The sequence below is a fragment of the Carcharodon carcharias genome (assembly GCF_017639515.1).
Source record: "Carcharodon carcharias isolate sCarCar2 chromosome 38 unlocalized genomic scaffold, sCarCar2.pri SUPER_38_unloc_5, whole genome shotgun sequence".
In the NCBI taxonomy this organism is placed as follows: Eukaryota; Metazoa; Chordata; class Chondrichthyes; order Lamniformes; family Lamnidae; genus Carcharodon; species Carcharodon carcharias.
The window spans coordinates 981,390-1,053,331 of record NW_024470809.1 but is presented as its reverse complement, the minus strand read 5'-3'; the positions used below and the strand labels follow the sequence as shown (position 1 = coordinate 1,053,331).

At 52.8% G+C, this 71,942-nt stretch overlaps 1 protein-coding gene across 1 annotated transcript; it reads left to right on the top strand.

The window, feature by feature from the left end:
* The first annotated feature begins 18,522 nt into the window (after positions 1-18,522).
* LOC121274839 (membrane-associated phosphatidylinositol transfer protein 1-like) lies at positions 18,523-51,385 on the top strand. The gene is made up of 11 exons (XM_041182205.1): positions 18,523-18,760; positions 23,262-23,432; positions 33,383-33,553; positions 35,664-35,812; positions 37,591-37,704; positions 39,676-39,792; positions 41,010-41,158; positions 42,890-43,039; positions 47,552-47,735; positions 49,825-49,953; positions 51,143-51,385. Exons 1-11 carry the CDS (start codon positions 18,523-18,525, stop codon positions 51,383-51,385), a joined length of 1,815 nt encoding a protein of 604 aa, XP_041038139.1.
* Positions 51,386-71,942: the final 20,557 nt, after the last annotated feature.

The following is a 71,942-nucleotide window of genomic DNA, read 5'->3' as shown; positions in this document are numbered from 1 at the left end:
TGTCCAGTGATCCCTGGGTTAGAGAGAGAGAGGGGAAATCAGCCAGGGTTCCTGCTCCTGATCACTGTCCAGTGATCCCTGGGTTAGAGAGAGAGAGGTGATCTTATCCAGGGTTCCCTGCTCCTGATCACTGTCCAGTGATCCCTGGTTAGAGAGAGAGAGAGGAAATCAGCCAGGGTTCCTGCTCCTGATCACTGTCCCAGTGATCCCTGGGTTAGAGAGAGAGAGAGAGGAAATCAGCCAGGGTTCCTGCTCCTCTTCACTGCCCAGTGATCCCTGGGTTAGAGAGATAGAGGGGAAATCAGCCAGGGTTCCTGCTCCTGATCACTGTCCAGTGATCCCTGGGTTAGAGAGAGAGAGAGAGAGAGAGGGGAAATCAGCCAGGGTTCCTGCTCCTCTTCACTGCCCAGTGATCCCTCGGTTAGAGAGATAGAGGGGAAATCAGCCAGGGTTCCTGCTCCTAATCACTGCCCAGTGATCCCTGGGTTAGAGAGAGAGAGAGGGGATATCAGCCTGGGTTCCTGCTCCTGATCACTGTCCAGTGATCCCTGGGTTAGAGAGAGAGAGAGGGGAAATCGGCCAGGGTCCCTGCTCCTGATCACTGTCCAGTGATCCCTGGGTTAGAGAGGGAGAGAGAGTGGAAATCAGACAGGGTTCCTATCCTGATCCCTGTCCAGTGATCCCTGGGTTAGACAGAGAGAGAGAGGGGAAATCAGCCAGGGTTCCTGCTCCTGATCACTGTCCAGTGATTCCTGGGTTAGAGAGAGAGGGGAAATCAGCCAGGGTTCCTGCTCCTGATCACTGTCCAGTGATTCCTGGGTTAGAGAGAGAGGGGAAATCAGCCAGGGTTCCTGCTCCTGATCACTGACCAGTGATCCCTGGGTTAGAGAGAGAGAGGGGAAATCAGCCAGGGTTCCTGCTCCTGATCACTGTCCAGTGATTCCTGGGTTAGAGAGAGAGGGGAAATCAGCCAGTGTTCCTGCACCTGATCACTGTCCAGTGATTCCTGGGTTAGAGAGAGAGAGAGAGGAAATCAGTGAGGGTTCCTGCTCCTGATCACTGTCCAGTGACCCCTGGGTTAGAGAGAGAGAGAGGGAAATCAGCTAAGGTTCCTGCTACTGATCACTGTCCAGTGATCGCTGGGTTAGAGGGAGAGAGAGGAAATAAGCCAGTGTTCCTGCTCCTGACCACTGTCCAGTGATCCCTGGGTTAGAGAGAGAGAGGGGAAATCAGCCAGGGTTCCTGCTCCTGATCACTGTCCAGTGATTCCTGGGTTAGAGAGAGAGAGGGGAAATCTGCCAGCGTTCCTGCTCCTGATCACTGTCCAGTGATCCCTGGGTTAGAGAGAGAGAGGGGGGATATCATCCAGGGTTCCTGCTCCTGATCACTGTCCAGTGACCCCTGGGTTAGAGAGAGAGGGGAAATCAGCCAGGGTTCCTGCTCCCGATCACTGTCCAGGGATCCCTGGGTTAGAGAGATAGAGAGGGGAAATCAGCCAGAGTTCCTGCTCTTGATCACTGTCCAGTGATCCCTGGGTTAGAGAGAGAGAGGTGATCTTATCCAGGGTTCCCGCTCCTGATCACTGTCCAGTGATCCCTGGGTTAGAGAGAGAGGGGAAATCAGCCAGGGTTCCGGCTCCTGACCACTGTCCAGTGATCCCTGGGTTAGAGAGAGAGAGAGGGGGGAAATCAGCCAGGGTTCTGGCTCCTGATCACTGTCCAGTGATCCCTGGGTTAGAGAGAGAGAGGGGGGTTATCAGCCAGGGTTCCTGCTCCTGATCACTGCCCAGTGATCCCTGGGTTAGAGAGAGAGAGAGAGAGGAAATCAGCCCGGGTTCCTGCTCCTGATCACTGCCCAGTGATCCCTGGGTTAGAGAGAGAGTGGAAATCAGCCAGGGTTCCTGCTCCTGATCACTGTCCAGTGATCCCTGGGTTAGAGAGAGAGAGAGAGAGGAAATCAGCCAGGGTTCCTGCTCCTGATCACTGTCCAGTGATCCCTGGGTTAGAGAGAGAGAGAGAGAGAGAGGGGAAATCAGCCAGGGTTCCTGCTCCTGATCACTGTCCAGTGATCCCTGGGTTAGAGAGAGAGAGAAGGGAAATCAGCCAGGGTTCCTGCTCCTGATCACTGTCCAGTGATCCCTGGGTTAGAGAGAGAGAGAGTGGAAATCAGCCAGGGTTCCTGCTCTTCATCACTGTCCAGTGATCCCGGGGTTAGAGAGAGAGAGGGGAAATCAGCCAGGGTTCCTGCTCCTGATCACTGTCCCGTGATCCCTGGGTTAGAGAGAGAGAGAGGGGAAATCAGCCATGGTTCCGGCTCCTGATCACTGTCCAGTGATCCCTGGGTTAGAGAGAGAGAGGGGGGAAATCAGCCAGGGTTCCTGCTCCTGATCACTGTCCAGTGATCCCTGGGTTAGAGAGAGAGAGGGGAAATCAGCCAGGGTTCCTGCTCCTGATCACTGTCCGGTGATCCCTGGGTTAGAGAGACAGAGAGAGAGGAGAAATCAGCCAGGGTTCCTGCTCCTGATCACTGTCCAGTGATCCCTGGGTTAGAGAGAGAGAGAGGAAATCAGCCAGGGTTCCTGCTCCTGATCACTGTCCAGTGATCCCTGGGTTAGAGAGAGAGAGAGGAAATCAGCCAGGGTTCCTGCTCCTGATCACTGTCCAATGATTCCTGGGTTAGATAGAGAGGGGAAATCAGCCAGGGTTCCTGCTCCTGATCACTGTCCAGTGATCCCTGGGTTAGAGAGAGAGGGGAAATCAGCCAGGGTTCCTGCTCCTGATCACTTTCCAGTGATCCCTGGGTTAGAGAGAGAGAGGGGAAATCAGCCTGGGTTCCTGCTCCTGATCACTGTCCAGTGATCCCTGGGTTAGAGAGAGAGAGGTGATCTTATCCAGGGTTCCCGCTCCTGATCACTGTCCAGTGATCCCTGGTTTAGAGAGAGAGAGAGGAAATCAGCCAGGGTTCCTGCTCCTGATCACTGCCCAGTGATCCCTGGGTTAGAGAGAGAGAGGTGAAATCAGCCAGGGTTCCTGCTCCTGATCACTGTCCAGTGATCCCTGGGTTAGAGAGAGAGGGGAAATCAGCCAGGGTTCCTGCTCCTGATCACTGTCCAGTGATCCCTGGGTTAGAGAGAGAGAGAGAGAGAGGGGAAATCAGCCAGGGTTCCTGCTCCTGATCACTGTCCAGTGATCCCTGGGTTAGAGAGAGAGAGAGGTGAAATCAGCCAGGGTTCCTGCTCCTGATCACTGTCCAGTGATCCCTGGGTTAGAGAGAGAGAGAGGGGAAATCAGCCAGGGTTCCTGCTCTTCATCACTGTCCAGTGATCCCGGGGTTAGAGAGAGAGAGGGGAAATCAGCCAGGGTTCCTGCTCCTGATCACTGTCCAGTGATCCCTGGGTTAGAGAGAGAGAGAGGGGAAATCAGCCAGGGTTCCTGCTCCTGATCACTGTCCAGTGATCCCTGGGTTAGAGAGAGAGAGGGGAAATCAGCCAGGGTTCCTGCTCCTGATCACTGTCCGGTGATCCCTGGGTTAGAGAGAGAGAGAGAGGAGAAATCAGCCAGGGTTCCTGCTCCTGATCACTGTCCAGTGATCCCTGGGTTGGAGAGAGAGTGAGGAAATCAGCCAGGGTTCCTGCTCCTGATCACTGTCCAGTGATCCCTGGGTTAGAGAGAGAGAGAGGAAATCAGCCAGGGTTCCTGCTCCTGATCACTGTCCAGTGATTCCTGGGTTAGATAGAGAGGGGAAATCAGCCAGGGTTCCTGCTCCTGATCACTGTCCAGTGATTCCTGGGTTAGAGAGAGAGGGGAAATCAGCCAGGGTTCCTGCTCCTGATCACTGACCAGTGATCCCTGGGTTAGAGAGAGAGAGGGGAAATCAGCCAGGGTTCCTGCTCCTGATCACTGTCAAGTGATTCCTGGGTTAGATACAGTGGGGAAATCAGCCAGGGTTCCTGCTCCTGATCACTGTGCAGGGATCCCTGGGTTAGAGAGAGAGAGCGAGGGGAAATCAGCCAGGGTTCCTGCTCCTGATCACTGTCCAGTGATCCCTGGGTTAGAGAGAGAGGGGAAATCAGCCAGGGTTCCTGCTCCTGATCACTGTCCAGTGATCCCTGGGTTAGAGAGAGAGAGGGGGGAATTCAGCCAGGGTTCCTGCTCCGGATCACTGCCCAGTGATCCCTGGGTTAGAGAGAGAGAGAGGAAATCAGCCAGGGTTCCTGCTCCTGATCACTGTCCAGTGATCCCTGGGTTAGAGAGAGAGAGGGGAAATCAACCAGGATTCCTGCTCCTGATCACTGACCAGTGATCCCTGGGTTAGAGAGTGAGAGGAGAAATCAGCCAGGGTTCCTGCTCCTGATCACTGTCCAGTGATCCCTGGGTTAGGGAGAGAGAGGGGAAATCAGCCAGGGTTCCTGCTCCTGATCACTGTCCAGTGATCCCTGGGTTAGAGAGTGAGAGAGAGAGGGGAAATCAGCCAGGGTTCCTGCTCCTGATCACTGTCCAGTGATCCCAGGGTTGGAGAGAGAGAGAGAGGAAATCAGCCAGGGTTCTTGCTCCTGATCACTGCCCAGTGATCCCAGGGTTGGAGAGAGAGAGAGAGGAAATCAGCCAGGGTTCCTGCTCCCGATCACTGTCCAGCGATCCCTGGGTTAGAGAGAGAGGGGGGAAATCAGCCAGTGTTCCTGCTCCTGATCACTGTCCAGTGATCCCTGGGTTAGAGAGAGAGAGAGAGATAGAGGGGAAATCAGCCAGGGTTCCTGCTCCTGATCACTGTCCAGTGATCCCTGGGTTAGAGAGAGAGAGAGAGACGGGTAATCAGCCAGGGTTCCTGCTCCTAATCACTGCCCAGTGATCCCTGGGTTAGAGAGAGAGAGAGAGGAAATCAGCCAGGGTTCCTGCTCCTCTTCACTGCCCAGTGATCCCTGGGTTAGAGAGATAGAGGGGAAATCAGCCAGGGTTCCTGCTCCTGATCACTGTCCAGTGATCCCTGGGTTAGAGAGAGAGAGAGAGAGAGAGGGGAAATCAGCCAGGGTTCCTGCTCCTCTTCACTGCCCATTGATCCCTGGGTTAGAGAGATAGAGGGGAAATCAGCCAGGGTTCCTGCTCCTGATCACTGTCCAGTGATCCCTGGGTTAGAGAGAGAGAGAGGGGAAATCAGCCAGGGTCCCTGCTCCTGATCACTGTCCAGTGATCCCTGGGTTAGAGAGGGAGAGAGAGTGGAAATCAGACAGGGTTCCTATCCTGATCCCTGTCCAGTGATCCCTGGGTTAGAGAGAGAGAGAGAGGGGAAATCAGCCAGGGTTCCTGCTCCTGATCACTGTCCAGTGATCCCTGGGTTAGAGAGAGAGGGGAAATCAGCCAGGGTTCCTGCACCTGATCACTGTCCAGTGATTCCTGGGTTAGAGAGAGAGAGAGAGGAAATCAGCCAGGGTTCCTGCTCCTGATCGCTGTCCAGTGATGCCTGGGTTAGAGAGAGAGAGAGAGGAAATAAGCCAGTGTTCCTGCTCCTGACCACTGTCCAGTGATCCCTGGGTTAGAGAGAGAGGGGAAATAAGCCAGGGTTCCTGCTCCTGATCACTGTCCAGCGATTCCTGGGTTAGAGAAAGGGAGGGGAAATCTGCCAGGGTTCCTGCTCCTGATCACTGTCCAGTGATCCCTGGGTTAGAGAGAGAGAGAGAGGTGAAATCAGCCAGGGTCCCTGCTCCTGATCACTGCCCAGTGATCCCTGGGTTAGAGAGAGAGAGGTGATCTTATCCAGTGTTCCCGCTCCTGATCACTGTCCATTGATCCCTGGGTTAGAGAGAGAGAGGGGAAATCAGCCAGGGTTCCTGCTCCTGATCACTGCCCAGTGATCCCTGGGTTAGAGAGAGAGAGGGGAAATCAGCCAGGGTTCCTGCTCCTGATCACTGTCCAGTGATCCCTGGGTTAGAGAGAGAGAGGGGAAATCAGCCAGGGTTCCTGCTCCTGATCACTGTCCAGTGATCCCTGGGTTAGAGAGAGAGAGAGGGGAAATCAGCCAGGGTTCCTGCTCCTGATCACTGTCCAGTGATCCCTGGGTTAGAGCGAGAGAGAGAGAGAGAGGGGAAATCAGCCAGGGTTCCTGCTCCTCTTCACTGCCCAGTGATCCCTCGGTTAGAGAGATAGAGGGGAAATCAGCCAGGGTTCCTGCTCCTAATCACTGCCCAGTGATCCCTGGGTTAGAGAGAGAGAGAGGGGATATCAGCCTGGGTTCCTGCTCCTGATCACTGTCCAGTGATCCCTGGGTTAGAGAGAGAGAGAGGGGAAATCGGCCAGGGTCCCTGCTCCTGATCACTGTCCAGTGATCCCTGGGTTAGAGAGGGAGAGAGAGTGGAAATCAGACAGGGTTCCTATCCTGATCCCTGTCCAGTGATCCCTGGGTTAGACAGAGAGAGAGAGGGGAAATCAGCCAGGGTTCCTGCTCCTGATCACTGTCCAGTGATTCCTGGGTTAGAGAGAGAGGGGAAATCAGCCAGGGTTCCTGCTCCTGATCACTGTCCAGTGATTCCTGGGTTAGAGAGAGACGGGGAAATCAGCCAGGGTTCCTGCTCCTGATCACTGACCAGTGATCCCTGGGTTAGAGAGAGAGAGGGGAAATCAGCCAGGGTTCCTGCTCCTGATCACTGTCCAGTGATTCCTGGGTTAGAGAGAGAGGGGAAATCAGCCAGGGTTCCTGCACCTGATCACTGTCCAGTGATTCCTGGGTTAGAGAGAGAGAGAGAGGAAATCAGTGAGGGTTCCTGCTCCTGATCACTGTCCAGTGATCCCTGGGTTAGAGAGAGAGAGAGGGGAAATCAGCCAAGGTTCCTGCTACTGATCACTGTCCAGTGATCGCTGGGTTAGAGAGAGAGAGAGGAAATAAGCCAGTGTTCCTGCTCCTGACCACTGTCCAGTGATCCCTGGGTTAGAGAGAGAGGGGAAATAAGCCAGGGTTCCTGCTCCTGATCACTGTCCAGTGATTCCTGGGTTAGAGAGAGAGAGGGGAAATCTGCCAGGGTTCCTGCTCCTGATCACTGTCCAGTGATCCCTGGGTTAGAGAGAGAGAGGGGGGATATCATCCAGGGTTCCTGCTCCTGATCACTGTCCAGTGACCCCTGGGTTAGAGAGAGAGGGGAAATCAGCCAGGGTTCCTGCTCCCGATCACTGTCCAGGGATCCCTGGGTTAGAGAGATAGAGAGGGGAAATCAGCCAGAGTTCCTGCTCTTGATCACTGTCCAGTGATCCCTGGGTTAGAGAGAGAGAGGTGATCTTATCCAGGGTTCCCGCTCCTGATCACTGTCCAGTGATCCCTGGGTTAGAGAGAGAGGGGAAATCAGCCAGGGTTCCGGCTCCTGACCACTGTCCAGTGATCCCTGGGTTAGAGAGAGAGAGCGGGGGGAAATCAGCCAGGGTTCTGGCTCCTGATCACTGTCCAGTGATCCCTGGGTTAGAGAGAGAGAGGGGGGTTATCAGCCAGGGTTCCTGCTCCTGATCACTGCCCAGTGATCCCTGGGTTAGAGAGAGAGAGAGAGAGGAAATCAGCCCGGGTTCCTGCTCCTGATCACTGCCCAGTGATCCCTGGGTTAGAGAGAGAGTGGAAATCAGCCAGGGTTCCTGTTCCTGATCACTGTCCAGTGATCCCTGGGTTAGAGAGAGAGGGGAAATCAGCCCGGGTTCCTGCACCTGATCACTGTCCAGTGATTCCTGGGTTAGAGAGAGAGAGAGAGGAAATCAGCCAGGGTTCCTGCTCCTGATCGCTGTCCAGTGATGCCTGGGTTAGAGAGAGAGAGAGAGGAAATAAGCCAGTGTTCCTGCTCCTGACCACTGTCCAGTGATCCCTGGGTTAGAGAGAGAGGGGAAATAAGCCAGGGTTCCTGCTCCTGATCACTGTCCAGCGATTCCTGGGTTAGAGAAAGGGAGGGGAAATCTGCCAGGGTTCCTGCTCCTGATCACTGTCCAGTGATCCCTGGGTTAGAGAGAGAGAGAGAGGTGAAATCAGCCAGGGTCCTGCTCCTGATCACTGTCCAGTGATCCCTGGGTTAGAGAGAGAGAGGTGATCTTATCCAGCGTTCCCGCTCCTGATCACTGTCCATTGATCCCTGGGTTAGAGAGAGAGAGGGGAAATCAGCCAGGGTTCCTGCTCCTGATCACTGTCCAGTGATCCCTGGGTTAGAGAGAGAGGGGGGGGAAATCAGCCAGGGCTCCTGCTCCTGATCACTGTCCAGTGATCCCTGGGTTAGAGAGAGAGAGGGCAAAACAGCCAGGGTTCCTGCTCCTGATCACTGCCCAGTGATCCCTGGGTTAGAGAGAGAGAGGGGAAATCAGCCAGGGTTCCTGCTCCTGATCACTGTCCAGTGATCCCTGGGTTAGAGCGAGAGAGAGAGAGAGAGGGGAAATCAGCCAGGGTTCCTGCTCCTCTTCACTGCCCAGTGATCCCTCGGTTAGAGAGATAGAGGGGAAATCAGCCAGGGTTCCTGCTCCTAATCACTGCCCAGTGATCCCTGGGTTAGAGAGAGAGAGAGGGGATATCAGCCTGGGTTCCTGCTCCTGATCACTGTCCAGTGATCCCTGGGTTAGAGAGAGAGAGAGGGGAAATCGGCCAGGGTCCCTGCTCCTGATCACTGTCCAGTGATCCCTGGGTTAGAGAGGGAGAGAGAGTGGAAATCAGACAGGGTTCCTATCCTGATCCCTGTCCAGTGATCCCTGGGTTAGACAGAGAGAGAGAGGGGAAATCAGCCAGGGTTCCTGCTCCTGATCACTGTCCAGTGATTCCTGGGTTAGAGAGAGAGGGGAAATCAGCCAGGGTTCCTGCTCCTGATCACTGTCCAGTGATTCCTGGGTTAGAGAGAGACGGGAAATCAGCCAGGGTTCCTGCTCCTGATCACTGACCAGTGATCCCTGGGTTAGAGAGAGAGAGGGGAAATCAGCCAGGGTTCCTGCTCCTGATCACTGTCCAGTGATTCCTGGGTTAGAGAGAGAGGGGAAATCAGCCAGTGTTCCTGCACCTGATCACTGTCCAGTGATTCCTGGGTTAGAGAGAGAGAGAGAGGAAATCAGTGAGGGTTCCTGCTCCTGATCACTGTCCAGTGACCCCTGGGTTAGAGAGAGAGAGAGGGGAAATCAGCTAAGGTTCCTGCTACTGATCACTGTCCAGTGATCGCTGGGTTAGAGGGAGAGAGAGGAAATAAGCCAGTGTTCCTGCTCCTGACCACTGTCCAGTGATCCCTGGGTTAGAGAGAGAGAGGGGAAATAAGCCAGGGTTCCTGCTCCTGATCACTGTCCAGTGATTCCTGGGTTAGAGAGAGAGAGGGGAAATCTGCCAGCGTTCCTGCTCCTGATCACTGTCCAGTGATCCCTGGGTTAGAGAGAGAGAGGGGGGATATCATCCAGGGTTCCTGCTCCTGATCACTGTCCAGTGACCCCTGGGTTAGAGAGAGAGGGGAAATCAGCCAGGGTTCCTGCTCCCGATCACTGTCCAGGGATCCCTGGGTTAGAGAGATAGAGAGGGGAAATCAGCCAGAGTTCCTGCTCTTGATCACTGTCCAGTGATCCCTGGGTTAGAGAGAGAGAGGTGATCTTATCCAGGGTTCCCGCTCCTGATCACTGTCCAGTGATCCCTGGGTTAGAGAGAGAGGGGAAATCAGCCAGGGTTCCGGCTCCTGACCACTGTCCAGTGATCCCTGGGTTAGAGAGAGAGAGCGGGGGGAAATCAGCCAGGGTTCTGGCTCCTGATCACTGTCCAGTGATCCCTAGGTTAGAGAGAGAGAGGGGGGTTATCAGCCAGGGTTCCTGTTCCTGATCACTGCCCAGTGATCCCTGGGTTAGAGAGAGAGAGAGAGAGGAAATCAGCCCGGGTTCCTGCTCCTGATCACTGCCCAGTGATCCCTGGGTTAGAGAGAGAGTGGAAATCAGCCAGGGTTCCTGTTCCTGATCACTGTCCAGTGATCCCTGGGTTAGAGAGAGAGAGAGAGAGGAAATCAGCCAGGGTTCCTGCTCCTGATCACTGTCCAGTGATCCCTGGGTTAGAGAGAGAGAGAGAGAGAGAGAGGGGAAATCAGCCAGGGTTCCTGCTCCTGATCACTGTCCAGTGATCCCTGGGTTAGAGAGAGAGAGAAGGGAAATCAGCCAGGGTTCCTGCTCCTGATCACTGTCCAGTGATCCCTGGGTTAGAGAGAGAGAGAGTGGAAATCAGCCAGGGTTCCTGCTCTTCATCACTGTCCAGTGATCCCGGGGTTAGAGAGAGAGAGGGGAAATCAGCCTGGGTTCCTGCTCCTGATCACTGTCCCGTGATCCCTGGGTTAGAGAGAGAGAGAGGGGAAATCAGCCATGGTTCCGGCTCCTGATCACTGTCCAGGGATCCCTGGGTTAGAGAGAGAGAGGGGGGAAATCAGCCAGGGTTCCTGCTCCTGATCACTGTCCAGTGATCCCTGGGTTAGAGAGAGAGAGGGGAAATCAGCCAGGGTTCCTGCTCCTGATCACTGTCCGGTGATCCCTGGGTTAGAGAGACAGAGAGAGAGGAGAAATCAGCCAGGGTTCCTGCTCCTGATCACTGTCCAGTGATCCCTGGGTTAGAGAGAGAGAGAGGAAATCAGCCAGGGTTCCTGCTCCTGATCACTTTCCAGTGATCCCTGGGTTAGAGAGAGAGAGAGGAAATCAGCCAGGGTTCCTGCTCCTGATCACTGTCCAATGATTCCTGGGTTAGATAGAGAGGGGAAATCAGCCAGGGTTCCTGCTCCTGATCACTGTCCAGTGATTCCTGGGTTAGAGAGAGAGGGGAAATCAGCCAGGGTTCCTGCTCCTGATCACTGACCAGTGATCCCTGGGTTAGAGAGAGAGAGGGGAAATCAGCCAGGGTTCCTGCTCCTGATCACTGTCCAGTGATCCCTGGGTTAGAGAGAGAGAGGTGATCTTATCCAGGGTTCCCGCTCCTGATCACTGTCCAGTGATCCCTGGTTTAGAGAGAGAGAGAGGAAATCAGCCAGGGTTCCTGCTCCTGATCACTGCCCAGTGATCCCTGGGTTAGAGAGAGAGAGAGAGGAAATCAGCCAGGGTTCCTGCTCCTCTTCACTGCCCAGTGATCCCTGGGTTAGAGAGATAGAGGGGAAATCAGCCAGGGTTCCTGCTCCTGATCACTGTCCAGTGATCCCTGGGTTAGAGAGAGAGAGAGAGAGAGAGGGGAAATCAGCCAGGGTTCCTGCTCCTCTTCACTGCCCAGTGATCCCTCGGTTAGAGAGATAGAGGGGAAATCAGCCAGGGTTCCTGCTCCTAATCACTGCCCAGTGATCCCTGGGTTAGAGAGAGAGAGAGGGGATATCAGCCTGGGTTCCTGCTCCTGATCACTGTCCAGTGATCCCTGGGTTAGAGAGAGAGAGAGGGGAAATCGGCCAGGGTCCCTGCTCCTGATCACTGTCCAGTGATCCCTGGGTTAGAGAGGGAGAGAGAGTGGAAATCAGACAGGGTTCCTATCCTGATCCCTGTCCAGTGATCCCTGGGTTAGACAGAGAGAGAGAGGGGAAATCAGCCAGGGTTCCTGCTCCTGATCACTGTCCAGTGATTCCTGGGTAAGAGAGAGAGGGGAAATCAGCCAGGGTTCCTGCTCCTGATCACTGTCCAGTGATTCCTGGGTTAGAGAGAGAGGGGAAATCAGCCAGGGTTCCTGCTCCTGATCACTGACCAGTGATCCCTGGGTTAGAGAGAGAGAGGGGAAATCAGCCAGGGTTCCTGCTCCTGATCACTGTCCAGTGATTCCTGGGTTAGAGAGAGAGGGGAAATCAGCCAGTGTTCCTGCACCTGATCACTGTCCAGTGATTCCTGGGTTAGAGAGAGAGAGAGAGGAAATCAGTGAGGGTTCCTGCTCCTGATCACTGTCCAGTGACCCCTGGGTTAGAGAGAGAGAGAGGGGAAATCAGCTAAGGTTCCTGCTACTGATCACTGTCCAGTGATCGCTGGGTTAGAGGGAGAGAGAGGAAATAAGCCAGTGTTCCTGCTCCTGACCACTGTCCAGTGATCCCTGGGTTAGAGAGAGAGAGGGGAAATAAGCCAGGGTTCCTGCTCCTGATCACTGTCCAGTGATTCCTGGGTTAGAGAGAGAGAGGGGAAATCTGCCAGCGTTCCTGCTCCTGATCACTGTCCAGTGATCCCTGGGTTAGAGAGAGAGAGGGGGGATATCATCCAGGGTTCCTGCTCCTGATCACTGTCCAGTGACCCCTGGGTTAGAGAGAGAGGGGAAATCAGCCAGGGTTCCTGCTCCCGATCACTGTCCAGGGATCCCTGGGTTAGAGAGATAGAGAGGGGAAATCAGCCAGAGTTCCTGCTCTTGATCACTGTCCAGTGATCCCTGGGTTAGAGAGAGAGAGGTGATCTTATCCAGGGTTCCCGCTCCTGATCACTGTCCAGTGATCCCTGGGTTAGAGAGAGAGGGGAAATCAGCCAGGGTTCCGGCTCCTGACCACTGTCCAGTGATCCCTGGGTTAGAGAGAGAGAGCGGGGGGAAATCAGCCAGGGTTCTGGCTCCTGATCACTGTCCAGTGATCCCTAGGTTAGAGAGTGAGAGGGGGGTTATCAGCCAGGGTTCCTGCTCCTGATCACTGCCCAGTGATCCCTGGGTTAGAGAGAGAGAGAGAGAGGAAATCAGCCCGGGTTCCTGCTCCTGATCACTGCCCAGTGATCCCTGGGTTAGAGAGAGAGTGGAAATCAGCCAGGGTTCCTGTTCCTGATCACTGTCCAGTGATCCCTGGGTTAGAGAGAGAGAGAGAGAGGAAATCAGCCAGGGTTCCTGCTCCTGATCACTGTCCAGTGATCCCTGGGTTAGAGAGAGAGAGAGAGAGAGAGAGGGGAAATCAGCCAGGGTTCCTGCTCCTGATCACTGTCCAGTGATCCCTGGGTTAGAGAGAGAGAGAAGGGAAATCAGCCAGGGTTCCTGCTCCTGATCACTGTCCAGTGATCCCTGGGTTAGAGAGAGAGAGAGTGGAAATCAGCCAGGGTTCCTGCTCTTCATCACTGTCCAGTGATCCCGGGGTTAGAGAGAGAGAGGGGAAATCAGCCTGGGTTCCTGCTCCTGATCACTGTCCCGTGATCCCTGGGTTAGAGAGAGAGAGAGGGGAAATCAGCCATGGTTCCGGCTCCTGATCACTGTCCAGGGATCCCTGGGTTAGAGAGAGAGAGGGGGGAAATCAGCCAGGGTTCCTGCTCCTGATCACTGTCCAGTGATCCCTGGGTTAGAGAGAGAGAGGGGAAATCAGCCAGGGTTCCTGCTCCTGATCACTGTCCGGTGATCCCTGGGTTAGAGAGACAGAGAGAGAGGAGAAATCAGCCAGGGTTCCTGCTCCTGATCACTGTCCAGTGATCCCTGGGTTAGAGAGAGAGAGAGGAAATCAGCCAGGGTTCCTGCTCCTGATCACTGTCCAGTGATCCCTGGGTTAGAGAGAGAGAGAGGAAATCAGCCAGGGTTCCTGCTCCTGATCACTGTCCAATGATTCCTGGGTTAGATAGAGAGGGGAAATCAGCCAGGGTTCCTGCTCCTGATCACTGTCCAGTGATTCCTGGGTTAGAGAGAGAGGGGAAATCAGCCAGGGTTCCTGCTCCTGATCACTGACCAGTGATCCCTGGGTTAGAGAGAGAGAGGGGAAATCAGCCAGGGTTCCTGCTCCTGATCACTGTCCAGTGATCCCTGGGTTAGAGAGAGAGAGGTGATCTTATCCAGGGTTCCCGCTCCTGATCACTGTCCAGTGATCCCTGGTTTAGAGAGAGAGAGAGGAAATCAGCCAGGGTTCCTGCTCCTGATCACTGCCCAGTGATCCCTGGGTTAGAGAGAGAGAGGTGAAATCAGCCAGGGTTCCGGCTCCTGACCACTGTCCAGTGATCCCTGGGTTAGAGAGAGAGAGAGGGGGGAAATCAGCCAGGGTTCCTGCTCCTGATCACTGTCCAGTGATCCCTGGGTTAGAGAGAGAGAGAGAGAGAGAGGGGAAATCAGCCAGGGTTCCTGCTCCTGATCACTGTCCAGTGATCCCTGGGTTAGAGAGAGAGAGAAGGGAAATCAGCCAGGGTTCCTGCTCCTGATCACTGTCCAGTGATCCCTGGGTTAGAGAGAGAGAGAGGGGAAATCAGCCAGGGTTCCTGCTCTTCATCACTGTCCAGTGATCCCGGGGTTAGAGAGAGAGAGGGGAAATCAGCCAGGGTTCCTGCTCCTGATCACTGTCCAGTGATCCCTGGGTTAGAGAGAGAGAGAGGGGAAATCAGCCAGGGTTCCTGCTCCTCATCACTGTCCAGTGATCCCTGGGTTAGAGAGAGAGAGGGGAAATCAGCCTGGGTTCCTGCTCCTGATCACTGTCCGGTGATCCCTGGGTTAGAGAGAGAGAGAGAGAGGAGAAATCAGCCAGGGTTCCTGCTCCTGATCACTGTCCAGTGATCCCTGGGTTAGAGAGAGAGAGAGGAAATCAGCCAGGGTTCCTGCTCCTGATCACTGTCCAGTGATCCCTGGGTTAGAGAGAGAGAGAGGAAATCAGCCAGGGTTCCTGCTCCTGATCACTGTCCAGTGATTCCTGGGTTAGATAGAGAGGGGAAATCAGCCAGGGTTCCTGCTCCTGATCACTGTCCAGTGATTCCTGGGTTAGAGAGAGAGGGGAAATCAGCCAGGGTTCCTGCTCCTGATCACTGACCAGTGATCCCTGGGTTAGAGAGAGAGAGGGGAAATCAGCCAGGGTTCCTGCTCCTGATCACTGTCCAGTGATTCCTGGGTTAGAGAGAGTGGGGAAATCAGCCAGGGTTCCTGCTCCTGATCACTGTGCGGGGATCCCTGGGTTAGAGAGAGAGAGCGAGGGGAAATCAGCCAGGGTTCCTGCTCCTGATCACTGTCCAGTGATCCCTGGGTTAGAGAGAGAGGGGAAATCAGCCAGGGTTCCTGCTCATGATCACTGTCCAGTGATCCCTGGGTTAGAGAGAGAGAGGGGGGAATTCAGCCAGGCTTCCTGCTCCGGATCACTGCCCACTGATCCCTGGGTTAGAGAGAGAGAGAGGAAATCAGCCAGGGTTCCTGCTCCTGATCACTGTCCAGTGATCCCTGGGTTAGAGAGAGAGAGGGGAAATCAACCATGATTCCTGCTCCTGATCACTGACCAGTGATCCCTGGGTTAGAGAGTGAGAGGAGAAATCAGCCAGGGTTCCTGCTCCTGATCACTGTCCAGTGATCCCTGGGTTAGAGAGAGACAGGGGAAATCAGCCAGGGTTCCTGCTCCTGATCACTGTCCAGTGATCCCTGGGTTAGAGAGTGAGAGAGAGAGGGGAAATCAGCCAGGGTTCCTGCTCCTGATCACTGTCCAGTGATCCCAGGGTTGGAGAGAGAGAGAGAGGAAATCAGCCAGGGTTCTTGCTCCTGATCACTGCCCAGTGATCCCAGGGTTGGAGAGAGAGAGAGAGGAAATCAGCCAGGGTTCCTGCTCCCGATCACTGTCCAGCGATCCCTGGGTTAGAGAGAGAGGGGGGAAATCAGCCAGTGTTCCTGCTCCTGATCACTGTCCAGTGACCCCTGGGTTAGAGAGAGAGAGAGAGATAGAGGGGAAATCAGCCAGGGTTCCTGCTCCTGATCACTGTCCAGTGATCCCTGGGTTAGAGAGAGAGAGAGAGAGGGGTAATCAGCCAGGGTTCCTGCTCCTAATCACTGCCCAGTGATCCCTGGGTTAGAGAGAGAGAGAGAGGAAATCAGCCAGGGTTCCTGCTCCTCTTCACTGCCCAGTGATCCCTGGGTTAGAGAGATAGAGGGGAAATCAGCCAGGGTTCCTGCTCCTGATCACTGTCCAGTGATCCCTGGGTTAGAGAGAGAGAGAGAGAGAGAGGGGAAATCAGCCAGGGTTCCTGCTCCTCTTCACTGCCCATTGATCCCTGGGTTAGAGAGATAGATGGGATATCAGCCAGGGTTCCTGCTCCTGATCACTGTCCAGTGATCCCTGGGTTAGAGAGAGAGAGAGAGGGGAAATCAGCCAGGGTCCCTGCTCCTGATCACTGTCCAGTGATCCCTGGGTTAGAGAGGGAGAGAGAGTGGAAATCAGACAGGGTTCCTATCCTGATCCCTGTCCAGTGATCCCTGGGTTAGAGAGAGAGAGAGAGGGGAAATCAGCCAGGGTTCCTGCTCCTGATCACTGTCCAGTGATCCCTGGGTTAGAGAGAGAGGGGAAATCAGCCCGGGTTCCTGCACCTGATCACTGTCCAGTGATTCCTGGGTTAGAGAGAGAGAGAGAGGAAATCAGCCAGGGTTCCTGCTCCTGATCGCTGTCCAGTGATGCCTGGGTTAGAGAGAGAGAGAGATGAAAAAAGCCAGTGTTCCTGCTCCTGACCACTGTCCAGTGATCCCTGGGTTAGAGAGAGAGGGGAAATAAGCCAGGGTTCCTGCTCCTGATCACTGTCCAGCGATTCCTGGGTTAGAGAAAGGGAGGGGAAATCTGCCAGGGTTCCTGCTCCTGATCACTGTCCAGTGATCCCTGGGTTAGAGAGAGAGAGAGAGGTGAAATCAGCCAGGGTCCCTGCTCCTGATCACTGCCCAGTGATCCCTGGGTTAGAGAGAGAGAGGTGATCTTATCCAGTGTTCCCGCTCCTGATCACTGTCCATTGATCCCTGGGTTAGAGAGAGAGAGGGGAAATCAGCCAGGGTTCCTGCTCCTGATCACTGCCCAGTGATCACTGGGTTAGAGAGAGAGAGGGGAAATCAGCCAGGGTTCCTGCTCCTGATCACTGTCCAGTGATCCCTGGGTTAGAGAGAGAGAGGGGAAATCAGCCAGGGTTCCTGCTCCTGATCACTGTCCAGTGATCCCTGGGTTAGAGAGAGAGAGAGGGGAAATCAGCCAGGGTTCCTGCTCCTGATCACTGTCCAGTGATCCCTGGGTTAGAGAGAGAGAGAGAGGGGAAATCAGCCAGGTTTCTGGCTCCTGACCACTGTCCAGTGATCCCTGGGTTAGAGAGAGAGAGAGGAAATCAGCCAGGGTTCTGGCTCCTGACCACTGTCCAGTGATCCCTGGGTTAGAGAGAGAGAGAGGGGATATCAGCCAGGGTTCCTGCTCCTGATCACTGTCCAGTGATTCCTGGGTTAGAGAGAGAGAGAGGGGAAATCAGCCATGGTTCCTGCTCCTGATCACTGTCCAGTGATTCCTGGGTTAGAGAGAGAGAGAGGGGAAATCAGCCAGGGTTCCTGCTCCTGATCACTGTCCAGTGATTCCTGGGTTAGAGAGAGAGAGGGGAAATCAGCCAGGGTTCCTGCTCCTGATCACTGTCCAGTGATCCCTGGGTTAGAGAGAGAGAGGGGCGAAATCAGCCAGGGTTCCTGCTCCTGATCACTGTCCAGTGATCCCTGGGTTAGAGAGAGAGAGGGGAAATCAGCCAGGTTCCTGCTCCTGATCACTGTCCAGTGATCCCTGGGTTAGAGAGCGAAAGAGAGAGGAGAAATCAGCCAGGGTTCCTGCTCCTGATCACTGTCCAGTGATCCCTGGGTTAGAGAGAGAGAGAGAGGGGAAATCAGCCAGGGTTCCTGCTCCTGATCACTGCCCAGTGATCCCTGGGTTAGAGAGAGAGGGGAAATCAGCCAGGGTTCCTGCTGCTGATCACTGTCCAGTGATCCCTGGGTTAGAGAGTGAGAGGAGAAATCAGCCAGGGTTCCTGCTCCTGATCACTGTCCAGTGATCCCTGGGTTAGAGAGAGAGAGGGGAAATCAGCCAGGGTTCCTGCTCCTGGTCACTGTCCAGTGACCCCTGGTTTAGCGAGAGAGGGGAAATCAGCCAGGGTTCCTGCTCCTGATCACTGTCCAGTGATCCCTGGGTTAGTGAGAGAGAGAGAGAAGAAATCAGCCAGTGTTCCTGCTCCTGATCACTGTCCAGTGATCCTAGGGTTAGAGAGAGAGAGAGAGAGAGGGGAAATCAGCCAGGGTTCCTGCTCCTGATCACTGTCCAATGATCCCTGGGTTAGAGAGAGAGAGAGAGAGGGGCGAAATCAGCCAGGGTTCCTGCTCCTGGTCACTGTCCAGTGACCCCTGGGTTAGCGAGAGAGGGGAAATCAGCCAGGGTTCCTGCTCCTGATCACTGTCCAGTGATCCCTGGGTTAGAGAGAGAGAGAGATGAAATCAGCCAGGGTTCCTGCTCCTGATCAATGTCCAGTGATCCCTGGGTTAGAGAGAGAGAGGGGAAATCAGCCAGGGTTCCTGCTCCTGATCACTGTCCAGTGATCCCTGGGTTAGAGAGAGAGAGAGGGGAAATCAGCCAGGCTTCCTGCTCCTAATCACTGTCCAGTGATCCCTGGGTTAGAGAGAGAGGGGATATCTGCCAGGGTTCCTGTTCCTGATCACTACCCAGTGATCCCTGGGTTAGTGAGAGAGAGGGGAAATCAGCCAGGGTTCCTGCTCCTGATCACTGTCCAGTGATCCCTGGGTTAGAGAGAGAGAGAGGCGAAATCACCCAGGGTTCCTGCTCCTGATCACTGCCCAGTGATCCCTGGGTTAGAGAGCGTTTCTCGGTGATGACCCCAGCCTGTGCTTTGGTGATCGCTGAGTACAATGGGAAATATTGTGCCTATTCCTGATTGGTGCGTGTCTCTCCTCCCCCCCACCCCCATCAGGCTGCAGGGGAACATACTGAGGGATGGATCTGGGCTTCGGAGGAACAGCAGCTCCTCAGTGATTAACCTCGACGGGTGTGAGAAGCTGGAGTTTGAGGTCTCTGACTTCTTCCTGTTCGGCTGCCCTTTGGCCCTGGTGCTTGCTCTGCGGAAGACCATCGCTCCCGGTTTGGACCGTAAGCAGATTTCCTCGTCTCTCCTATCCTTGACTGGGATTGTGCTCCTGAGACCGGGGAAGGTTGAGGTGGGTGGTGGAGGGCGGGGGGAGAGGTTCAGGGGGAGCGTTCAAAATCTGGAGGGGTCCACGATGGTTTATAAATGAGGGGACGCTGAGGCGTCAGAGAGAGTGGTCGAGCCCCGTGAAGGTTGGCAGCACCACAGGAGGCCATTCTGTCCATCGTGTGTGTGCTGGCCCTCTGCAGGAGCAACTCACCAAGTCCCACTTCCCCCGCCCCCACCCTTCTTCCCCTAACTCTGCACATTCTTCCTTTTCAGATCATGATCCAATTCCCTTCCTAAAGCCTCGATTGACCCTGTCTCCCCCACACTCCCAGACAGTGCATTCCACATCCTAACCACTCGATTGACCCTGTCTCCCCCACACTCTCAGACAGTGCGTTCCAGATCCTGACCACTCGATTGACCCTGTCTCCCCCACACTCTCAGACAGTGCGTTCCAGATCCTAACCACTCGATTGACCCTGTCTCCCCCACACTCTCAGACAGTGTGTTCCACATCCTAACCACTCGATTGACCCTGTCTCCACCACACGCTCAGACAGTGCATTCCAGATCCTAACCACTCAATTGACCCTGTCTCCACCACAATCTCAGACAGTGCGTTCCAGATCCTAACCACTCGATTGACCCTGTCTCCTCCACACTCTCAGACAGTGCGTTCCAGATCCTAACCACTCGATTGACCCTGCCTCCACCACACTCTCAGACAGTGCGTTCCAGATCCTAACCACTCGATTGACACTGTCTCCACCACACTCTCAGACAGTGCGTTCCAGATCCTAACCACTCGATTGACCCTGTCTCCACCACACTCTTGGACAGTGCGTTCCAGATCCTAACCACTCGATTGACCCTGTCTCCCCCACACTCTCAGACAGTGCGTTCCAGATCCTAACCACTCGCTGTGTGAAAATGTTTCTCCTCATGTCACTGTTGCTTCTTTCACCAATCGCCTTAAATCTGAGACCCTCTGGTTCCCGATCCTTCCACCAATGGGAACAGTTTCTCCCGATCGACTCTGTCCAGACCCCTCATGATTTTGAACACCTTGATCAAATCTCCTCTCAACCTTCTCTTCTCCAAGGAGAACAGTCCCAGCTTCTCCAATCTCTCCACGTCACTGAAGTTCCTCATCCCTGGAACCATTCTCGTGAATCTTTTCCGCACTCTCTCTAAAGCCTTCACATCCTTCCTAAAGTGCGGAGCCCAGAACTGGACACAATACTCCAGTTGAGGCTGAACCAGCGTTTTATACATGTTTAACATAACCTCCCTGCTCTTGTACTCTGTGCCCCTATTACTAAAGCCCAGGATGCTGTCTGCTTTATTACCCGCTCACTCAACCTGTGCTGCTACCTTTCTCTTCCATTGCTGTTTACAGTGAGTTGTTTCTGTGTGGTGAAGGCATCGTGGTTATGTCACTGGGCTGATAATCCAGGCTGAGTTTAACAAGTTCAGACCACAAACTCTGTCCTCCATTTTTTCATTCTTGTTTTTCCTCCCTCCTAACCCCCTCCCCCAGCCCCCCAAAACGGGGCGATTGTCACTTGTCCACGCGTTGAGAGGGCCGACCCTTGTTCTGAGTCACAGAGTTATATAGCGCAGAACCAGGCCCTTCGGCCCATCGTGTTCGTGCTGGCCATCAAGCACCTATCTATTCTAATCCCATTTTCCAGCCCTCAACCTGCACACGTTGGCATTTCAAGTGCTCATCTGAATACTTGTTAAATGTTGTGAGGGTTCCCACCTCTACCACCCCCTCAGACAGTGAGTTCCAGATTCCCACCACCCTTTGGGTGAAAATAATCCCCCCTCAAATCCCAACTAAACCTCCTTCCCCCTTACCTTAAATCTCTGCCCCCTGTTTATTGACCCCTCCGCTAAGGGGAAACGTTTCTCCCTATCTGCCCTATCTGTGCCCCTCATAATTTTGTACACCTCTATCAGGTTCCCCCCTCAGCCTTCTCTGCTCTAAGGAAAACAATCCCAGCCTATCCAGTCTCTCCTCATATCTGAAACTCTCCAGCCCAGCAACATCCTGGTGAATCTCCTCTGCACCCTCTCCAGTACAATCACATCCTTCCTATAGTGTGGCGGCCGGAACTGCACACAGTACTCCAGTTGTGTGCTAAATAGCGTTTCATACAGCTCCAACATAACCTCCCTGCTCTTATATTCTATGTCCCGGCTCATAATGGCAAGTATCCCATATGCCTTCGTAACCACCTTATCTAACTGTGCTGCTGCCTTCAGGGATGTATGGACATGCACACCAAGGTCCCTCTGATCCCCTGTACTTCCTAGGGTCCTCCCTTTCATTGTGTATTCCCTTGCCTTGTTAGTCCTCCCACAGACCCATGTCAGCTCTGCGCACCTTCTGCTATCTGACCTTCATGCCACCATTGATACTTGCCTTAGTCTTTAACACTATCATTAGCACTCCCTTTGCCTTAAGTCCATGATGCCTTTGCCGTTTAGTGTCTCCAGACCTTCCGGCTGTTCACCCGCTCTACCCCCCTGTCTTCGACAGGACAAAACCCAGCACACTTTCGATAGAAAATGCCGGAAAAACTCATCAGGTCTGGCAGCACCTGTGGAGAGAGAGAGAGAGAAACAGAGGGAATATTTCGGGTCCGTATGACCCCTCTTCAGAGCTCGGACTTGAAACGTTAACCCTGCTCTCCCTCCACAGACCTGCTGAGTTTTTTCCAGCATTTCCTGTTTTTATTGTTATTATTGTGGGCGGCGCAGTGCTAATGTCACTGGACTGGCAATCCAGAGGGTAATGCCCTGGGGACCCGGGTTCGAATCCCACCACGGGCAGATGGTCAAATTTGAATTCGATATTTAAAAACAAGTCTAGAATTAAAAGTCTGACGATGACCACGAAACCATTGTCGGTTGTTGTAAAAAAAAAAAACCCCATCTGGTTCGCTAATCCCCTTTGTGGGTTGTTAGTAAAAACCCCATCTGGTTCGCTAATCCCCTTTGTGGGTTGTTAGTAAAAACCCCATCTGGTTCGCTAATCCCCTTTGTGGGTTGTTAGTAAATACCCCATCTGGTTCGCTAATCCCCTTTGTGGGTTGTTAGTAAAAACCCCATCTGGTTCGCTAATCCCCCTTGTGGGTTGTTAGTAAAAACCCCATCTGGTTCGCTAATCCCCTTTGTGGGTTGCTGTAAAAACCCCATCTGGTTCACTAATCCCCTTTGTGGGTTGCTGTAAAAACCCCATCTGGTTCGCTAATCCCCTTTGTGGGTTGTTAGTAAAAACCCCATCTGGTTCGCTAATCCCCTTTGTGGATTGCTGTAAAAACCCCATCTGGTTCGCTAATCCCCTTTGTGGGTTGTTAGTAAAAACCCCATCTGGTTCGCTAATCCCCTTTGTGGGTTGTTAGTAAAAACCCCATCTGGTTCGCTAATCCCCTTTGTGGGTTGCTGTAAAAACCCCATCTGGTTCGCTAATCCCCTTTGTGGGTTGTTAGTAAAAACCCCATCTGGTTCGCTAATCCCCTTTGTGGGTTGTTAGTAAAAACCCCATCTGGTTCGCTAATCCCCTTTGTTGGTTGTTAGTAAAAACCCCATCTGGTTCACACAGCGAAGGAAATCTGTCTTGCCCGTCCGGCCTAGCCTTACCCCTGGAAGTACCTCAACTCTAAATGAGGTGGCGGACACTTCCATAAGCGGGGGGGGCAAGTGGTGGGGTTGGGCTAACGGAATGCTTATCCCTTATTACGAGAGGGATTGAACATAAACATAAGGATAAACATAAGGACGTTGTGCTTCAGTTATACAGGGCGATGGTGAGACCACATCTCGAATACCGTGTGCAGTTTTGTCTCCTTATTTAAGGAAGGATGTAAATGTGTTGGAGGTGGTTCAGAGGAGGTTTACTAGATCGATACCTGGGATGAGCGGGTTGTCTTATGAGGGAAGGTTGGACAGACTGGGCTTGTTTCCACTGGAGTTTAGAAGAGTGAGGGGTGATTTGATTGAAGTTTACAAGACCCTGAATGGTATTGACAAGGTGGACTTGGAAAGGATGTTTCCTCTTGTGGGTGAGTCCAGAACAAGGGGGGGTCACTGGTTTAAAATTAGGGGTCGCCCTTTTTAGGACAGAGATGAAGAGAATATATTTTCTCTCCGAGGGTTGCGTGAGTTTGGAACTCTCGGCCTCAGAAGGTGGTGGGGGTGGGGGGGGTCACTGAATATTTTTAAGGCAGAGGTAGAGAGATTCTTGTGAGGCAAGGGGATCAAAGGTTGTCAGGTATAGATGGGAATGTGGGAATCAAAACACAAGAAGATCAGCCGTGATCTTATTGAATGACGGAGCAGACTCGAGGGGCCGAATGGCTTACTTCTGCCCCTATTTTGTATGTTTGTATGAGCCTGGGAAGGAACGGTGAACGAGTCCGCTGACCGTCTCTTATCTGCTTCCAGTGGTGAAGTCCCGGCCCGCTTGTCAGCACATCTACAATCTCTTCCATCCCGCTGACCCATCCACCTTCCGGCTGGAGCCTCTGCTGGCCAAGGATTTCCACATGATCCCGCCGTTCATCATCCCGAGATACCAGAAGTTTCCGCTGGGAGACGGGAACTCCTCACTCCTAGGTAAACTGTGCTGGGATTCATTGTATGTTAACGGGGACTGTGCTGGGATTCACTGTATATTAATGGGGACTGTGCTGGGATTCACTGTATATTAACGGGAACTGTGCTGGGAATCGCTGTATATTAATGGGGACTGTGCTGGGATTCACTGTATATTAATGGGGACTGTGCTGGGATTCACTGTATATTAACGGGGACTGTGCTGGGAATCGCTGTATATTAACGGGGACTGTGCTGGGATTCACTATATTAATGGGACTGTGCTGGGATTCACTGACATTAATGGTGATTGTGCTGGGATTCACTATATAAATGGGGACTGTGCTGAGATTCACTGTATATTAACGGGGACTGTGCTGAGTTTCACTGTATATAAATGGGGACTGTGCTGGGATTCACTGTATATTAACGGGGACTGTGCTGGGATTCACTATGTTAATGGAGACTGTGCTGAGATTCACTGTATATTAAAGGAGACTGTGCTGAGATTCACTGTATATTAAAGGGACTGTGCTGGGATTCACTGTATATTAACAGGGACTGTGCTGGGATTCACTGTATATTAACGGGGACTGTGCTGGGATTCACTGTATATTAAAGGGGACTGTGCTGGGATTCACTGTATATTAATGGGGACTGTGCTGGGATTCACTGTATATTAAAGGAGACTGTGCTGAGATTCACTGTATATTAACGGGGACTGTGCTGGGATTCACTGTACATTAACAGGGACTGTGCTGGGATTCACTGTATATTAATGGGGACTGTGCTGGGATTCACTGTATATTAAAGGAGACTGTGCTGAGATTCACTGTATATTAACGGGGACTGTGCTGGGATTCACTGTACATTAACTGGGACTGTGCTGGGATTCACTGTACATTAATGGGGACTGTGCTGGGATTCACTGTATATTAATGGGGACTGTGCTGGGATTCACTGTATATTAACGGGGACTGTGCTGGGATTCAGTGTATATTAACAGGGACTGTGCTGGGATTCACTGTACATTAAAGGGGACTGTGCTGGGATTCACTGTATATTAATGGGGACTGTGCTGGGATTCACTGTATATTAACGGGGACTGTGCTGGGATTCACTGTATATTAACGGGGACTGTGCTGGGATTCACTGTACATTAACAGGGACTGTGCTGGGATTCACTGTACATTAACGGGGACTGTGCTGGGATTCACTGTATATTAATGGGGACTGCGCTGGGATTCACTGTATATTAATGGAGACTGTGCTGAGATTCACTGTATATTAATGGGGACTGTGCTGGGATTCACTGTATATTAATGGGGACTGTGCTGGGATTCACTGTATATTAACGGGGACTGCTGAGATTCACTGTATATTAATGGGGACTGTACTGGAATTCACTGTATATTAACGGGGACTGTACTGGGATTCACTGTACATTAACAGGGACTGTACTGGGATTCACTGTATATTAACGGGGACTGTGCTGGGATTCACTGTACATTAACAGGGACTGTGCTGGGATTCACTGTACATTAACGGGGACTGTGCTGGGATTCACTGTACATTAACAGGGACTGTGCTGGGATTCACTGTATATTAACTGGGTACTGTGCTGGGATTCACTGTATATTAATGGAGACTGTGCTGAGGATTCACTGTATATTAATGGGACTGTGCTGGGATTCACTGTATATTAATGGGGACTGTGCTGGGATTCACTGTATATTAAAGGAGACTGTGCTGAGATTCACTGTATATTAACGGGGACTGTGCTGGGATTCACTGTATATTAATGGGGACTGTGCTGGGATACACTGTATATTAATGGGGACTGTGCTGGGATACACTGTATATTAATGGGGACTGTGCTGGGATACACTGTATATTAATGGGGACTGTACTGGGATTCACTATGTTAACGGGGACTGTGCTGGGATTCACTGTACATTAATGGGGACTGTGCTGGGATACACTGTATATTAATGGGGACTGTACTGGGATTCACTGTATATTAACGGGGACTGTACTGGGATTCACTGTACATTAACAGGGACTGTACTGGGATTCACTGTATATTAATGGGGACTGTGCTGGGATTCACTGTACATTAACAGGGACTGTGCTGGGATTCACTGTACATTAACAGGGACTGTGCTGGGATTCACTGTACATTAACGGGGACTGTGCTGGGATTCACTGTATATTAATGGGGACTGTGCTGGGATTCACTGTATATTAACGGGGACTGTGCTGGGATTCACTGTACATTAACAGGGACTGTGCTGGTATTCACTGTATATTAATGGGGACTGTGCTGGGATTCACTGTATATTAACGGGGACTGTGCTGGGATTCACTGTACATTAATGGGGACTGTGCTGGGATTCACTGTACATTAACAGGGACTGTGCTGGGATTCACTGTACATTAACGGGGACTGTGCTGGGATTCACTGTATATTAATGGGGACTGTGCTGGGATTCACTGTATATTAATGGGGACTGTGCTGGGATTCACTGTATATTAACGGGGACTGTGCTGGGATTCACTATATTAATGGGGACTGTACTGGGATTCACTGTATATTAACGGGGACTCTACTGGGATTCACTGTACATTAACAGGGACTGTACTGGGATTCACTGTATATTAACGGTGACTGTGCTGGGATTCACTGTACATTAACAGGGACTGTGCTGGGATTCACTGTACATTAACAGGGACTGTGCTGGGATTCACTGTATATTAACGGGGACTGTGCTGGGATTCACTGTATATTAACAGGGACTGTGCTGGGATTCACTGTATATTAATGGGGAGTGTACTGGGATTCACTGTATATTAAAGGAGACTGTGCTGGGATTCACTGTACATTAACAGGGACAGTGCTGGGATTCACTGTATATTAAAGGAGACTGTGCTGAGATTCACTGTACATTAATGGGGACTGTGCTGGCATTCACTGTATATTAACAGGGACTGTGCTGGGATTCACTGTATATTAATGGGGACTGTACTGGGATTCACTGTATATTAACGGGGACTGTGCTGGGATTCACTGTACATTAACAGGGACAGTGCTGGGATTCACTGTACATTAACAGGGACTGTGCTGGGATTCACTGTACATTAATGGGGACTGTGCTGGGATTCACTGTATATTAACGGGGACTGTGCTGGGATTCACTGTATATTAACGGGGTCTGTGCTGGGATTCACTGTACATTAACGGGGACTGTGCTGGGATTCACTGTACATTAATGGGGACTGTGCTGGGATTCACTGTATATTAACGGGGACTGTGCTGGGATTCACTAAATTAACAGGGACTGTGCTGGGATTCACTGTACATTAACGGGGACTGTGCTGGGATTCATTGTATGTTAACGGGGACTGTGCTGGGATTCACTGTATATTAATGGGGACTGTGCTGGGATTCACTGAATATTAACGGGAACTGTGCTGGGAATCGCTGTATATTAATGGGGACTGTGCTGGGATTCACTGTATATTAATGGGGACTGTGCTGGGATTCACTGTATATTAACGGGGACTGTGCTGGGATTCACTGTATATTAATGGGGACTGTGCTGGGATTCACTGTATATTAACGGGGACTGTGCTGGGATTCACTGTATATTAATGGGGACTGTACTGGGATTCACTGTATATTAACGGGGACTCTACTGGGATTCACTGTACATTAACAGGGACTGTACTGGGATTCACTGTATATTAACGGGGACTGTGCTGGGATTCACTGTACATTAACAGGGACTGTGCTGGGATTCACTGTACATTAACAGGGACTGTGCTGGGATTCACTGTATATTAACGGGGACTGTGCTGGGATTCACTGTATATTAACAGGGACTGTGCTGGGATTCACTGTATATTAATGGGGAGTGTACTGGGATTCACTGTATATTAAAGGAGACTGCTGGGATTCACTGTACATTAACAGGGACAGTGCTGGGATTCACTGTATATTAAAGGAGACTGTGCTGAGATTCACTGTACATTAATGGGGACTGTGCTGGCATTCACTGTATATTAACAGGGACTGTGCTGGGATTCACTGTATATTAATGGGGACTGTACTGGGATTCACTGTATATTAACGGGGACTGTGCTGGGATTCACTGTACATTAACAGGGACAGTGCTGGGATTCACTGTACATTAACAGGGACTGTGCTGGGATTCACTGTACATTAATGGGGACTGTGCTGGGATTCACTGTATATTAACGGGGACTGTGCTGGGATTCACTGTATATTAACGGGGACTGTGCTGGGATTCACTGTACATTAATGGGGACTGTGCTGGGATTCACTGTATATTAACGGGGACTGTGCTGGGATTCACTAAATTAACAGGGACTGTGCTGGGATTCACTGTACATTAACGGGGACTGTGCTGGGATTCATTGTATGTTAACGGGGACTGTGCTGGGATTCACTGTATATTAATGGGGACTGTGCTGGGATTCACTGTATATTAACGGGAACTGTGCTGGGAATCGCTGTATATTAATGGGGACTGTGCTGGGATTCACTGTATATTAATGGGGACTGTGCTGGATTCACTGTATATTAACGGGGACTGTGCTGGGAATCGCTGTATATTAACGGGGACTGTGCTGGGATTCACTATATTAATGGGACTGTGCTGGGATTCACTGACATTAATGGTGATTGTGCTGGGATTCACTATATAAATGGGGACTGTGCTGAGATTCACTGTATATTAACGGGGACTGTGCTGAGTTTCACTGTATATAAATGGGGACTGTGCTGGGATTCACTGTATATTAACGGGGACTGTGCTGGGATTCACTATGTTAATGGAGACTGTGCTGAGATTCACTGTATATTAAAGGAGACTGTGCTGAGATTCACTGTATATTAAAGGGGACTGTGCTGGGATTCACTGTATATTAACAGGGACTGTGCTGGGATTCACTGTATATTAACGGGGACTGTGCTGGGATTCACTGTATATTAAAGGGGACTGTGCTGGGATTCACTGTATATTAATGGGGACTGTGCTGGGATTCACTGTATATTAAAGGAGACTGTGCTGAGATTCACTGTATATTAACGGGGACTGTGCTGGGATTCACTGTACATTAACAGGGACTGTGCTGGGATTCACTGTATATTAATAGGGACTGTGCTGGGATTCACTGTATATTAAAGGAGACTGTGCTGAGATTCACTGTATATTAACGGGGACTGTGCTGGGATTCACTGTACATTAACAGGGACTGTGCTGGGATTCACTGTACATTAATGGGGACTGTGCTGGGATTCACTGTATATTAATGGGGACTGTGCTGGGATTCACTGTATATTAACGGGGACTGTGCTGGGATTCACTGTATATTAACGGACTGTGCTGGGATTCACTGTATATTAAAGGGGATTGTGCTGGGATTCACTGTATATTAATGGGGACTGTGCTGGGATTCACTGTATATTAACGGGGACTGTGCTGGGATTCACTGTATATTAACAGGGACTGTGCTGGGATTCACTGTACATTAACAGGGACTGTGCTGGGATTCACTGTACATTAATGGGGACTGTGCTGGGATTCACTGTATATTAATGGGGTCTGCGCTGGGATTCACTGTATATTAATGGAGACTGTGCTGAGATTCACTGTATATTAATGGGGACTGTGCTGGGATTCACTGTATATTAATGGGGACTGTGCTGGGATTCACTGTATATTAAAGGAGACTGTGCTGAGATTCACTGTATATTAACGGGGACTGCTGGGATTCACTGTATATTAATGGGGACTGTACTGGAATTCACTGTATATTAACGGGGACTGTACTGGGATTCACTGTACATTAACAGGGACTGTACTGGGATTCACTGTATATTAACGGGGACTGTGCTGGGATTCACTGTACATTAACAGGGACTGTGCTGGGATTCACTGTACATTAACGGGGACTGTGCTGGGATTCACTGTATATTAACAGGGACTGTGCTGGGATTCACTGTATATTAATGGGTACTGTGCTGGGATTCACTGTATATTAATGGAGACTGTGCTGAGATTCACTGTATATTAATGGGGACTGTGCTGGGATTCACTGTATATTAATGGGGACTGTGCTGAGATTCACTGTATATTAACGGGGACTGTGCTGGGATTCACTGTATATTAATGGGGACTGTGCTGGGATACACTGTATATTAATGGGGACTGTGCTGTGATACACTGTATATTAATGGGGACTGTGCTGGGATACACTGTATATTAATGGGGACTGTACTGGGATTCACTATGTTAACGGGGACTGTGCTGGGATTCACTGTACATTAATGGGGACTGTGCTGGGATACACTGTATATTAATGGGGACTGTACTGGGATTCACTGTATATTAACGGGGACTGTACTGGGATTCACTGTACATTAACAGGGACTGTACTGGGATTCACTGTATATTAATGGGGACTGTGCTGGGATTCACTGTACATTAACAGGGACTGTGCTGGGATTCACTGTACATTAACGGGGACTGTGCTGGGATTCACTGTATATTAATGGGGACTGTGCTGGGATTCACTGTATATTAACGGGGACTGTGCTGGGATTCACTGTACATTAACAGGGACTGTGCTGGGATTCACTGTACATTAACAGGGACTGTGCTGGGATTCACTGTACATTAATGGGGACTGTGCTGGGATTCACTGTATATTAATGGGGACTGTGCTGGGATTCACTGTATATTAACGGGGACTGCTGGGATTCACTGTACATTAATGGGGACTGTGCTGGGATTCACTGTATATTAACGGGGACTGTGCTGGGATTCACTGTACATTAACGGGGACTGTGCTGGGATTCACTGTATATTAATGGGGACTGTGCTGGGATTCACTGTATATTAAAGGAGACTGTGCTGGGATTCACTGTATATTAATGGGGACTGTGCTGGGATTCACTGTATATTAATGGAGACTGTGCTGAGATTCACTGTATATTAATGGGGACTGTGCTGGGATTCACTGTACATTAATGGGGACTGTGCTGGGATTCACTGTATATTAACGGGGACTGTGCTGGGATTCACTGTACATTAACAGGGACTGTGCTGGGATTCACTGTACATTAATGGGGACTGTGCTGGGATTCACTGTATATTAATGGGGACTGTGCTGGGATTCACTGTATATTAACGGGGACTGCTGGGATTCACTGTACATTAATGGGGACTGTGCTGGGATTCACTGTATATTAACGGGGACTGTGCTGGGATTCACTGTACATTAACGGGGACTGTGCTGGGATTCACTGTATATTAATGGGGACTGTGCTGGGATTCACTGTATATTAAAGGAGACTGTGCTGGGATTCACTGTATATTAATGGAGACTGTGCTGAGATTCACTGTATATTAATGGGGACTGTGCTGGGATTCACTGTATATTAATGGGGACTGTACTGGGATTCACTGTATATTAACGGGGACTCTACTGGGATTCACTGTACATTAACAGGGACTGTACTGGGATTCACTGTATATTAACGGGGACTGTGCTGGGATTCACTGTACATTAACAGGGACTGTGCTGGGATTCACTGTACATTAACAGGGACTGTGCTGGGATTCACTGTATATTAACGGGGACTGTGCTGGGATTCACTGTATATTAATGGGGAGTGTACTGGGATTCACTGTATATTAAAGGAGACTGTGCTGGGATTCACTGTACATTAACAGGGACAGTGCTGGGATTCACTGTATATTAAAGGAGACTGTGCTGAGATTCACTGTACATTAATGGGGACTGTGCTGGCATTCACTGTATATTAACAGGGACTGTGCTGGGATTCACTGTATATTAATGGGGACTGTACTGGGATTCACTGTATATTAACGGGGACTGTGCTGGGATTCACTGTACATTAACAGGGACAGTGCTGGGATTCACTGTACATTAACAGGGACTGTGCTGGGATTCACTGTACATTAATGGGGACTGTGCTGGGATTCACTGTATATTAACGGGGACTGTGCTGGGATTCACTGTATATTAACGGGGACTGTGCTGGGATTCACTGTATATTAACGGGGACTGTGCTGGGATTCACTGTACATTAATGGGGACTGTGCTGGGATTCACTGTATATTAACGGGGACTGTGCTGGGATTCACTAAATTAACAGGGACTGTGCTGGGATTCACTGTACATTAACGGGGACTGTGCTGGGATTCACTGTATATTAACAGGGACTGTGCTGGGATTCACTGTATATTAATGGGGACTGTGCTGGGATTCACTGTATATTAAAGGAGACTGTGCTGAGATTCACTGTATATTAATGTGGACTGTGCTGGGATTCACTCTATATTAAAGGAGACTGTGCTGAGATTCACTGTATATTAACGGGGACTGTGCTGGGATTCACTGTACATTAACAGGGACTGTGCTGGGATTCACTGTACATTAATGGGGACTGTGCTGGGATTCACTGTATATTAATGGGGACTGAGCTGGGATTCACTGTATATTAACGGGGACTGTGCTGGGATTCACTGTATATTAACAGGGACTGTGCTGGGATTCACTGTATATTAAAGGGGACTGTGCTGAGATTCACTGTATATTAATGGGGACTGTGCTGGGATTCACTGTATATTAACAGGGACTGTGCTGGGATTCACTGTACATTAACAGGGACTGTGCTGGGATTCACTGTATATTAACAGGGACTGTGCTGGGATTCACTGTATATTAAAGGAGACTGTGCTGAGATTCACTGTATATTAATGGGGACTGTGCTGGGATTCACTGTATATTAATGGAGACTGTGCTGAGATTCACTGTATATTAATGGGGACTGTGCTGGGATTCACTGTATATTAATGGGGACTGTGCTGGGATTCACTGTATATTAAAGGAGACTGTGCTGAGATTCACTGTATATTAACGGGGACTGTGCTGGGATTCACTGTATATTAATGGGGACTGTACTGGGATTCACTGTATATTAACGGGGACTGTACTGGGATTCACTGTACATTAACAGGGACTGTACTGGGATTCACTGTACATTAACGGGGACTGTGCTGGTATTCACTGTACATTAACAGGGACTGTGCTGGGATTCACTGTACATTAACAGGGACTGTGCTGGGATTCACTGTATATTAATGGGGACTGTACTGGGATTCACTGTACATTAACAGGGACTGTGCTGGGATTCACTGTATATTAATGGGGACTGTGCTGGGATTCACTGTATATTAACAGGGACTGTGCTGGGATTCACTGTATATTAATGGGGAGTGTACTGGGATTCACTGTATATTAAAGGAGACTGTGCTGGGATTCACTGTACATTAACAGGGACAGTGCTGGGATTCACTGTATATTAAAGGAGACTGTGCTGAGATTCACTGTACATTAATGGGGACTGTGCTGGGATTCACTGTATATTAACGGGGACTGTGCTGGGATTCACTGTATATTAAAGGAGACTGTGCTGGGATTCACTGTATATTAAAGGGGACTGTGCTGGGATTCACTGTATATTAATGGGGACTGTACTGGGATTCACTGTACATTAACAGGGACTGTGCTGGGAATTGCTGTATATTAACGGGGACTGTACTGGGATTCACTGTATATTAATGGGGACTGTGCTGAGATTCACTGTATATTAATGGGGACTGTGCTGGGATTCACTGTATATGAATGGGGACTGTTCTGGGATTCACTGTATATTAATGGGGACTGTGCTGGGATTCACTGTATATTAACAGGGACTGTGCTGGTCAATAATGGGGAGTCTGCTGGGATTTTTCACCACTAATATGGGATCTGCTGGATTTTCATCCCTCATGCAGGCTCAAGTTTCAGACTTGGTTCTGTGGGAGAGAAATGCTCTGATTCCCTTGTTCAGCCTGTCTCTCTGTCTCTCTCTCCAGCTGACACACTTCAGTCCTACCCCTCGATGTTCAGCGGTGTCCCTGAGCCAATGTCCACCACCATGCTGACTCCCGCCCACAGCGATATCTGGCCGAGCAGTGAGCACCTCGTCTCCACCGAAGGACAAGCAGCCCAGCCAGCCAGTCCGGCACCGTGTAACGTTGCCCGGGGTAAGATCGTTTCCCACTCCTTGAGTCCGGAAGGGCGGCAAATCCCAGAGGAACGCCCCGCTTTCTGACGGCTGTAATGTTCCAGCGCAGGTCGGGAGCCAGGCTGTGTAACAACTGTCCCAAATGGCCCAGATTCGTTACCACCCCTCTCCTCCATCCAGCAACCCCCCCCCCCCGCCAACCCTGGACATCGCTGGACATTTTTCCCCTACGGGAATGTATCCAATTCCCGCTTTTGAAAGTTCCTCTCGAATCCCCTGCCACCACCCATTCAGGCAGCACTCTCCAGATGACAGTGCGGCACTCCCTCAGTACTGACCCTCCGACAGTGCGGTACTCCCTCTGTACTGACCCTCCGACAGTGCGGCGCTCCCTCAGTACTGACCCTCCGACAGTGCGGCACTCCCTCAGTACTGACCCTGCGACAGTGCGGCACTCCCTCAGTACTGACCCTCCGACAGTGCGGCACTCCCTCAGTACTGACCCTCTGACAGTGCGGCACTCCCTCAGTACTGACCCTCCGACAGTGCGGTACTCCCTTTGTACTGACCCTCCGACAGTGCGGCGCTCCCTCAGTACTGACCCTCCGACAGTGCGGCACTCCCTCAGTACTGACCCTGCGACAGTGCGGCACTCCCTCAGTACTGACCCTGCGACAGTGCGGCACTCCCTCAGTACTGACCCTCCGACAGTGCGGCACTCCCTCAGTACTGACCCTCCGACAGTGCGGCACTGCCTCAGTACTGACCCTCCGACAGTGCGGCGCTCCTTCAGTACTGACCCTCCGACAGTGAGGCACTCCCTCAGTACTGACCCTCTGACAGTGCGGCGCTCCCTCAGTACTGACCCTCCGACAGTGCGGCGCTCCCTCAGTACTGACCCTCCGACAGTGCGGCGCTCCCTCAGTACTGACCCTCCGACAGTGAGGCACTCCCTCAGTACTGACCCTCTGACAGTGCGGCGCTCCCTCAGTACTGACCCTCCGACAGTGCGGTGCTCCCTCAGTACGGACCCTCAGACAGTGCGGCGCTCCCTCAGTACTGACCCTCCGACAGTGCGGCGCTCCCTCAGTACTGACCCTCCGACAGTGCGGCGCTCCCTCAGTACTGACCCTCTGACAGTGCGGCTCTCCCTCAGCACAGACCCTCCGACAGTGCGGCACTCCCTCAGTGCCGGTGTGTAGATTATGGCACTGTGTGTTTGGAGTGGGTCTGCAACCCACAATCCTCTGACCCAAGGTGAAATTTTACTGAGGATGAACTTGGATCTTGTGGTTTTTGAAGAGATTTGAGTCACGCGCTGCAATCCGCGATATTCCATGTGCTTTCTCTTTCCTGGGATGTGGGCTTCGCTGGCTGGGCCCAGCAATTATTGCCCATCCCTAATTGCCCCTTGAGAAGGTGGTGGGTGGGTGAGCTGCCTTCTTGAGCCGCTGCAGTCCCTGTGGTGTAGGTACACCCACAGCGCTGTTAGGGAGGGAGTTCCAGGATTTTGTCCGTGTGGTGTAGGTACACCCACAGCGCTGTTAGGGAGGGAGTTCCAGGATTTTGTCCGTGTGGTGTAGGTACACCCACAGTGCTGTTAGGGAGGGAGTTCCAGGATTTTGTCTGTGTGGTGTAGGTACACCCACAGCGCTGTTAGGGAGGGAGTTACAGCATTTTGTCCGTGTGGTGTAGGTACACCCACAGCGCTGTTAGGGAGGGAGTTCCAGGATTTTGTCCGTGTGGTGTAGGTACACCCACAGCGCTGTTAGGGAGGGAGTTCCAGGATTTTGACCCGTGTGGTGTAGGTACACCCACAGCGCTGTTAGGGAGGGAGTTCCAGGCTTTTGACCCCAGCAACAGTGATGAAACGGCCGATATATTTCCAAGCCGGGATGGTGAGGGGCTCGGAGGGGAACTTCCAGGTCGTGGGTGTTCCCCATGTGTCTGCTGCCCTTGTCCTTCTAGATGGTAGTGGTCTTGGGTTTCGGCGGCGCTGTCGAAGGAGCCTTGGTGAGTTGCTGCAGTGCATCTTGTAGATGGTACACACACTGCTGCTACTGTGCGTCGGTGGTGGAGGGAGTGAAGGAGGTTGATTGAAGTTTGTGTTTGTTCATTGTTTTCTGCAGTGATCGAGAGATGGTGGGGGTCTAAGCGCATTGACTACGCTCTGTACTGTCCAGACGCCCTCACTGCATTCCCCACAGTTACCCTTCCACACCTCTTCCACGCCAGCTACTGGGAGTCAACCGATGTCGTGGCTTTTATACTCCGACAGGTAAGGTAGACCCCCAATTGCACACCAGGGTCAGCATCGAGCGCTCCCAGGACAGGTACAGCACGGGGTTAGATACAGAGTAAAGCTCCCCCTACACTGTGCCCATCAAACACTCCCAGGACAGGTACAGCACGGGGTTAGATACAGAGTAAAGCTCCCTCTACACCGTCCCCATCAAACACTCCCAGGACAGGTACAGCACGGGGTTAGATACAGAGTAAAGCTGCCTCTACACTGTCTCCATCAAACACTCCCAGGACAGGTACAGCACGGGGTTAGATACAGAGTAAAGCTCCCTCTACACCGTCCCCATCAAACACTCCCAGGACAGGTACGGCTCGTGTTAGATACAGAGTTTTGCTCCCTCTACACTGTCCCATCAAATACTCCCAGGACAGGTACAGCACGGGGTTAGATACAGAGTAAAGCTCCCCCTACACTGTCCCCATCAAACACTCCCAGGACAGGTACAGCACGGGGTTAGATACAGAGTAAAGCTTCCTCTACACTGTCCCCATCAAACACTCCCAGGACAGGTACAGCACGGGGTTAGGTACAGAGTAAAGCTCCCTCTACACTGTCCCCATCAAACACTCCCAGGGCAGGTACAGCACGGGGTTAGATACAGAGTAAAGCTCCCTCTACACTGTCCCCATCAAACACTCCCAGGGCAGGTACAGCACGTGTTAGATACAGACTAAAGTTCCCTCTACACTGTTCCCATCAAACACTCCCAGGACAGGTACAGCACGGGGTTAGATACAGAGTAAAGCTTCCTCTACACTGTCCCCATCAAACACTCCCAGGACAGGTACAGCACGGGGTTAGATACAGAGTATAATGCTCTGTTAATCTCACCCTGACTCTTTATTGCCCACTTCAAGAACATAAGAACAGGAGGAGGCCATTCAGCCCCTCTAGCCTGTTCCTTTCTCAGTTGAGACCCCTGCTGACCTGTGGCACATATCCCACGATTACTTTACCCGCTGTTCGTTAATTCCTTTGGAAAACAGGAACTTCCCAATCTCCGGGCTGAAAGTTAACTCATCTCGCATCGACTGGGGTTTGTCGATGGGAGTTCTGAGCTCCGATCGCCCTTTATGTGGACGAGTGTTTGCTAACCTCACTGCTGAACATTTGTCCTGGAACGTTTACAACCTGCTCCCTCATCTGAGACTCCCCCAGCCCTCGGGAATAGTCTCTCTCTCTCTCTCTCTCTATTGACCCGATCGTGCCCCCCTTCAGTCTCTTGCAAACTCTAACCAGTTAAGTCCCAGGGAACCCGCAGCCCCTGGTTTGTGGTGATCCCTCCCTGTCATTTCGAACGTGTTCGATTCTGAAGGGCGTTTGAGCGGCTCGATGCTGAGAGACTGGGACGTTTTGGTTGAGGGGGGGTTCACAGTCCTCACGATCAGGGGGTGGGACGATTTGATACTGTGAGAGGTGGGGGGGGGTGGAAATTTCTCCGCTTGGAGGGGCTGTGAGTCTCTACCTCCCCCCCCCCCACCGCCAGAGAGAGCTGTGGGATGCTCGGAAGTCACTGAGTTACATTCAGGACTGGGACGCAGAGGGATTTGGGGCGCTGTGTGGGTTTGGAGGAGTTGGTGCGGAGTCGAGGTGGAGGACCTGGAGCAGGCTGGGGGGGTGTGTGGGGGGCGGGGTGCGGAATACCTCCCCCTCCCCCTCCCCTTCCCTCGGTTCCTGATGTCCGTGTGCCTCCCGGGGTCCTGAATCCGCTTCTGTTCCTCTCGCCCCACCCCCACCCCCACTCCCTGCAGGTGATGAAGCAGCAGAACGTGGAACCCGAACAGTCGGGCCTGGAAATCTCGGACTACAGCCCTCCGCTACCTCGCGAGAAGTGGTTGCGCAGACGCACCCAGGTCAAGATACGGGTAGGTAGGACCAGCAACAGCGGCACTGCACTGAGCGCCAAATCTCACCTGGAATGAATTGCCCCCCCCCCCCACCCCACCCCAACTCATGTGGCGAATCACGTGTCCCACCTTACACCTGGGTAAGATTTTGTACTGGGCTGGAAACAGTCGCCAGGACACATGGAAAAATTGCCAAATTTCAGGCCACCACGCCAACCCATACTGTGAGAACAAAGGCTGCCGATGGTTCAGCAAATTGGCTCTCCGGTACGACTTAATTCTTGCATGTGGGCATGAGATGCGGGTGTCACTGCAGAGTCCAGTGTTGGCTGCCCATCCCTAATTGCCCCCTTGAGAAGGTGGTGGTGGTGGTGAGCCGCCTTCTTGAGCCGCTACAGTCCCTGTGTGGTGTAGGTAAACCCACAGTGCTGTTAGGGAGGGAGTCCCAGGATTTTGACCCAACGGCCGATATATTTCCAAGTCGGAATGGTGAGCCGCTCGGAGGGGAACTTCCAGGTGGTGGGTGTTCTCCATGTGTCTGCTGCCCTTGTCCTTCTAGATGGTAGTGGTTATGGGTTTGGAAGGTGTTGTCTAAGGAACCTTGGTGAGTTGCTGCAGTGCATCTTGTAGATGGTTCACACACTGCAGCTACTGTGCGTCGGTGGTGGAGGGAATGAATGTTTGTGGACAGGGTTTCAATCAAGCGGGGCTGCTTTGTCCTGGACAGTGTTGAGCTTCTTGAGTGTTGTTGGAGCTGCATCACTTATGCAGTGGCAGGAGTGTGTGTACCATCTACAAGATGCACTGCAGGAACTCACCAAGGCTCCTTCGACAGCACCTTCCAAACCCACGACTACGACCATCTAGAAGGACAAGGGCAGCAGACACATGGGGAACACCCACTGCCTGGAAGTTCCCCTCCGAGTCACTCACCATCCCGACTTGGAAATATATCGGCTGTTCCTTCACTGTCGCTGGGTCAAAATCCTGGAACTCCCTCCCTAACAGCGCTGTGTGGAGTATTCCATCACATTCCTGACTTGTGCCTTGTAGGTGGTGCACAGAGATAGGGAGGGTTGTAGGGTCTGGAGGAGGTTACAGAGATAGGGAGGGTTGTAGGGTCTGGAGGAGGTTACAGAGATAGGGAGGGTTGTAGGGGCTGGAGGAGGTTACAGAGATACGGAGGGTTGCAGGGACTGGAGAAGGTGACAGTGATAGGGAGGGTTGTAGGGGCTGGAGGAGGTTACAGAGATAGGGAGGGGTGTAGGGACTGGAGGAGGTGACAGTGATAGGGAGGGTTGTAGGGGCTGGAGGAGGTTACAGAGATAGGGAGGGTTGTAGGGGCTGGAGGAGGTTACAGAGATAGGGAGGGTTGTAGGGGCTGGAGGAGGTTACAGAGATACGGAGGGTTGCAGGGACTGGAGAAGGTGACAGTGATAGGGAGGGTTGTAGGGGCTGGAGGAGGTTACAGAGATAGGGAGGGGGTGTAGGGACTGGAGGAGGTGACAGTGATAGGGAGGGTTGTAGGGGCTGGAGGAGGTTACAGAGATAGGGAGGGTTGTAGGGGCTGGAGGAGGTTACAGAGATACGGAGGGTTGTAGGGGCTGGAGGAGGTTACAGAGATAGGGAGGGGTGTAGGGACTGGAGGAGGTGACAGTGATAGGGAGGGTTGTAGGGGCTGGAGGAGGTTACAGAGATAGGGAGGGTTGTAGGGGCTGGAGGAGGTTACAGAGATAGGGAGGGTGTAGGGACGGGCGGAGGTTACAGAGATAGGGAGGGTTGTAGGGACGGGCGGAGGTTACAGAGATAGGGAGGGTTGTAGGGACGGGCGGAGGTTACAGAGATAGGGAGGGGTGTTGGGGCCGGTTGCAGACCCTACAACCCTCCCTACCTGGGTAACCTAATGGGAATGGGAAGCCCTCTGATCCATTGGGATTATCTACGTTGTCGAGGTTAACATTTTTGCCTCCTTGTGTTTGCAATCACCAGAACGTGGCAGCCAATCACAGGGCCAGCGATGTGGTTGTGTCTGTCGGTGGCCCCCAGGTCTTGAGCGGGAGATTCACCTACGGGCCCTTGGATGTTGTCACGCTGACCGGCGAGAAGGTAAGGCCAGCCCTTCCCCCCGCCCCACCAGGACCCTCGGTGGGTTTTGGGTTTCCACCCCCCCCCCAGACGTACTGCCCATCCCACCCCACCACCCCCCCGCCCCACCCCCCCCCCCCCCCCCAGACTCGAGCAGAGGTCAAAGCCTTTGTCCCATTGCGAACAGGTGCCTGATCGCACCGATAGAGCAGCAGCGCACACCCCCTTCATCACCGGCGTCCCTCGCTCCCTCTTCCCCCTCCCGCGTGACTCCTTCCCTCCCTCTGTGCCGGAGCCTTGCTCCCTTCCTCGCACCCGCCACTGGCAGGTATGGGCTCCCTGCTGGCTCTCTGCATCCCCCCACATTTCTTTTACCCTCTCCCCGCGCCCTCTGCCCTCTCCCTCCCCACCCCCCCACCCCCCGATCTACGTGCTCCCCCTTCATCTAAGTGCTCCAGACTCGATCTACGCACTTCCTTCTCAACCTGAGCTCTCCTTCCTTGATCCACGCTCTCCCAGTTCCGGACCCCCGCTCTCTCTCCCCCCTGTTCTGGACCCCCCCGCTCTCTCTCCCCCCTGTTCTGGACCCCCGCTCTCTCTCCCCCCTGTTCTGGACCCCCCCGCTCTCTCTCCCCCCTGTTCTGGACCCCCCTGCTCTCTCTCCCCGCTGTTCCGGACCCCCGCTCTCTCTCCCCCCTGTTCTGGACCCCCCCGCTCACTCTCCCCCCTGTTCTGGACCCCCCTGCTCTCTCTCCCCCCTGTTCTGGGCCCCCCCCCCCCCCGCTCTCTCTCCCCCCTGTTCTGGACCCCCCCGCTCACTCTCCCCCCTGTTCTGGACCCCCCTGCTCTCTCTCCCCCCTGTTCTGGACCCCCCCGCTCTCTCTCCCCCCTGTTCTGGACCCCCCTGCTCTCTCTCCCCCCTGTTCCGGGCCCCCTCCCGCTCTCTCTCCCCCCTGTTCCGGGCCCCCTCCCGCTCTCTCTCCCCACCGTTCCGGACCCCCGCTCTCTCTCTTCCCTCAGTCTGCACCGCCCTTGTTCTCTCCCCTTCTCTCTGTCCACCTCCGTGCACCCTCTCCCCTACGCGTCCTCTACTTCTCCCCCCAAACCTCCACCCACCCACCCCGCCCCCCCCCCCCGACGACCCCTGCCTCACTCCGTGCCCTGCCGCACCTTCTCTCCACTCCCGCTCTCCCCGCACCCCCCTCTGTCAGGCTGCTCTCTTGCTCTCACCCCGACAGGTTGACGTCTACATCATGACCCAGCCTTCGTCGGGGAAGTGGATCCAGTATGGTTCCGAGACCACCAGCAGCAGCGGAAGGATCTGCTGCAGCCTCCCGCCAGACAAGTGGCTCCCCCTTGGCACTTACCCTGTCCGCATGTTTGTCAGGTAACAGCCCGGGAAGCTGCGGAGAGACCCGTTGCGGGGGGTGGGGGGGGGGGGGAGCGCGGCGGGGTGGTAGTGCTGGGACTGCTCTCTTTGGGAGCAGGGAAGGTTAAGGGGGGCGGTGGGGTGGGGAGATCGAATCGAATCGAAATCCCAAGGGGAGGAGGGGGGGGTTTCCCGATCGAGGGAACGAGGGGAAGGCGTTTCCAGTGGCAGGAGGGTCGGGAAGCGGAGGGAATCGGGAAAGGGAGCAGAGGGGGAGATGAGGAGAATTGTTTATTTCCCACACAGCGAGTTGTTGTGATCTGGAAGACGCTGCCTGAAAGGGCGGTGGAAGCAGATTCAACAGGGGGACCCTCGAAAGGGGCAATTGGAGAAATACCTGAAGGGGAAAAATTTACAGGAATACGGGGGGAGAGGGGAGGGGTAGAGAGCAGAGGGGGGAGCGTGGGATTAATTGGATAGATCTTTCAGAGCCAGCACAGGGTTGATGGGCTGAAAGGCATACCTCAGGAAGTATATATTGGCCTCGGAGTGGGCATGTCGGACATTCACCCCGGTCTAAAGGGGGTTAAATCTCGAGGACGGGTTTCACAGACTCAGGATATGGGTTTGGCAGAGAGATGATATGTGTTATGTCGTGGGGCACCTGGTGGGAGAGTCCAGAACAAGGGGGCAGACCCTTATAAGAACAGGGATTGTGTAACATGTGCAGGGACAGGGTAAGGGTCATTCACTGTGTAACTGTACAGAGTCACTGTTTATTCAGGGTGAGGATCACTCACTGTGTCACTGTACAGAGTCACTGTTTATTCAGGGTAAAGATCACTCACTGTGTCACTGTACAGAGTCACTGTTTATTCAGGGTAAGGATCACTCACTGCGTCACTGTACAGAGTCACTGTTTATTCAGGGTAAGGATCACTCACTGTGTAACTGTACAGAGTCAGTGTTTATTCAGGGTAAGGATCACTCACTGTGTCACTGTACAGAGTCACTGTTTATTCAGGGTAAGGGTCACTCACTGTGTCACTACAGAGTCACTGTTTATTCAGGGTAAGGATCACTCACTGTGTCACTGTACAGAGTCACTGTTTATTCAGGATAAGAGTCACTCACTGTGTAACTGTACAGAGTCACTGTTTATTCAGGGTAAGGGTCACTCACTGTGTAACTGTACAGAGTCACTGTTTATTCAGGGTAAGGATCACTCACTGTGTCACTGTACAGAGTCACTGTTTATTCAGGGTAAGGATCACTCACTGTGTCACTGTACTGAGTCACTGTTTATTTAGGGTAAGGATCACTCACAGTGTAACTGTACAGAGTCACTGTTTATTCAGGGTAAGGATCACTCACTGTGTAACTGTACAGAGTCAGTGTTTATTCAGGGTAAGGATCACTCACTGTGTCACTGTACAGAGTCACTGTTTATTCAGGGTAAGGATCACTCAGTGTGTCACTGTACAGAGTCACTGTTTATTCAGGGTAAGGGTCACTCACTGTGTCACTGTACAGAGTCAGTGTTTATTCAGGGTAAGGGTCACTCACTGTGTCACTGTACAGAGTCACTGTTTATTCAGGGTAAGGGTCACTCACTGTGTCACTGTACAGAGTCACTGTTTATTCAGGGTAAGGACCACTCACTGTGGCACTGTACAGAGTAACTGTTTATTCAGGGTAAGGGTCACTCACTGGCCTGTTGATGGTTGTTCCTGACCTTTGCCCTCACAGGGGTGACCACACTTACGCAGAGTGTTATCTCTCAGTGCTACCGAAAGGAATGGAATGTGTGGTCTTCAGTATCGATGGTTCCTTCGCCGCTAGCGTCTCCATCATGGGCAGTGATCCCAAGGTGCGGGCTGGAGCTGTCGATGTAGTGAGGTAGGTAAATCTTCAACCTTTCGTCCATCACTGGACCCAGTGGTCTCAGAGTCAGGACAGTGACAGGCAGAGAGGGGAAGAGGCAGAGAGAGAGACACACACAGACAGAGAGAGATAGACATAGACACTGAAACAGAACAGAGAGACAAGCAGAGAGAGATGGAGAGTGAGAGGCGGCGAGAGTGAGGTAGAGAGTGGTAGAGTGAGGTGGGGGGAGCGAGCATGAGGTGGTGGGGGGGAGAGAGAGAGAGGGAACGCGAGGTGGGGGGAGAGAGAGACTGGGGATGGGAGAGACAGTGAGCGCGAGGTGGGGGAGAGAGACTGGGGTGGGAGAGAGAGAGTGCGCACGGGCGGGAGAGAGAGAGCACGCGCGGGGCGGGAGAGAGAGAGCACGCGCGGGGCGGGAGAGAGAGGGTGCGCGGGGCGGGAGAGAGAGAGAGCGCACGGGGCAGGAGAGAGAGAGCACGCGCGGGGCGGGAGAGGGAGCGCGCGTGGGGCGGGAGAGAGAGAGAGCGCGCGGGGCGGGAGAGAGAGAGCGCACAGGGCGGGAGAGAGAGAGCGCGCACGGGGCGGGAGAGAGAGCGCGCGCGGGGCGGGAGAGAGAGCGCGCGCGTGGGGTGGCAGAGAGAGAGAGCGCACGCAGGGCAGGGGAGAGAGAGCGCGCGCGGGGCGGGGGATAGAGAGAGCGCAAGGCGGGCAGAGAGAGAGAGCGCGCAAGGTGGGCAGAGAGAGAGAGCGCGCAAGGCGGGCAGATAGAGAGAGCGTGCAAGGCGGGCAGAGAGAGAGAGCGCGCAAGGCGGGCAAAGAGAGAGCGCGCAAGGCGGGCAGAGAGAGAGAGAGAGAGACTGGGGCGGGAAAGAGAGAGAGAGACGGGCGGGAAAGAGAGACAGAGCACAAGGTGGGCAGAGAGAGAGCGCAAGGTGGGCAGAGAGAGAGAGAGCGCAAGGTGGGCAGAGAGAGAGAGAGCGAGGTGGGGAGAGAGAGAGCACGAGGTGGGGAGAGAGAGAGCGCAAGGTGGGGAGAGAGAGTGGGGCGGGAGGGAGAGCACAAGGTGGGGAGAGAGAGACTGGGGCAGGAGAGAGAGAGAGCGCGAGGTTGGGGGAGAGAGAGAGAGAGAGCGTGAGGTGGTGGGAGAGAGGTGGGAGGGAGAGAGAGCGCGAGGTGGGGGAGAGAGAGAGCGGGAGGTGGGGGGAGAGAGAGAGAGGTGGGAGGGAGAGAGAGAGCGCGAGGTGGGGGGAGAGAGAGAGAGGTGGGGGGAGAGAGAGAGGTGGGAGGGAGAGAGAGAGGTGGGGGGAGAGAGAGAGGTGGGGGGAGAGAGAGAGGTGGGGGGAGAGAGAGAGCATGAGGTGGGGGGAGAGAGAGAGCATGAGGTGGGGGGAGAGAGAGAGCACGAGGTGGGGGGAGAGAGAGAGGTGGGAGGGAGAGAGAGAGAACGCGAAGTGGGGAGAGAGAGAGAGGTGGGAGGGAGAGAGAGTGCGCGAGGTGGGAGAGAGAGCGTGAGTTGGGGGAGAGAGAGAGGTGGGAAGGAGAGAGCACGAGGTTGGGGGAGAGAGAGAGCGCGAGGTTGGGGGAGAGAGAGAGAGCGCGAGGTGGGGGGAGAGAGAGAGGTGGGAGGGAGAGAGAGAGCGCGAGGTGGGCGGAGAGAGAGGTGGGAGGGAGAGAGAGAGCGCGAGGTGGGTGGAGAGAGAGGTGGGAGGGAGAGAGAGAGCGCGAGGTGGGAGGGAGAGAGAGGTGGGAGGGAGAGAGAGAGCACGAGGTGGGAGGGAGAGAGAGAGCGTGAGGTGGGAGAGAGAGCGTGAGTTGGGGGGAGAGAGAGAGGTGGGAGGGAGAGAGAGCGCGCGAGGTGGGGGGTAGAGAGAGAGAGAGCGCGAGGGGGGGAGAGGGAGACTGGGGCGGGAGAGAGAGAGAGTGTGAGGTGGGGGGAGAGAGAGAGCGCAAGGTTGGGGGGAGAGAGAGTGCGAGGTGGGGGGAAAGAGAGAGCGCGAGGTGCGGGGAGAGAGGGCGCGAGGTGGGGGGGGAGAGAGAGAGGTGGGAGGGAGAGAGAGAGCGCAAGATGGGGGGAGAGAGAGAGAGCGCGAGGTGGGGTGGGAGAGAGACGGGAGGAGAGAGAGTGGGAGAGAGGGGGAAGCAGAGGCACAGACTGTGATGCAGAAACAGGGAGTTAGGCAGATAAGAGAGTAAGATGCAGACAGGTAGAAAAGGAAGTAAAAAAGAAATGAAAGCATAATAAAGATGATATAAAGTAGATAAAACAGCAATTTATACGGCACCTTTACATAACGGAACATCCCAAGGTCCTCGACAGGAGCATCATCAAATTATGACACTGAGCTACACAAAGTGAGCACATCCTGAGACTTCACTACATCCGGTGATGAAATGGATGGAGGGAGGAGGTTTCCTCTGGCTGTGGGGGGTGGTGGGGTCCAGAACAAGGGGTCACAGTCTCAGGATACCGGGCAGGCCATTTGGGACTGAGATGAGGAGAAACCTCTTCACTCAGAGGGTGGTGAACCTGTGGAATTCTCCACCCCCGAGGCTGTGGAGGCCAAGTCACTGAATATATATAAGGAGGAAAGAGATAGATTTCTGGACTCTAAAGGTGTCGAGGGGTAGGGGGAAAGAGCGGGAGCACGCGCTGAGCTAGAGGATAGGCCATGGTTATGCCGAATGGGGGAGCAGGCTCGAGGGGCCGAATGGCCTTCTCCGGCTCCTGTTTCTCTATGTTTACAGAGGGAATTCTCGAGCCCAGGGGTCCAGGCAGCTAAAGGCACGGCCGCCAGTGGTGGAGCGATGGGAATCGGGGGATGGTTGAGAGGCCGGAATGGGACGAGCGCAGAGATCGCGGAGGGTGGGGTAAATATACCTGACAGCCTGGCTCCCGGCACGTTTCACAGCCGATGAGGGATTTTTTTTGAAGTTTAATTACTGTCACAATGTCGGAAAACACAGCAGCCAATTTTCGCACAGCAAGATCCCAAAGCCAGCAATGTGACCAGTGACTGGACCATTTGGTTTTACTTATGTATTCGCTGAGTCATAAATATTGGCCCCACGACTCTATACCGGATTCTAATGGTGTACCCAGAACCCAGTGGCCCCAACAAACACTCCCAGGACAGGAACAGCACGGGGTTAGATACAGAGTAAAGCTCCCTCTACACTGTCCCCATCAAACACTCCCAGGACAGGTACAGCACGGGGTTAGATACAGAGTAAAGCTCCCTCTACACTGTCCCCATCAAACACTCCCAGGACAGGTACAGCACGAGGTTAGATACAGAGTTTTGCTCCCTCTACACTGTCCCATCAAACACTCCCAGGACAGGTACAGCACGGGGTTAGATACAGAGTAAAGCTCCCTCTACACTGTCCCCATCAAACACTCCCAGGACAGGTACAGCACGGGGTTAGATACAGAGTTTTGCTCCCTCTACACTGTCCCCATCAAACACTCCCAGGACACGTACAGCACGGGGTTAGATACAGAGTAAAGCTCCCTCTACACTGTCCCCATCAATCACTCCCAGGACAGGTACAGCACGGGGTTAGATACAGAGTAAAGCTCCCTCTACACTGTCCCCATCAATCACTCCCAGGACAGGTACAGCACGGCGTTAGATACAGTGTAAAGCTCCCTCTACACTGTCCCCATCAATCACTCCCAGGACACGTACAGCACGGGGTTAGATAGAGAGTAAAGCTCCCTCTACACTGTCCCCATCAAACATTCCCAGGAGAGGTACAGCACGGGGTTAGATACAGAGTAAAGCTCCCTCTACACCGTCCCCATCAAACACTCCCAGGACAGGAACAGCACGGGGTTAGATACAGAGTAAAGCTCCCTCTACACCGTCCCCATCAAACACTCCCAGGACAGGTACAGCACGGGGTTAGATACAGAGTAAAGCTCCCTCTACACTGTCCCCATCAAACACTCCCAGGACACGTACAGCACGGGGTTAGATACAGAGTAAAGCTCCCTCTACACCGTCCCCATCAAACATTCCCAGGACAGGTACAGCACGGGGTTAGACACAGAGTAAAGCTCCCTCTACACTGTACCCATCAAACACTCCCAGGGCATTTCAGCACGGGTTTAGATATAGAGTAAAGCTCCCTCTACACTGTCCCCATCAAACACTCCCAGGACACGTACAGCACGGGGTTAGATACAGAGTAAAGCTTCCTCTACACTGTCCCCATCAAACACTCCCAGGACAGGTACAGCACGGGGTTAGATACAGAGTAAAGTTCCCTCTACATTGTCCCCATCAAACACTCCCAGGACAGGTACAGCACGGGGTTAGATACAGAGTAAAGCTCCCTCTACACCGTCCCCATCAAACACTCCCAGGACAGGTACAGCACGGGGTTAGATACAGAGTAAAGCTCCCTCTACACTGTCCCCATCAAACACTCCCAGGACAGGTACAGCACGGTGTTAGATACAGAGCAAAGCTCCCTATGCACTGTCTTGTTCTCACCCTAGCTCCTGTTTCTCTGTCACAGACACTGGCAGGACCGTGGCTACCTGATTGTCTATGTCACTGGACGACCGGACATGCAGAAACAGAAGGTCGTAGCCTGGCTCTCCCAACACAACTTCCCTCACGGTATCGTTTCCTTCTGCGATGGCCTCGTCCACGACCCACTGAGGCAGAAGACTGCCTTCCTACAGAGTATGGTGCAGGAGGTAAGCAGGAAAGCCCCAGGCTTCTTCTCTGGCCTGGTGCTGACTGGGATAGTGGGGCTGCAGGCGGTGGGTGTTCCCCATGTGTCTGCTGCCCTCGTCCTTCTAGATGGTAGAGGTGGTGGGTTTGGGCGGTGCTGTCGAAGGAGCCTTGGTGAGTTGCTGCAGTGCATCTTGTAGATGGTACACACACTGCTGCCCCTGTGCGTCGGTGGTGGGGGGAGTGAGTGTTTAACGTGGTGGATGGGGAGCTGATGAAGCGGGCTGTACCCTGTCTGTTGGGAGCACATCCTTTCTGTAACTTGATGACCAGAAGTGGACATGGTGCTGCAGCTTTGGTCTAACTCATGATGTGGATTGTTCTCGCGTAAGCTCCCAGCTCTTCTCTTTATTGGCTGAGCAATTCAATGTAAGGTTCCTCTTTACCTTCTCAACTGCATCCATCTGTCCAAACACCTTCAGGGAATCACTAACCTTCAGTTTCATTCACATCACACAAGTGCCAGGCAATGACCATCTCCAACGAGAGAATCTAACCATCGTCCCTTGATGTTCGATGGCATTACCATCACTGAATCCCCCACTATCAACATCTTGGAGGTTACCATTGGCCAGAAACTGTACTGAGACCAGCCATATAAATACTGTGGCTACAAGAGCAGGTCAGAGGCTGGAAATCCTGCGGAGAGTAATTCACCTCCTGACTCCCCAAAGCCTGTCCACCATCTACAAGGCACAAGTCAGGAGTGTGATGGGATTCTCCCCACTTGCCTGGATGAGTTGCAGCTCCCACAACACTCAAGAAGCTCGACACCGTACAGGACAAAGCAGCCCCGTTTGATCGGCCCCCCCCATCCATAAACATTCACTCCCTCCACCACCGATGCACAGTAGCAGCAGCGTGTGTACCATCTACAAGATGCACTGCAGCAACTCACCAAGGCTCCTTAGACAGCACCTTCCAAACCCACCACCTCTACCATCTAGAAGGACAAGGGCAGCAGACACATGGGGAACACCCACCACCTGGAAGTTCCCCTCCAAGTCACCCACCATCCCGACTTTGGAAATATATCGGCCGTTCCTTCACTGTCGCTGGGGTCAAAATCCTGGAACACCCTCCCTAACAGCGCTGTGGGTGTACCTACACCACATGGACACAATCCTGGAACGAACTCCCTAACAGCACCGTGGGTGTACCTACACCACACAGGGGACAAAATCCTGGAACTCCCTCCCTAACAGCGCTGTGGGTGTACCTACACCACACGGACAAAATCCTGGAACTCCCTCCCTAACAGCGCCGTGGGTGTACCTACACCACACAGGGGACAAAATCCTGGAACTCCCTCCCTAACAGCGCTGTGGGTGTACCTACACCACACAGGGGACAAAATCCTGGAACTCCCTCCCTAACAGCGCTGTGGGTGTACCTACACCACACGGAAAAAATCCTGGAACTCCCTCCCTAACAGCGCTGTGGGTGTACCTACACCACATGGACAAAATCCTAGAACTCCCTCCCTAACAGCGCCGTGGGTGTACCTACACCACACGGGGACAAAATCCTGGAACTCCCTCCCTAACAGCGCCGTGGGTGTACCTACACCACAGGGACAAAATCCTGGAACTCCCTAACAGCGCTGTGGGTGTACCTACACCACACGGACAAAATCCTGGATCTCCCTCCCTAACAGCGCCATGGGTGTACCTACACCACACAGGGGACAAAATCCTGGAACTCCCTCCCTAACAGCGCCGTGGGTGTACCTACACCACACAGGGGACAAAATCCTGGAACTCCCTCCCTAACAGCGCCGTGGGTGTACCTACACCACACGGGGACTGCAGCGGCTCAAGAAGGCGGCTCACCCACCCACCCACCACCTTCGCGAGGGGGCACTTAGGGATGGGCAATAAACGCTGGGCCCGGCCAGCGGTGCCCACATCCCTGTGAAAGGAATAACGACAAAAACCTTTTCCGGACGTGCTCTCCTCTTACCCCTCTCCACGTGCCGGTGTCTGTTTGCCGGGTGGTCTCTTTTCCTGTTTTCTCCACCCCGAGTTCACCGTAACTCTTGTTTCTGCGCAGGCTCAGGTGAAGATTGAAGCGGCCTATGGCTCGATGAAGGATATCTCGGTGTACGCGCTGCTCCCTGTGCCGGCCCAGCAGGTCTACATTGTCGGCAGGCCATCCAAAAAGTGGCTGAATCAGTGCCAGGTATTCTCTCCTCTTCTCCAGCCGTCCCTCAGGGGGAGTGAGGGTGCCTCGGGACCTGCACGCAGGGGGGCAGGCCTTGCTCGGTGCGGGGTGTGGGGGGGTGGTGGGGGGGGGGGTGGGTCCGAGCTGCTTCAGGCCTACGTGTCAGGCCTATGAGCGACGCCTCCTGCCCGGCGGGGCTGCTTTGGGGTGACTGGCACCTCAATGCTGGGCACGTTGGCCGGGGAGAGGGAGTTAGACCACCTTTCTTGCCCTTGGATTTGGAGGGTCGGTTGGAGGGACTTCTCCAGCGCTTTCGAGGTGCCCCCCACTGTAGGCTGACCCCGAGTCTTTATTATTCATTTATGGGACGCGGGTGTCGCTGGCTGGGCCCAGCATTTATTGCCCGTCCCTAATTGCCCTGTTCAGGGGGGCATTTAAGAGCCGACCACATTGCTGTGGGGGTCCGGAGTCACAAGTCGGCAGATTTCCCTTCCCTGAAGGGCATTAGTGTACAAGGTTATGAGGGGCACGGACAGGGTGGATAGGGAGCAGCTGTTCCCCTTTAGTTGAAGGGTCAGTCACGAGGGGACATAAGTTCAAGGTGAGGGGCAGGAGGTTTAGGGGGGGGATGTGAGGAGAAGCTTTTATACCCAGAGGGTGGTGAGGGTCTGGAATGCGCTGCCTGGGAGGCTGGTGGAGGCGGGTTAGCCTCACATCCTTTAAAAAGTACCTGGATGAGCACTTGGCGTCGTCATAACATTCAAGGCTATGGGGGGGTGGGTGGGGGGCAGAAGTACTGGTCAATGGGGTTAGGGAGGTAGGTCAGGTGTTTCTCACGGTGTCGGCGCAGACTGGATGGGCCGAAGGGCTTCTTCACTGCACCGTGGGATTCTGTGGTCAGCGAACCCCATGGGGGTTTTGTTTAACGACAGTCGACAATGGTTTTGTGGTCACCCTCCCGGATACGTATCGGATTCAGGCTCCACCTGCGGTGGGATTCGAACCCGGGTCCCCACGGGTTGCTGGAGCAGTGACTCTGCCACTGCCTCCGCCCTCAGTCTACGACGGGTACAGGAGCTTGGGGTGGGATCACTGCAGCCCAGTAACCCACGCCCTCAGCGTCGGCTGTGCGTATCCCGCGAATGAATTTATGCGACTTTGTTGTGTCGTAACTAAGACATGTCTCTCTCTCTCTCTCTCTGGGCAGTTCCTGAGCGAGGGCTACATGACGCACCTAGCGCAGCTGGAGAACCGGAGGACCCACGCGGCCGTGCCCGCCAACGCCCGGGTGGGTCTGGCCAAGGGCAGCTTCGCAGGCGCGGGCAGGGGCAGCTTCCCCCGCACCGCCTGCCCCCCCCGCTGCCGCTCGGAGCACGGGGGCTCGGCCGGGGTCACCGAGCAGGCCCGCAAGCCACGGAGCGTCAGCCTCCGCTTCAACAGCGAGCCGTGACCCGGGGGAGGGGGGCGGGGGGGGGGTGGTGGCGGGAGCGAGCGGTCCGGGTCCTGCCGACCGCCTCCCCTTTTCCTTTTAAGAGCAGGCAATCATGTCGATCCGATCGGCGCCTGGGTGGGGGTGGGGGGTCACGTCTCCGAAGCGCCGCCCTTTTGTCTGCCAGGACGGTGAGACGTATTTGTGGATTGCCGGCACTCCTCCTCGACCCTCCCCTCGCCACCACCCTCCCCCCGCACCAGCCCAAAACCAGTCTCGAGACAAGCCTGGTCTCGCCAAAAGGATCGCTTTGAGTTCGCCACCGTCAACCCTTTGACTCCTTGCTGTCCACCATCGAAGCGTCGCCATCGCACACCCACGACTCCTGTCGGCAACGCTCGCCAGGGCTGACCCTTCGACTCCTCGCCCCCGCCCTCTCGCTCTTCACCGTCGTCGACCTTTGACTTGAGCCGTCGGCCTTTTGACACTTGGCCGCCGCTGACCTTTGGACCCCTCGCCATCGCCGACCTTGCACATCGCCGCCATCGCTACCTCACCCTCGAAGGCGGCCGGGAGCGGCTCACCCATTCTGTCGCCACCGCCTCCCCCTCAGCTGGCTGACCGGGCACGAAACTGGACAGTTCACCCTGCGGACCGCCGTAACTCGCTGCTCGTGGACAGAGAGTCGGCTACACTGGAAAAATCCGAACCGCTGACCTTACACCCGGCCTTGTACTTGTCTCCCCTCCGATGTCACATAGCTTGTATTTTTGTCCCCTCCGATGTCACATAGCTTGTATTTTTTATTTAAATCCGCCCGCGGACGTGATATCTTCTTGTATCTTTGCTCCGACGGCGATGAAGTTATGGGGAAGGGGGGGGGGGGGCGGGGTGGGGGAGGAAGATGGAGGGTCTGCGGATGTGTTGCCACTTTGAGCAGTGCTTCGTGAACGGACCAGTGCGAACGTCCTCCGCTCTGATTGACGGCTGTCGGTCTTCCTCCCTTCACAATCAACCATCCAAGCAACCAAGGCACAAATGAACGAGTGGTGTAAATATTTAACTGTTTATTTCCCTGCTGGTGCAAGAGGATTTGACAATCTTCCCCTCTCTCAGTATTGTAAACAATAAAAGAGCCAACTCAATTTGGAGGCAACTGTCCACTGAGTTTAACTGTGGGATATGGTACTAAAGGTACAGCATGGAGTTAGATACAGAGTAAAGCTCCCTCTACACCGTCCCCATCAAACACTCCCAGGACAGGTACAGCACAGGGTTAGATACAGAGTAAAGCTCCCTCTACACTGTGCCCATCAAACACTCCCAGGGCAGGTACAATAGGGGTTAGATACAGAGTAAAGCTCCCTCTACACCGTCCCCATCAAACACTCCCAGGACAGGTACAGCACAGGGTTAGATACAGAGTAAAGCTTCCTCTACACTGTCTCCATCAAACACTCCCAGGACAGGTACAGCACGGGGTGAGATACAGAGTAAAGCTTCCTCTACACTGTCCCCATCAAACACTCCCAGGACAGGTACGGCACGTGTTAGATACAGAGTAAAGCTCCCTCTACACTGTCCTCATCAAACACTCCCAGGACAGGAACAGCACAGGGTTAGATACAGAGTAAAGCTCCCTCTACACTGTGCCCATCAAACACTCCCAGGACAGGTACAGCACGGGGTTAGATACAGAGTAAAGCTCCCTCTACGCTGTCCCCATCAAACACTCCCAGGACAGGTACAGCACGGGGTTAGATACAGAGTAAAGCTTCCTCTACACTATCCCCATCAAACACTCCCAGGGCAGGTACAGCACGGGGTTAGATACAGAGTAAATCTCCCTCTACACCGTCCCCATCAAACACTCCCAGGACAGGTACAGCACGGGGTTAGATACAGAGTAAAGCTTCCTCTACACTGTCCCCATCAAACACTCCCAGGACAGGTACAGCACGGGGTTAGATACAGAGTAAAGCTTCCTCTACACTGTGCCCATCAAACACTCCCAGGACACGTACAGCACGGGGTTAGATACAGAGTAAAGCTCCCTCTACACTGTCCCCATCAAACACTCCCCGGACAGGTACAGCATGGGGTTAGATACAGAGTAAAGCTCCCTCTACACTGTCCCCATCAAACACTCCCAGGACAGGAACAGCACAGGGTTAGATACAGAGTAAAGCTCCCTCTACACTGTGCCCATCAAACACTCCCAGGACACGTACAGCACGGGGTTAGATACAGAGTAAAGCTCCCTCTACGCTGTCCCCATCAAACACACCCAGGACAGGTACAGCACGGGGTTAGATACAGAGTAAAGCTCCCTCTACACTGTCCCCATCAAACACTCCCAGGACAGGTACAGCACGGGGTTAGATACAGAGTAAAGCTCCCTCTACACTGTCCCCATCAAACACTCCCAGGACAGGTACAGCACGGGGTTAGATACAGAGCAAAGCTTCCTCTACACTGTCCCCATCAAACACTCCCAGGACAGGTACAGCACGGGGTTAGATACAGAGCAAAGCTTCCTCTACACTGTCCCCATCAAACACTCCCAGGGCAGGTACAGCACGGGGTTAGATACAGAGTAAAGCTCCCTCTACACTGTCCCCATCAAACACTCCCAGGACAGGTACAGCACGGGGTTAGATACAGAGTAAAGCTCCCTCTACACTGTCCCCATCAAACACTCCCAGGACACGTACAGCACGGGGTTAGATACAGAGTAAATCTCCCTCTACACTGTCCCCATCAAACACTCCCAGGACAGGTACAGCACGGGGTTAGATACAGAGTAAAGCTCCCTCTACACTGTTCCGAGCAAACACTCCCAGGACAGGTACAGCACGGGGTGAAATACAGAGTAAAGCTTCCTCTACGCTGTCCCCATCAAACATTCCCAGGACAGGTACAGCACGGGGTGAGATACAGAGTAAAGCTCCCTCTACATTGTCGCCATTAAACACTCCCAGGACACGTACAGCACGGGGTTAGATACAGAGTAAAGCTCCCTCTACACTGTCCCCATCAAACACTCCCAGGACAGGTACAGCACGGGGTTAGATACAGAGTAAAGCTCCCTCTACACTGTCCCCATCAAACACTCCCAGGACAGGTACAGCACGGGGTTAGATACAGATTAAAGCTCCCTCTACACTGTCCCCATCAAACACTCCCAGGACAGGTACAGCACGGGGTTAATACAGAGTAAATCTCCCTCTACACTGTCCCCATCAAACACTCCCAGGACAGGTACAGCACGGGATTAGATACAGATTAAAGCTCCCTCTACACTGTCCCCATCAAACACTCCCAGGACAGGTACAGCACGGGGTTAGATACAGAGTAAAGCTCCCTCTACACTGTCCCCATCAAACACTCCCAGGACAGGTACAGCACGGGGTTAGATAGAGAGTAAAGCTCCGTCTACATTGTCCCCATCAAACACTCCCAGGACAGGTACAGCACGGGGTTAGATACAGAGTAAAGCTCCCTCTACACTGTCCCCATCAAACACTCCCAGGACAGGTACAGCACGGGGTTAGATACAGAGTAAAGCTTCCTCTACACTGTCCCCATCAAACACTCCCAGGACAGGTACAGCACAGGGTTAGATACAGAGTAAAGCTCCCTCTACACTGTCCCCATCAAACACTCCCAGGACAGGTACAGCACGGGGTTAGATAGAGAGTAAAGCTGCCTCTACACTGTCCCCATCAAACACTCCCAGGACAGGTACAGCACAGGGTTAGGTACAGAGTAAAGCTCCCTCTACACTGTCCCCATCAAACACTCCCAGGACAGGTACAGCACAGGGTGAGATACATAGTAAAGCTCCCTCTACACTGTCCCCATCAAACACTCCCAGGACACGTACAACAGGGGTTAGATACAGAGTAAAGCTCCCTCTACACTGTCCCCATCAAACACTCCCAGGACAGGTACAGCACGGGGTTAGATACAGAGTAAAGCTTCCTCTACACTGTCCCCATCAAACACTCCCAGGACAGGTACAGCACGGGGTTAGATACAGAGTAAAGCTGCCTCTACACTGTCCCCATCAAACACTCCCAGGACAGGTACAGCACGGGGTTAGATACAGAGTAAAGCTCCCTCTACACCTGTCCCCATCAAACACTCCCAGGACAGGTACAGCACGGGGTTAGATACAGAGTAAAGCTCCCTCTACACTGTCCCCATCAAACACTCCCAGGACAGGTACAGCACGGGGTTAGATACAGAGTAAAGCTCCCTCTACACTGTCCCCATCAAACACTCCCAGGACAGGTACAGCACGGGGTTAGATACAGAGTAAAGCTCCCTCTACACTGTCCCCATCAAACACTCCCAGGACAGGTACAGCACGGGGTTAGATACAGAGTAAAGCTTCCTCTACACTGTCCCCATCAAACACTCCCAGGACAGGTACAGCACGGGGTTAGATACAGAGTAAATCTCCCTCTACACTGTCCCCATCAAACACTCCCAGGACAGGTACAGCACGTGCCTGGATACAGAGTAATGCTCCCTCTACACTGTCCCCATCAAACACTCCCAGGACACGTACAGCACGGGGTTAGATACAGAGTAAAGCTCCCTCTACACTGTCCCCATCAAACACTCCCAGGACAGGTACAGCACGGGGTGAGATACACAGCAAAGCTTCCTCTACACTGTCCCCATCAAACACTCCCAGGACAGGTACAGCACGTGTTAGATACAGAGTAAAGCTCCCTCTACACTGTCCCCATCAAACACTCCCAGGACAGGTACAGCACGGGGTTAGATACAGAGTAAAGCTCCCTCTACACTGTCCCCATCAAACACTCCCAGGACAGGTACAGCACGGGGTTAGATACAGAGTAAAGCTCCCTCTACACTGTCCCCATCAAACACTCCCAGGACAGGTACAGCACGGGGTTAGATACAGAGTAAAGCTCCCTCTACACCGTCCCCATCAAACACTCCCAGGACAGGTACAGCATCGGGTATGATACAGAGTTAAGCTCCCTCTGCACTGTCCTCATCAAACACTCCCAGGACAGGTACAGCACGGGGTTAGACACAGAGTAAAGCTCCCTCTACACTGTCCCCATCAAACACTCCCAGGACAGGTACAGCACGGGGTTAGATACAGAGTAAAGCTTCCTCTACACTGTCCCCATCAAACACTCCCAGGACAGGTACAGCACGGGTTAGATACAGAGTAAAGCTCCCTCTACACTGTCCCCATCAAACACTCCCAGGACAGGTACAGCACGTGGTTAGATACAGAGTAAAGCTCCCTCTACACTGTCCCCATCAAACACTCCCAGGACAGGTACAGCACGGGGTTAGATACAGAGTAAAGCTCCCTCTACACTGTCCCCATCAAACACTCCCAGGACACGTACAGCACGGGGTTAGATACAGAGTAAAGCTCCCTCTACACTGTCCCCATCAAACACTCCCAGGACAGGTACAGCACGGGGTTAGATACAGAGTAAAGCTCCCTCTACACTGTCCCCATCAAACACTCCCAGGACAGGTACAGCACGGGGTTAAATACAGAGTAAAGCTCCCTCTATGCTGTCTCCATCAAACACTCCCAGGACACGTACAGCACGGGGTTAGATACAGAGTAAAGCTCCCTCTACACTGTCCCCATCAAACACTCCCAGGACAGGTACAGCACGGGGTTAGATACAGAGTAAAGCTCCCTCTACACTGTCCCCATCAAACACTCCCAGAACAGGTACAGCACGGGGTTAGATACAGAGTAAAGCTTCCTCTACACTTTCCCCATCAAACACTCCCAGGACAGGTACAGCACGGGGTTAGATACAGAGTAATGCTCCCTCTAAGCTGTCACCATCAAACATTCCCAGGACAGGTACAGCACGGGGTTAGATACAGAGTAAAGTTCCCTCTACACTGTCCCCATCAAACATTCCCAGGACAGGTACAGCACGGGGTTAAATACAGAGTAAAGCTCCCTCTACACTGTCCCCATCAAACACTCCCAGGACACGTACAGCACGGGGTTAGATACAGAGTAAAGCTTCCTCTACACCGTCCCCATCAAACACTCCCAGGACAGGTACAGCACGGGGTTAGATACAGAGTAAAGCTCCCTCTACACTGTCCCCATCAAACACTCTCAGGACAGGTACAGCACGGGGTTAGATACAGAGTACAGCTCCCTCTACACTGTCCCCATCAAACATTCCCTGGACACGTACAGCACGGGGTTAGATACAGAGTAAAGCTCCCTCTACACTGTCCCCATCAAACATTCCCTGGACACGTACAGCACGGGGTTAGATACAGAGTAAAGCTTCCTCTACACTGTCCACATCAAACACTCCCAGGACAGGTACAGCACGGGGTTAGATACAGAGTAAAGCTTCCTCTGCACTGTCCCCATCAAACACTCCCAGGACACGTACAGCACGGGGTGAGATACAGAGTAAAGCTCCCTCTACACTGTCCCCATCAAACACTCCCAGGACAGGTACAGCACGGGGTTAGATACAGAGTAAAGCTCCCTCTACACTGTCCCCATCAAACACTCCCAGGACAGGTACAGCACGGGGTTAGATACAGAGTAAAGCTCCCTCTACACTGTCCCCATCAAACACTCCCAGGACAGGTACAGCACGGGGTTAGATACAGAGTAAAGCTCCCTCTACACTGTCCCCATCAAACACTCCCAGAACAGGTACAGCACGGGGTTAGATACAGAGTAAAGCTCCCTCTACACTGTCCCCATCAAACACTCCCAGGACAGGTACAGCACGGGGTTAGATACAGAGCAAAGCTTCCTCTACACTGTCCCCATCAAACACTCCCAGGACAGGTACAGCATGGGGTTAGATACAGAGTAAAGCTCCCTCTGCACTGTCCCCATCAAACACTCCCAGGACAGTTACAGCACGGGGTTAGATACAGAGTAAAGCTCCCTCTACACTGTCCCCATCAAACACTCCCAGGACAGGTACAGCATGGGGTTAGATACAGAGTAAAGCTCCCTCTACACTGTCCCCATCAAACACTCCCAGGACAGGTACAGCACGGGGTTAGATACAGAGTAAAGCTCCCTCTACACTGTCCCCATCAAACACTCCCAGGACAGGTACAGCACGGGGTTAGATACAGAGTAAAGCTCCCTCTACACTGTCCCCATCAAACACTCCCAGGACAGGTACAGCACGGGGTTAGATACAGAGTAAATCTCCCTCTACACTGTCCCCATCAAACACTCCCAGGACAGGTACAGCACGGGGTTAGATACAGAGTAAAGCTCCCTCTACACTGTCCCCATCAAAAACTCCCAGGACAGGTACAGCACGGGGTTAGATACAGAGTAAAGCTCCCTCTACACTGTCCCCATCAAACGCTCCCAGGACAGGTACAGCACGGGGTTAGATACAGAGTAAAGCTTCCTCTACACTGTCCCCATCAAACACTCCCAGGGCAGGTACAGCACGGGGTTAGATACAGAGTAAAGCTCCCTCTACACTGTCCCCATCAAAAACTCCCAGTACACGTACAGCACAGGGTTAGATACAGAGTAAAGCTCCCTCTACACTGTCCCCATCAAACACTCCCAGGACAGGTACAGCACGGGGTTAGATACAGAGTAAAGCTCCCTCTACACTGTCCCCATCAAACACTCCCAGAACAGGTACAGCACGGGGTTAGATACAGAGTAAAGCTCCCTCTACACTGTCTCCATCAAACACTCCCAGAACAGGTACAGCACGGGGTTAGATACAGAGTAAAGCTCCCTCTACACTGTCCCCATCAAACACTCCCAGAACAGGTACAGCACGGGGTTAGATACAGAGTAAAGCTGCCTCTACACTGTCCCCATCAAACACTCCCAGGACAGGTACAGCACGGGGTTAGATACAGAGTAAAGTTCCCTCTACACTGTCCCCATCAAACACTCCCAGAACAGGTACAGCACGGGGTCAGATACAGAGTAAAGCTCCCTCTACATTGTCCCCATCAAACACTCCCAGGACAGGTACAGCACGGGGTTAGATACAGAGTAAAGCTCACTGTACACTGTCCCCATGAAACACTCCCAGGACAGGTACAGCACGGGGTTAGATACAGAGTAAAGCTCCCTCTACACTGTCCCCATCAAACACTCCCAGGACAGGTACAGCACGGGGTCAGATACAGAGTAAAGCTCCCTCTACACTGTCCCCATCAAACACTCCCAGGACAGGTACAGCACGGGGTTAGATACAGAGTAAAGCTCCCTCTACACTGTCCCCATCAAACACTCCCAGGACAGGTACAGCACGGGGTTAGATACAGAGTAAAGCTCCCTCTGCACTGTCCCCATCAAACACTCCCAGGACAGGTACAGCACGGGGTTAGATACAGAGTAAAGCTCCCTCTACACTGTCCCCATCAAACACTCCCAGGGCAGGTACAGCACGGGGTTAGATACAGAGTAAAGCTCCCTCTACACTGTCCCCATCAAACACTCCCAGGACAGGTACAGCACGGGGTTAGATACAGAGTAAAGCTCCCTCTACACTGTCCCCATCAAACACTCCCAGGACAGGTACAGCACGGGGTTAGATACAGAGTAAAGCTCCCTCTACACTGTCCCATCAAACACTCCCAGGACAGGTACAGCACGGGGTCAGATACAGAGTAAAGCTCCCTCTACACTGTCCCCATCAAACACTCCCAGGACAGGTACAGCACGGGTTAGATACAGAGTAAAGCTCCCTCTACACTGTCCTCATCAAACACTCCCAGGACAGGTACAGCACGGGGTTAGATACAGAGTAAAGCTCCCTCTACACTGTCCCCATCAAACACTCCCAGGACAGGTACAGCACGGGGTTAGATACAGAGTAAATCTCCCTCTACACTGTCCCCATCAAACACTCCCAGGACAGGTACAGCACGGGGTTAGATACAGAGTAAAGCTCCCTCTACACTGTCCCCATCAAACACTCCCAGGACAGGTACAGCACGGGGTTAGATACAGAGTAAAGCTCCCTCTACACCTGTCCCCATCAAACACTCCAGGACAGGTACAGCACGGGTTAGATACAGAGTAAAGCTCCCTCTACACTGTCCCCATCAATCACTCCCAGGACAGGTACAGCACGGGGTTAGATACAGAGTAAAGCTTCCTCTACACTGTCCCCATCAAACACTCCCAGGACAGGTACAGCACGGGGTTAGATACAGAGTAAAGCTCCCTCTACACTGTCCCCATCAAACACTCCCAGGACAGGTACAGCACGGGGTTAGATACAGAGTAAAGCTCCCTCTACACTGTCCCCATCAAACACTCCCAGGAGAGGTACAGCACGGGTTAGATACAGAGTAAAGCTCCCTCTACACTGTCCCCATCAAACATTCCCAGGACAGGTACAGCACGGGGTTAGATACAGAGTAAAGCTCCCTCTACACTGTCCCCATCAAACACTCCCAGGACAGGTACAGCACGTGCCTGGATACAGAGTAAAGCTCCCTCTACACTGTCCCCATCAAACACTCCCAGGACAGGTACAGCACGGGGTTAGATACAGAGTAAAGCTCCCTCTACACTGTCCCCATCAAACACTCCCAGGACAGGTACAGCACGGGGTTAGATACAGAGTAAAGCTCCCTCTACACTGTCCCCATCAAACACTCCCAGGGACAGGTACAGCACGGGGTTAGATACAGAGTAAAGCTCCCTCTACACTGTCCCCATCAAACACTCCCAGGACAGGTACAGCACGGGGTTAGATACAGAGCAAAGGTCCCTCTACACCGTCCCCATCAAACACTCCCAGGACAGGTACAGCACGGGTTAGATACAGAGTAAATCTCCCTCTACACTGTCCCCATCAAACACTCCCAGGACAGGTACAGCACGGGGTTAGATACAGAGTAAAACTCCCTCTACACTGTCCCCATCACACACTCCCAGGACAGGTACAGCACGGGGTTAGATACAGAGTAAAGCTCCCTCTACACTGTCCCCATCAAAGACTCCCAGGAAAGGTACAGCACGGGGTGAGATACACAGCAAAGCTTCCTCTATTCTGTCCCCATCAAACACTCCCAGGACAGGTACAGCACGTGTTAGATACAGAGTAAAGCTTCCTCTACACTGTCTCCATCAAACACTCCTAGGACACGTACAGCACGGGGTTAGATACAGAGTAAAGCTCCCTCTACGCTGTCCCCATGAAACACTCCCAGGAGAGGAACAGCACGGGGTTAGATACAGAGTAAAGCTCCCTCTACACTGTCCCCATCAAGCACTCCCAGGACAGGTACAGCACGGGGTTAGATACAGAGCAAAGCTTCCTCTACACTGTCCCCATCAAACACTCCCAGGACAGGTACAGCACGGGGTTAGATACAGAGTAAAGCTCCCTCTACGCTGTCCCCATCAAACACTCCCAGGACAGGTACAGCACGGGGTTAGATACAGAGTAAAGCTCCCTCTACGCTGTCCCCATCAAACACACCCAGGACACGTACAGCACGGGGTTAGATACAGAGTAAATCTTCCTCTACACAGTCTCCATCAAACACTCCCAGGACAGGTACAGCACGGGGTTAGATACAGAGTAAAGCTCCCTCTACACTGTCCCCATCAAACACTCCCAGGACAGGTACAGCACGGGGTTAGATACAGAGTAAAGCTCCCTCTACACTGTCCCCATCAAACACTCCCAGGACAGGTACAGCACGGTGCTGGATACAGAGTAAATCTCCCTCTACACTGTCCCCATCAAACACTCCCAGGACAGGTACAGCACGGGGTTAGATACAGAGTAAAACTCCCTCTACACTGTCCCCATCAAACACTCCCAGGACAGGTACAGCACGGGGTTAGATACAGAGTAAAGCTCCCTCTACACTGTCCCCATCAAACACTCCCAGGACAGGAACAGCACGGGGTTAGATACAGAGTAAAGCTTCCTCTACACTGTCCCCATCAAACACTCCCAGGACAGGTACAGCACGGTGTTAGATACAGAGTAAAGCTTCCTCTACACTGTGCCCATCAAACACTCCCAGGACACGTACAGCACAGTGTTAGATACAGAGTAAAGCTTCCTCTACACTGTCTCCATCAAACATTCCCAGGAGAGGTACAGCACGTGCCTGGATACAGAGTAAAGCTCCCTCTACGCTGTCCCCATCAAACACTCCCAGGACAGGTACAACAGGGGTTAGATATAGAGTAAAGCTCCCTCTACACTGTCCCCATCAAACACTCCCAGGACAGGTACAACAGGGGTTAGATATAGAGTAAAGCTCCCTCTACACTGTCCCCATCAAAGACTCCCAGGACAGGTACAACAGGGGTTAGATATAGAGTAAAGCTCCCTCTACGCTGTCCCCATCAAACACACCCAGGACACGTACAGCACGGGGTTAGATACAGAGTAAAGCTTCCTCTACACAGTCTCCATCAAACACTCCCAGGACAGGTACAGCACGGGGTGAGATACAGAGTAAAGCTCCCTCTACACTGTCTCCATCAAACACTCCCAGGACAGGTACAGCACGGGGTTAGATACAGAGTAAAGCTCCCTCTACACTGTCCCCATCAAACACTCCCAGGACAGGTACGGCACGTGTTAGATACAGAGTAAAGCTCCCTCTACACTGTCCCCATCAAACACTCCCAGGACACGTACAGCACGTAGTTAGATACAGAGTAAATCTCCCTCTACACTGTCCCCATCAAACACTCCCAGGACAGGTACAGCACGGGGTTAGATACAGAGTAAAGTTCCCTCTACACTGTCCCCATCAAACACTCCCAGGACAGGTACAGCATGGGGTTAGATACAGAGTAAATCTCCCTCTACACTGTCCCCATCAAACACTCCCAGGACAGGTACAGCACGGGGTTAGATACAGAGTAAAGCTCCCTCTACACTGTCCCCATCAAACACTCCCAGGACAGGTACAGCACAGGGTTAGATACAGAGTAAAGCACCCTCTACACTGTCCCCATCAAACACTCCCAGGACAGGTACAGCACGGGGTTAGATACAGAGTAAAGCTCCCTCTACACTGTCCCCATCAATCACTCCCAGGACAGGTACAGCACGGGGTTAGATACAGAGTAAAGCTCCCTCTACACTGTCCCCATCAAACACTCCCAGGACACGTACAGCACGGGGTTAGATACAGAGTAAAGCTTCCTCTACACTGTCCCCATCAAACACTCCCAGGACAGGTACAGCACAGGGTTAGATACAGAGTAAAGCTCCCTCTACACTGTCCCCATCAAACACTCCCAGGACAGGTACAGCACGGGGTTAGATACAGAGTAAAGCTCCCTCTACACTGTCCCCATCAAACACTCCCAGGACAGGTACAGCACGGGGTTAGATACAGAGTAAAGCTTCCTCTACACTGTCCCCATCAAACACTCCCAGGACAGGTACAGCACGGGGCTAGATACAGAGTAAAGCTTCCTCTACACTGTCCCAATCAAACACTCCCAGGACAGGTACAGCACGGGGTTAGATACAGAGTAAATCTCCCTCTACACTGTCCCCATCAAACACTCCCAGGACAGGTACAGCACGGGGTTAGATACAGAGTAAAGCTCCCTCTACACTGTCCCAATCAAACACTCCCAGGACAGGTACAGCACGGGGTTAGATACAGAGTAAAGCTCCCTCTACACTGTCCCCATCAAACACTCCCAGGACAGGTACAGCACGGGGTTAGATACAGAGCAAAGCTCCTCTACACTGTTCCCATCAAACAATCTCAGGACAGGTACAGCACGGGGTTAGATACAGAGCAAAGCTTCCTCTACACTGTCCCAATCAAACACTCCCAGGACAGGTACAGCACGGGGTTAGATACAGAGTAAAGCTTCCTCTACACTGTCCCCATCAAACACTCCCAGGAGAGGTACAGCACGGGGTTAGATACAGAGTAAAGCTCCCTCTACACTGTCCCCATCAAACACTCCCAGGACAGGTACAGCACGGGTTTAGATACAGAGTAAAGCTCCCTCTACACTGTCCCCATCAAACATTCCGAGGACAGGTACAGCACGGGGTTAGATACAGAGTAAAGCTCCCTCTACACTGTCGCCATCAAACACTCCCAGGACAGGTACAGCACGGGGTTAGATACAGAGTAAAGCTTCCTCTACACTGTCCCCATCAAACACTCCCAGGACAGGAACAGCACGGGGTTAGATACAGAGTAAAGCTCCCTCTACACTGTCCCCATCAAACACTCCCAGGACAGGTACAGCACGGGGTTAGATACAGAGCAAAGCTTCCTCTACACCGTCCCTATCAAACACTCCCAGGATAGGTACAGCACGTGTTAGATACAGAGTAAAGCTCCCTCTACACTGTCCCCATCAAACACTCCCAGGACAGGTACAGCACGGGGTTAGATACAGAGTAAAGCTTCCTCTACACTGTCCCCATCAAACACTCCCAGGACAGGTACAGCACGGGGTTAGATACAGAGTAAAGCTTCCTCTACACCGTCCCTATTAAACACTCCCAGGACAGGTACAGCACGGGGTTAGATACAGAGTAAAGCTCCCTCTACACTGTCCCCATCAAACACTCCCAGGACAGGTACAGCACGTGTTAGATACAGAGTAAAGCTCCCTCTACACTGTCCCCATCAAACACTCCCAGGGCAGGTACAACAGGGGTTAGATACAGAGTAAAGCTTCCTCTACACTGTCCCCATCAAACACTCCCAGGACAGGTACAGCACGTGTTAGATACAGAGTAAAGCTTCCTCTACACTGTCCCCATCAAACACTCCCAGGACAGGTACAGCACGGGGTTAGATACAGAGTAAAGCTCCCTCTACACTGTCCCCATCAAACACTCCCAGGACAGGTACAGCACGGGGTTAGATACAGAGTAAAGCTTCCTCTACACTGTCCCCATCAAACATTCCCAGGACAGGTACAGCACGGGGTTAGATACAGAGTAAAGCTCCCTCTACGCTGTCCCCATCAAACACTCCCAGGACAGGTACAGCACGTGTTAGATACAGAGGAAAGCTCCCTCTACACTGTCCCCATCACACACTCCCAGGACAGGTACAGCACGGGGTGAGATACAGAGCAAAGCTCCCTCTACGCTGTCCCCATCACACACTCCCAGGACAGGTACAGCACGGGGTGAGATACAGAGCAAAGCTCCCTCTACGCTGTCCCCATCAAACACTCCCAGGACAGGTACAGCACGGTGCTGGATACAGAGTAAAGCTCCCTCTACACTGTCCCCATCAAACACTCCCAGGACAGGTACAACAGGGGTTAGATACAGAGTAAAGTTTCCTCTACAATGTCCCCATCAAACACTCCCAGGACATGTACAGCACGGGGTTAGATACAGAGTAAATCACCCTCTACACTGTCCCCATCAAACACTCCCAGGACAGGTACAACAGGGGTTAGATATAGAGTAAAGCTCCCTCTACGCTGTCCCCGTCAAACACACCCAGGACACGTACAGCACGGGGTTAGATACAGAGTAAAGCTTCCTCTACACAGTCTCCATCAAACACTCCCAGGACAGGTACAGCACGGGGTGAGATACAGAGTAAAGCTCCCTCTACACTGTCTCCATCAAACACTCCCAGGACAGGTACAGCACGGGGTTAGATACAGAGTAAAGCTCCCTCTACACTGTCCCCATCAAACACTCCCAGGACAGGTACAGCACGGGGTTAGATACAGAGTAAAGTTCCCTCTACACTGTCCCCATCAAACACTCCCAGGACAGGTACAGCATGGGGTTAGATACAGAGTAAATCTCCCTCTACACTGTCCCCATCAAACACTCCCAGGACAGGTACAGCACGGGGTTAGATACAGAGTAAAGCTCCCTCTACACTGTCCCCATCAAACACTCCCAGGACAGGTACAGCACAGGGTTAGATACAGAGTAAAGCACCCTCTACATTGTCCCCATCAAACACTCCCAGGGCAGGTACAGCACAGGGTTAGATACAGAGTAAAGCTCCCTCTACACTGTCCCCATGAATCACTCCCAGGACAGGTACAGCACGGGGTTAGATACAGAGTAAAGCTCCCTCTACACTGTCCCCATCAAACACTCCCAGGACAGGTACAGCACGGGGTTAGATACAGAGTAAAGCTTCCTCTACACTGTCCCCATCAAACACTCCCAGGACAAGTACAGCACAGGGTTAGATACAGAGTAAAGCTCCCTCTACACTGTCCCCATCAAACACTCCCAGGACAGGTACAGCACGGGGTTAAATACAGAGTAAAGCTCCCTCTACACTGTCCCCATCAAACACTCCCAGGACAGGTACAGCACGGGGTTAGATACAGAGTAAAGCTCCCTCTACACTGTCCCCATCAAACACTCCCAGGACAGGTACAGCACGGGGTTAGATACAGAGTAAAGCTTCCTCTACACTGTCCCCATCAAACACTCCCAGGACAGGTACAGCACGGGGTTAGATACAGAGTAAAGCTCCTCTACACTGTCCCATCAAACACTCCCAGGACAGGTACAGCACGGGGTTAGATACAGAGTAAAGCTCCCTCTACACTGTCCCCATCAAACACTCCCAGGACAGGTACAGCACGGGGTTAGATACAGAGTAAAGCTCCCTCTACACTGTCCCAATCAAACACTCCCAGGACAGGTACAGCACGGGGTTAGATACAGAGTAAAGCTTCCTCTACACTGTCCCCATCAAACACTCCCAGGACAGGTACAGCACGGGGTTAGATACAGAGCAAAGCTTCCTCTACACTGTTCCCATCAAGCACTCCCAGGACAGGTACAGCACGGGGTTAGATACAGAGTAAAGCTTCCTCTACACTGTCCCCATCAAACACTCCCAGGACAGGTACAGCACGGGGTTAGATACAGAGCAAAGCTTCCTCTACACTGTCCCCATCAAACACTCCCAGGACAGGTACAGCACGGGGTTAGATACAGAGTAAAGCTCCCTCTACTCTGTCCCCATCAAACACTCCCAGGACAGGTACAGCACGGTTTAGATACAGAGTAATGCTCCCGCTACACCGTCCCCATCAAACACTACCAGGACAGGTACAGCACGGGGTTAGATACAGAGTAAAGCTCCCTCTACACTGTCCCCATCAAACACTCCCAGGACAGGTACAGCACGGGGTTAGATACAGAGTAAAGCTCCTCTACACTGTCCCCATCAAACACTCCCAGGACAGGTACAGCACGGGGTTAGATACAGAGTAAAGCTCCCTCTACACTGTCCCCATCAAACACTCCCAGGACAGGTACAGCACGGGGTTAGATACAGAGTAAAGCTCCCTCTACACTGTCCCCATCAAACACTCCCAGGACAGGTACAGCACGGGGTTAGATACAGAGCAAAGCTTCCTCTACACCGTCCCTATCAAACACTCCCAGGATAGGTACAGCACGTGTTAGATACAGAGTAAAGCTCCCTCTACACTGTCCCCATCAAACACTCCCAGGACAGGTACAGCACGGGGTTAGATACAGAGTAAAGCTCCCTCTACACTGTCCCATCAAACACTCCCAGGACAGGTACAGCACGGGGTTAGATACAGAGTAAAGCTCCCTCTACACTGTCCCCATCAAACACTCCCAGGACAGGTACAGCACGTGTTAGATACAGAGTAAAGCTTCCTCTACACTGTCCCCATCAAACACTCCCAGGACAGGTACAGCACGGGGTTAGATACAGAGTAAAGCTCCCTCTACACTGTCCCCATCAAACACTCCCAGGACAGGTACAGCACGGGGTTAGATACAGAGTAAAGCTTCCTCTACACTGTCCCCATCAAACACTCCCAGGACAGGTACAGCACAGGGTTAGATACAGAGTAAAGCTCCCTCTACACTGTCCCCATCAAACACTCCCAGGACAGGTACAGCACGGGGTTAGATACAGAGTAAAGCTCCCTCTACGCTGTCCCCATCAAACACTCCCAGGACAGGTACAGCACGTGTTAGATACAGAGTAAAGCTCCCTCTACACTGTCCCCATCACACACTCCCAGGACAGGTACAGCACGGGGTGAGATACAGAGCAAAGCTCCCTCTACGCTGTCCCCATCACACACTCCCAGGACAGGTACAGCACGGGGTGAGATACAGAGCAAAGCTCCCTCTACGCTGTCCCCATCAAACACTCCCAGGACAGGTACAACAGGGGTTAGATACAGAGTAAAGTTTCCTCTACAATGTCCCCATCAAACACTCCCAGGACATGTACAGCACGGGGTTAGATACAGAGTAAATCACCCTCTACACTGTCCCCATCAAACACTCCCAGGACAGGTACAGCACGGGGTGAGATACAGAGCAAAGCTCCCTCTACACTGTCCCCATCAAACACTCCCAGGACAGGTACAGCACGGTGCTGGATACAGAGTAAATCTCCCTCTACACTGTCCCCATCAAACACTCCCAGGACAGGTACAGCACGTGTTAGATACAGAGTAAAGCTCCCTCTACACTGTCCCCATCAAACACTCCCAGGACAGGTACAACAGGGGTTAGATACAGAGCAAAGCTTCCTCTACACTGTCCCCATCAAACACTCCCAGGACATGTACAGCACGGGGTTAGATACAGAGTAAATCACCCTCTACACTGTCCCCATCAAACACTCCCAGGACAGGTACAACAGGGGTTAGATACAGAGTAAAGCTTCCTCTACACTGTCCCGATCAAACACTCCCAGGACATGTACAGCACGGGGTTAGATACAGAGTAAATCACCCTCTACACTGTCCCCATCAAACACTCACAGGACAGGTACAGCACGGGGTTAGATACAGAGTAAAGCTCCCTCTACACTGTCCCCATCAAACACTCCCAGGACAGGTACAGCACGGGGTTAGATACAGAGTAAAGCTCCCTCTACACTGTGCCCCATCAAACACTCCCAGGACAGGTACAGCACGGGTTTAGATACAGAGTAAAGCTCCCTCTACACTGTCCCCATCAAACACTCCCAGGACAGGTACAGCACGGGGTTAGATACAGAGTAAAGCTCCCTCTACACTGTCCCCATCAAACACTCCCAGGACAGGTACAGCACAGGGTTAGATACAGAGTAAAGCTCCCTCTACACTGTCCCCATCAAACACTCCCAGGACAGGTACAGCACAGGGTTAGATACAGAGTAAAGCTCCCTCTACACTGTCCCCATCAAACACTCCCAGGACAGGTACAGCACGGGGTTAGATACAGAGTAAAGCTCCCTCTACACTGTCCCCATCAAACACTCCCAGGACAGGTACAGCACAGGGTTAGATACAGAGTAAAGCTCCCTCTACACTGTCCCCATCAAACACTCCCAGGACAGGTACAGCACGGGTTAGATACAGAGTAAAGCTCCCTCTACACTGTCCCCATCAAACACTCCCAGGACAGGTACAGCACGGGGTTAGATACAGAGTAAAGCACCCTCTACACTGTCCCCATCAAACACTCCCAGGACAGGTACAGCACGGGGTTAGATACAGAGTAAAGCTTCCTCTACACTGTCCCCATCAAACACTCCCAGGACAGGTACAGCACGGGGCTAGATACAGAGTAAAGCTTCCTCTACACTGTCCCAATCAAACACTCCCAGGACAGGTACAGCACGGGGTTAGATACAGAGTAAATCTCCCTCTACACTGTCCCCATCAAACACTCCCAGGACAGGTACAGCACGGGGTTAGATACAGAGTAAAGCTCCCTCTACACTGTCCCCATCAAACACTCCCAGGACAGGTACAGCACGGGGTTAGATACAGAGTAAAGCTTCCTCTACACTGTCCCCATCAAACACTCCCAGGACAGGTACAGCACGGGGTTAGATACAGAGCAAAGCTTCCTCTACACTGTTCCCATCAAGCACTCCCAGGACAGGTACAGCACGGGGTTAGATACAGAGCAAAGCTTCCTCTACACTGTTCCCATCAAGCACTCCCAGGACAGGTACAGCACGGGGTTAGATACAGAGCAAAGCTTCCTCTACACTGTCCCCATCAAACACTCCCAGGAGAGGTACAGCACGGGGTTAGACACAGAGTAAAGCTCCCTCTACACTGTCCCCATCAAACACTCCCAGGACAGGTACAGCACGGGTTTAGATACAGAGTAAAGCTCCCTCTACGCTGTCCCCATCAAACATTCCGAGGACAGGTACAGCACGGGTTAGATACAGAGTAAAGCTCCCTCTGCACTGTTCCCATCAAACACTCCCAGGACAGGTACAGCACGGGGTTAGATACAGAGTAAAGCTCCTTCTACACTGTCGCCATCAAACACTCCCAGGACAGGTACAGCACGGGGTTAGATACAGAGTAAAGCTTCCTCTACACTGTCCCCATCAAACACTCCCAGGACAGGTACAGCACGGGGTTAGATACAGAGTAAAGCTCCCTCTACACTGTCCCCATCAAACACTCCCAGGACAGGTACAGCACGGGGTTAGATACAGAGCAAAGCTTCCTCTACACCGTCCCTATCAAACACTCCCAGGACAGGTACAGCACGGGGTTAGATACAGAGCAAAGCTTCCTCTACACCGTCCCTATCAAACACTCCCAGGATAGGTACAGCACGTGTTAGATACAGAGTAAAGCTCCCTCTACACTGTCCCCATCAAACACTCCCAGGACAGGTACAGCACGGGGTTAGATACAGAGTAAAGCTCCCTCTACACTGTCCCCATCAAACACTCCCAGGACAGGTACAGCACGTGTTAGATACAGAGTAAAGCTGCCTCTACACTGTCCCCATCAAACACTCCCAGGGCAGGTACAACAGGGGTTAGATACAGAGTAAAGCTTCCTCTACACTGTCCCCATCAAACACTCCCAGGACAGGTACAGCACGTGTTAGATACAGAGTAAAGCTCCCTCTACACTGTCCCCATCAAACACTCCCAGGACAGGTACAGCACAGGGTTAGATACAGAGTAAAGCTCCCTCTACGCTGTCCCCATCAAACACTCCCACGACAGGTACAGCACGTGTTAGATACAGAGGAAAGCTCCCTCTACACTGTCCCCATCACACACTCCCAGGACAGGTACAGCACGGGGTGAGATACAGAGCAAAGCTCCCTCTACGCTGTCCCCATCAAACACTCCCAGGACAGGTACAGCATGGGGTTAGATACAGAGTAAAGCTCCGTCTACACTGTCCCCATCAAACACTCCCAGGACAGGTACAGCACGGGGTTAGATACAGAGTAAAGCTTCCTCTACACTGTCCCCATCAAACACTCCCAGGACAGGTACAGCACGGGGTTAGATACAGAGTAAAGCTCCCTCTACACTGTCCCCATCAAACACTCCCAGGACAGGTACAGCACGGGGTGAGATACAGAGCAAAGCTCCCTCTACACTGTCCCCATCAAACACTCCCAGGACAGGTACAGCACGGTGCTGGATACAGAGTAAATCTCCCTCTACACTGTCCCCATCAAACACTCCCAGGACAGGTACAGCACGTGTTAGATACAGAGTAAAGCTCCCTCTACACTGTCCCCATCAAACACTCCCAGGACAGGTACAACAGGGGTTAGATACAGAGTAAAGCTTCCTC

What these genes read in the sequence shown, in the direction of transcription:
- LOC121274839 (XM_041182205.1), top strand. Translation starts at nt 18,523, where the DNA reads ATGGGAAATATTGTGCCTATTCCTGATTGGTGCGTGTCTCTCCTCCCC. An exon ending in ACCGTGTAACGTTGCCCGGG is followed by an intron (nt 33,554 to 35,663) that starts GTAAGATCGTTT and finishes TGTTTTCTGCAG; the next exon opens with TGATCGAGAGATGGTGGGGG. An exon ending in CCTGTCCGCATGTTTGTCAG is followed by an intron (nt 41,159 to 42,889) that starts GTAACAGCCCGG and finishes TTGCCCTCACAG; the next exon opens with GGGTGACCACACTTACGCAG.